This window comes from Aegilops tauschii, chromosome 3 (assembly GCF_002575655.3).
Source record: "Aegilops tauschii subsp. strangulata cultivar AL8/78 chromosome 3, Aet v6.0, whole genome shotgun sequence".
Lineage (NCBI taxonomy): Eukaryota > Viridiplantae > Streptophyta > Magnoliopsida > Poales > Poaceae > Aegilops > Aegilops tauschii.
Genome location: NC_053037.3, coordinates 411951768 through 412023856, shown reverse-complemented (window position 1 = coordinate 412023856; position 72089 = coordinate 411951768). Strand labels below are relative to the sequence as shown.

General features: G+C 46.3%; 2 protein-coding genes across 2 annotated transcripts; one reads left to right on the top strand and one right to left on the bottom strand.

The window, feature by feature from the left end:
- Positions 1-37555: 37555 nt before the first annotated feature.
- LOC141042988 (uncharacterized) lies at positions 37556-42129 on the top strand. Its single transcript, XM_073511903.1, has 5 exons — positions 37556-39200; positions 40463-41258; positions 41362-41485; positions 41590-41812; positions 41858-42129. The coding sequence occupies exons 1-5, from the start codon at positions 37556-37558 to the stop codon at positions 42127-42129; spliced, it is 3060 nt and encodes a 1019-aa protein (XP_073368004.1).
- Positions 42130-43436: 1307 nt separating this feature from the next.
- Positions 43437-44416, bottom strand: LOC109732236 (uncharacterized). The gene has a single exon (XM_020291432.4). It carries the CDS (start codon positions 44413-44415, stop codon positions 43663-43665), a length of 753 nt encoding a protein of 250 aa, XP_020147021.1. The 5' UTR covers position 44416; the 3' UTR covers positions 43437-43662.
- Positions 44417-72089: the final 27673 nt, after the last annotated feature.

The window sequence follows — 72089 nt, the reverse complement described above, 5'->3', positions numbered from 1 at the left end:
TCGAAATGAAACAAAGAAATTAGAAACTAATTGCTGGTTTGATGTGTTTTAAAAACGTACAACCCATTTCTCATTACTGATAGGCCATTTTCTCGGCCAGCCGAATGAAGCTCTCCACATCTTGAAAGATTTGCAGCCCAACAGGCCTAACAAAGCGACTTACTTGGCAAATCACAAAAAAACTGGGTTGTGGCCGTGGACCCAGCTGTCAGCCTCTCCACGCACAGTACTCTTCCGATGGAAGTCGGTCGTTGACCACACTGTCCACACCGCGCAGAGAGCACCCAGGCGGTGGACGACGGCGAGGCCTAGGAAGGGGACGACGCGGAGCCGGGAAAGACGCGGCAGTGGATGCCCACGCGGAGAGGAGTACGAGGGTTCACTGGTTCGGCTGCGGTGTGAGGCTGCCGTCGCCGCAGAATAACAGGGGGTGTGGGTGAGTAGAGGGATGCCCTGGCAAGCGTTGGGAGTAGTAGGGGGTGGTGAGGCCTCCGCGGCATCACAGCCGGCCACGGGAGGTAGGTGCACGCGGCACGACCGTCGTTGGTTTGGGCGGCTGGAGCAAGAAGACCAGAGGTTGAAGAAGCACTACTGTCGTTGGATGAACATCGTACGGTAACTGGAGCTAGAATCGTTCATATTGACTAAGTTGACAAAGCCCTCTATTCCCGTCAACTTGGTAGGCCCACAAGTCATTCTCCCACTATGCTGGGTTCCAGCTGGCAGGGGGAGTATTCATTTTTTTGTGCGTAATAAGGAGGCACTTCCTTGCGTGCGAAGATAGCTGGTGGGTCCAACCTGTTAGCGGGGGGCACGTTTTTTTCACGAAATACAGAGGCCCTTCCGGTGGGTCCCAGATGTCATGTGGAGGAATCAAAGACTTGAGAAGGCGTACAGAACAAGCTAGTGTACCAGTAAAGAGACGTTGCTGAGTTTTAGAAAAAAGAGAGACGTGCTCCTGTAGCTGGTTCGAATCCAAACCTAGACTATGACTATATATGGTGCTATGCTACTCTGCAAGTAATGAAACTGACATATCCAACGTTCGCTTCTCCTCTTCTCTACTTACTCTACCTAGCATCAGAAGCTCTAGCCGCAGCAACCATGTCCGCTGACTGCTCGTCCACCTGCTCTTCAGCAGGCAACAACTAAATATGCGCAAAGTCACCACCCGTACCATCGCCTGTGGGTCTCATCACACCCCCGCCGGCACGGGCACCGTAGCCGGTTGCTCATCGCAACCCACTGCCGTTGGTGTGGTGCCACTGCTACACATCACGCAGAGTCATCCGTCGCGTCTCAACCACAATCCTCAACCCTGTCCGAGTCTTCTACAAATGCCCGAATCATGGGGTAATAATACGTTTAAGTGTTGTTCTGCTGCTTTTAGTTGCTGATTTTTTTAATAGTTTGGTTGATGATCTTCCAAATTGATTCGTGTAGAAAAGAGAAGATTCGTATGATTTGTATTTTTGGGAAGTTGCTGATGTGGGGGAGTGCAACTATGCTGATTATTTGGTTAGCCGAGGAATCCCAATACCAGCAGGTTGGGGTGTTGGACAAGTAACTGAAGGAACGACAGAAGAGGAAGATGCAGAGCAGAAGGTTAAAGATGCAGTTCCTCTGATCATGGCCAAGCAACAACTGTTGAACGGCCTTGACAGCAATGAGGAGATGAAAGAGCTTGTGAAGATAATGGGCAAAATCAATGTTCTCTGTAGGATGATTGTCTCTTTATTTGCAGTGTATGTAGCACTCATGATGTATTCAGTGGCTATGACATGAGTACTTTGCTGAAACTAGTAATGAATGAAACTTGTTTAGCAGGCTGGGCGTAGTGTTGTGAACATCTAATGATTTCTATTAACCGAAATCGGGGGGTAACCCCTTTTGCTCATAAATAAATAAATAGCAGAGGCCCTTTTGCTAATAAATAAATAAATTAGCGGAGGCCCTGTCGGGTCAGCTTTGTACCCATTCGAAGACATCGAGCAAATTGCAGTCCAACAACAAACTATGTCATCGATTTCAAGTTTCACAGCCAAATATGAGTACAACTAAACAACAATGTCATCATGTTTTAGTCGTCATACAATCACCAAACACAAATCAGCATACATAACAAGTGATGTTCTCACAGAAAAATACTAAACAACATGTTCATCAGGTTTCAGCTGTCATAGCAAACACAATTTCACATAGTAGATAAAAAAACGTCTTCTGACAGGCAAATATGACAAAAGCAATGTAATCATCATCCGCAGCAGCAGCGTCAACATCTTCGCCATGTGTATCAGTCTGAATCGTAATTCCCCACGGTGTCATCTTCTTCTTCGTCCTCAACGTCCTCGAACGTTGGCTTCTTCTTGATCAACTCTTGTATGTCCACAGCACGACAGGCAATCTTTTCGCCGGCGTCATTGACGTGATGGTTCTCAAAGATATTAGGAGCATCTGTGTTATCTTGTACATCAGGAGCAGTGTAAGCATCATCTTGTTGTGCAACTTCATTAAATGAATTCCTCTGCTCAAATCTTTGCAATACTCTCCAGTCATCGCTACATGCAAATGTGTCTTCCAGGAAACATATCTGTGTTGCTTGATTTGCCAAAATAAAAGGCTCGTTGGTCTGGTACACCGCCTTGACATTGATGGATTTGAAATAATCATCAGCTCTGGGTTTTGCGATCCTGGAAAACAGGTTATACCAACGACAGCACAACAGAACCACACACCAATGATCCTCGAAACTGGAGATATACTGCAACTGAACAATGTCTGTTATGTTAGCATACATTTCAGTTGTCTCTTTGTCATACGTATCCGTGCTCATGATGGCACTGATTTGTGTCTTCCTGCCTTCGTCTCGTGCAAGGGTGTTGTAGCTCTCCAACAACGCAAGATTCTTAATGTCTTACCCAAGTATCAGGACCCATTGCTAGTGAGTAAAGGGCATCATCAACTGCCTGCCCATCCTCCCGCATCTTCTTAACCTATGGTTAGAAAATAGACAAGCTGATCATCTTATGTGCTCAATATATTAAAAAAACTGATAGTGCAATTCAAAAGCTTACATGGCTCTTGAACCATTTCGCAAATCCTGCCATAACCAGTTTGTCAATGTTTCATGGATTTTGCGGCAGTAACTCCTTTTTGTAGATGCTGCACAACATAGTGATCGCGTCAAACATCTAAATATATAAGAATGTGCTGCAAGTTTAGTAGATTACGATGTATAAGCTGCAGTACTTAGCACTTACTTGATATAAGGTAGTATCTCAGGACAGTTATTCAACACATACCAAACCATTTTGTCCAAATCTTTAGGTTTGTCCTCTTGTCGACTCTTCCCTGTAAGTCGAACAGAATAATCGAAAACATTGTGCCCGGGATTGTCTTCATCCACCTCTTTGCTAAGCTGATCAGTTGTTTCAATGTATTTAGAGCAGAATGTCAACACTTCTGTAGCAATGTAGGCCTCTGCAATGGAACCCTCGGGTCTAGCTCTGTTCCTAACATAGCCCTTGAAAGTGCCTAGCCGCCTTTCAATAGGGTACATCCAGCCATACTGTACTGGACCTCTAAGTAGTGCCTCATCAGGTAGATGAACAGCCAAATGCACCATCACATAAAAGAAGGCTGGAGGATATATCTTCTCAAGGTCGCATAGGATAGTTGGTATCTTGTCTCTAAGACGCTCCAAAGCATCTATCCTGATATTTCTACTACAGAGTTCCCTGAAGAATTGTCCCAACTCTGCAATTGCTCTGTATAAGTCAGGGCGGCCCAATCCTCTAAGGATAACAGGTAAAACCCTTTGAAGTAGGACATGGCAGTCATGAGTTTTCAACCCTTGTACCTTGTTTCCATCTGCACTGACTCTCCTTTCAGGGTTGGAAGCAAATCCATGTGGGAATCTCACACGTGACAGGACCTCGCAGAATTATTTTCTTTTTACCTTGTCCAAGACGTACACAACTGGTGCCTTATCCCGTGGTTTACCTTCATCTTGCACCTGCAAATCCTATCTGATACCCAGGTGTGTCAAATCAATCCTAGATTTTAAGGTATCTTTCGTCTTGCCTTCAATATAAAGAAGTGTGCCGATAATGCTGTCACATATATTTTTCTCAATGTGCATCACATCAGGATTATGCTGCGGATCCAAATCTTTCCAATACTCCAAGTCCCACAAAGTGGACCTGCGGGTAAACAATAATCTCTCTTCTGCCCTGCCACGCTTCCTTTTCCCGCTACCATTATCAGGATGGTTTCCTGGTGTAATATGCCTGACCTTCTCTAATTCCACTTGCAACTCATCGGCGGTGAGCCTCTTTGGCGCATCACGGTTTTCATGCTTTGCATTGAACACATGTCTTTGGTATTTTCTAGGATGTGGCTTGTCCTTGGCAAGGAAACGACAGTGTCCAATGTAACAGATCTTGCTAAGTATTGCGTATGACAGCGGATTCCTGTCACAACGAACACATGCATTGTAACCATGTGTCGTTCGCCCTGACATAGTGCCCAAAGCCGGATAATCATGGATGCACCAAATTATAACAACACGCAGAAAGAAATCAGCTGGTGGGCTGCTATATAGGTCTTGAGTGAGAACACCCCTCCATGAACAAATCAAAATCCTTTCCAGGACTTTTTGGACCTGGGATGAGCAAGGCCATCATGTAGTTTGATTCTTTGGTGCAGACGTTTGGAGGCATGTTGTAAGGGATAACAAGCACTGGCCACATGCTATATGTGGTGCTCTGGTGGCCAAATGGGTTAAATCCATCTGAAGCTAAGCCAAGTCTAATGTTTCTCGGGTCAGCAGCAAACTTTTCGTGTTTCTGGTTGAAGCTTTTCCACTCACTACCATGTGATGGATGGCTCATTACATTCTGATCTCTGTACTCCTGGTTCCTAGAATGCCACAGTACATCCTCTCTTGTTTCAGCATCATGAAACAACCACTGTAATCTTTGTGTAATTGGAAAATCTCTCAGAACATTATGAGGAATCCTCTTCACAGCATCGCCATCTTTCCATCTTGATGATTTGCATTTCGGGCATTCACTTAAGTTGGCATAATCCTTCCGAAACAGAACACAATTATTCTTACAAACATGGATCATATCATATCCAATTCCAACTGCACGAAGGAAATTCTTCATTTTATTGTAGGTGTGTGGCAGCTCAGACGCATCTGGGAAAGCTTTGCGGAAAGCAGCCAACATCGCATCGAATGATTTGTTGGTCATCCGCTCAGATGTCTTCACCTGAAGAAAGGTGACCATAGCTGAGAATACTGACAGCTTATTTCCTGGGGTGACAGCCACGTTGCATTGTTCCAACATGCGGGCCCACCATTTTTCTTCTGCAGGTGAAAGTTCACGGAATGCACGAGCATTTCGTAGCATTGTTTCAATGTTGGTCAAACTCACTGGCTCCGCCACCACCTCCTCCTCCTCCTCTTCCACCTGAACATCAGGCAGATCAAGATGGTGATCTGCTGCTTCCACGTAGTCAATAACATTGACGTTCACAGCTTCACCATGATGAACCCACCTAGTATATGTGACCGACATCCCATACAAGTGTAGATGATTTTGCACAGTTGACTGGGGTCTTGTAACCGAATTCATACAACTGCTACACGGGCAGAGCACATCTGATTTCGGACCACCGTACTCAGCTCTGATAAAGTTCATGAAGTTTTCAACCCCCTCGACATATGCAGCAGAGAATCTTCGAGCAGAAGTTATCCAAGTCCTGTCCATCTGTTAGACATACAAATTAGTTCTTCTACTACATATTACAGGAAAAATATATATGCTTTTTTATGAAGTCCAGAAGAAAATACCTAGGTAACGAAATATGGCAATATATATAGCTATGGCAAGATATTGGAGCAGATCTAAGTAACGAAATATATGTAAAGATAATTCAGCAAACAGATTTGAGTGCTATTATGGCAGGCTGTTTCAGCAATCAATGAGGCCGAGCACACAGCCATCGAACTATCGAAGGCCATCGCAGCAACAAAGATCAAGTATAAAATGGTGTAGAGCTATTTCACCTAACAGATTGGCTACTAGACCATGGCAATCTACGTCACAATAAATATATGGCAGGATATTTTAGCAAATAATCGGCCTTGGCATGCCATCTCAGCTAAGAAGATTGAGTGCAGAACAGGGCAAGGAAGCTTCTTAAGCAGAGCATATTGACTGTAAACTACTTCGGCAAATAGTGAGATTAACAGCGTCTATCAGCTAACATTCAGCGCTACACCGACATGCACGGGGCCTCACACTAGAATGCGCGTACCGTGGGAGAAGCTGACCGCCGTGCGTCTCCACACGAACGTCGCCAGCGGTGGCGGCACTGACCGCCGTGCGCCTCCACAAGAACGTCACCAGCGGTAGCGGCGCGACTAGAGGACGGCAGTCTACGAGAGCGTACTGTGGGAGCGAGAGGATCACCGTGCGTCACCTCGATGAACCGCGGCGCCGATGTATCGGCGTGGCGGGGAGGGCGGCTTTGGCGGAGCAAATGGAGTGGAGGGGGACGGGGGGAGGGGGTTTGGGGAATATTATTGGCTAGTTGGCCGAAGGGCGGTTGAATCTAGGATTTGGGGGGAATTTTTGGGTGGGGGCGAGGATTTTCACGCGGTGGGCGGGGGGAGTTTGGCGCATGGTCGGTTTCTCCAAGTGCAGTCCCACGTGTCAGTGAAGAGGCAAGCCGAAGCGCGTTCCGTTTGCGTGAGCCGTGTGCAGGACCGAACATGTGTGGGGTGCAATGCGATCGTGACAGGGGTGCTGTGAGTGTGCCGCCTTTTCCTTTTAAACTAGGTGCTTCGCCCCCTCAAAAAAAACTTGTTGCTTCGCGCGATCCATGGATACTACTACTAGTAATCCGGTAATCCCGACTAAAACGGTGCGGCCGGGTCTTTTCCCGCGCGATATGCTGGAAGGTTGGCTTAGTTGGGTTTTTTAGGACGAGTAATGCTACACCTACGTAGTCCCAGTTACGTAATTAACATAATGTGAAACGTGTGAGCTGTTGATTGTAGATTGGGGGAGGGAGGGGCCCACCACCATGAAAATCGGGGGAGGAGAGAGAGAGGCAATTTATGTTAACCCTCTCGTAGGTTCCCGTAGATGTAGAAAGATGTGAAATGTGTGAATGTGCATTTGCAGATAAGGCCTTCCCTCGTTCATCCTTTTCTCCCACAAGATCTTGATCTTCCGTGCAACACACGGGCATCTTGCTAGTACTCCTACAATATACTATATTATTGTGAAGGTTCATATACACCGGCCGAGATTAATGCAAACACGACAGATTTTCATTACATTTCAAACTTTTATAGGACAGAAAAATAAAAGAACCCCGACCCTAAACCTATTCTACGGCGGCGACCGACGTCCTGCATCTGCGATCTCCATGTACGGGGGCGGGGTTCAAGACCCGTGAAGTGAAGGTGCGGTCTCCGGCGAGGAAAAGTAGAACACGGGAGACGGACCGGCCAGTTGGCACACCATGCCCTGCCGCCTCCCATGCCCTAGTCATCCTCGGAGGAGTCCCCGACCTCGGCGGTGCCGGACATTGGACGGCGGCAAGTAGGACGCGTGGCTGACGGTGCTCCCGTCGTCGGCCGCCAGCGTGGCCACCGCTTGTACGGCGACTTGAGTGAGGGCGGTGACCTCGAGCTTCATCCCCGAAGACAAGCTCTCCCGCAGAGCGTTCGCGCTTGCGGTCATGGCGGATGTGGTGCCAGGTAGGAGGACGATGCGCTATGGTGTGGAGGTTAGCTGGGTGTTGCTGCTTTAAGTAGCGCATTCCGGTGAGGCCAAGCGTCCTGGTGCGTCATTAAGTCGCCGGAGTTGGTTCCTCGGGCACCGAGCCTCTTACGACGGCATACGGACGAACGACATGAATGCGGGCAGCTGGCGCCGGCTGGGAACGCACCATGCGACGGCGCGAGGGACGAGGGTTTTTGGTGTGCCAGGGTAGTAAGTTGCGGTCGTGGCAGCATTGGATATGCCCTTTGCTCACATGCGATCGACGCATGTCATTGAAAAAGCAAGACGACCCGGCATGGTCTCAGGTCCTGAGGATGCAGTTGGCCGTGCTACACCACTCCGCGGACGCGTCCCGGCGCCCCGTGCATCCTCGACGAGTCGGGTGTTGGGGTGTGTTTGGATTGTGGCCAAAGTGCACCTTACCAAAATTTTGGTGATGACCCAAAGATTGGTCTTTGTTTGGATGGTTGCCATTTCTTTGGCATGCCAATGAACTCTAGCCAACTCTACTTCATTTTTCTTGCCAATGTCGGCCGAATCATGGGCAACCAAAACCTCAACCAAAATTTTGGCTACCCAATGCTTTGATGGGGCAACCTTGGGCACAAACCAAACATACTTTTGGTCGTGCCACAACACTAACGCCACCCTCGGCACACTGAAACCAACCGTGTCTAGCGACGATGAGCGTGTCGCTCACCGCGGTCGCCGTGTCCAGAGGCGGTGCTGGAGCTGCGCCACGTTGTTGGCCCCCACGACCCACATGAACGGTTGCCGGTGGCGAGGAGGTCGTGGGCCAGCTCCTCCATTGGACTAGTTTGCGCTACGTCGTCCCGACAGGTGTGCCCCACATGTCGGTTTCCCTGTTTTCTCGGCCATATTCGAGCATCAGTGCTCTGCGTTGCGCATTAGGCCTTTCACTATGTAGGCCAAGCGAGACAACTTATTGTTTATTTGAGCCGTTCAAGTATAATCATGTGGCGTTTGCTTATTTCTCATTCCTCTCCAACCCTCTTCTCCATCGATCATGTCGCCCTCCAGTCGAGTCCATCCTCCCGCATGCCTCATTTGAACATTTCGCCGAGTATCATTCGCATGTGGGCCTAGACCATGCTTGTATTTCCAATGTTTATTTGTAATTTGTCCGACATGCATACAAACAAATGGTTCATTTAAAGTTTCACTTTGCCTCCACTACGTGTCGCTTCGCGTCTTAGTTTTGACATCCCATTCGGTTCATGCCCCGACACATGTTAACAAGATCGATTGATGTTCAGAGATCAATTGTGTGTCGTGCAAGGAGATAAAGCTTTGGCCTGTTTCTATGACAGAAATGACCCGCGGGGGGGTGTCTGTGGGGATCAGAGGGAGTATATTGTACGTTCATAAGCGAAACGAATGTATTGTACCCACCCTAGTCCTCTTTCAATCGATCTCCGGACCCCGAGATGAAATCGAGAGAGAACGAGTGGGGGCATGTGTGATACCTAAGGCGGATTCAAAATTTTGAACCGGTGATCATAGCATCCGCAAATCATATATAAAGGGTATTCAATGTTCATTTCGTTTTTGAATGTACAATATACTCCCTCCTATCCTTTCTAGTTTACATATAAGTTTTATGTGTAGTCAAAGTATCTCTACTTTGATAAAAGAATGTATCAACATTCAACAACGCCCAATCAATATTGTTAGATTCGTACGTACTCCTAGATTTGTACTCGAGATGGTTTCCAATTTGTTTTCAACCACGTGAATGTGCTTGTTCTCGCGCATGCTCTTCCTACTAGGATTTTGCCACGTATAGCCAGTCCAATAGTAACTTTTTTTAAGCTCCCTGTCCGATAGTACTAGTGGAGTACTGACAACATCTGTACTAGAGTATGCAGTGCTCATAGTTGTACTCCCTCCATCCATTTATATAGGGCCTATGTGGAGGAGAGAGATGTGAAAAAGTAAGGGTAGTGAGCTCTCATGCAAGAGCCTAGCTATATACGCATTCCTAGTTAAATACGTACAATAAATATGAAGAAAGAGATGAAGAGGAGATGGAAAAAAGTACTAATACAATAGCCAACCTTATATTTTTTTGCGGGAAATAGCCAACCTTATAGCCCACACTACTGTATGAGTGCATATAATAGATGATGGTTGTAGATGACATGGCAGTTCCTTATAGCCATCGACTGGCTATATTATTAACCATGCTCTAATGCGTTTTTCAAAACCGCATTTGACTATTGACAAGATTAATAGTACATGAGATGTATAATGTGAAAATTATATCATTGGAAGCTCCTTTCACATACGTATCCCTGCCTTACCCTCCCTTTCGGTCACTTACTGGCGGACCCCATGCTTGCTAGGCCCCGCATGTCAGTTACTCAATGGGTTCGGCCACGTCAGGGGATCCTCATCCGTAGTATACTCCCTATGTTTTTATTTACTCTGCTAAAATGACGCGGGCGGGGGAGGGGGAGGGACGTCGGTTTGCTCTCAACTGCGGTCCCACAAGCGAGCGAAAATGCAAGACGAAGCGCGTTCCATTCGGTGAGCGACGTGGAGGGTCCAGCGTGACGGGCTGCAACGCGAACGCGACAAGAGCGATGCACAGTCAAAACCGATTGACCGGTCATCACCGGAACCACTATTCACACCAGAACCTTCGCTGCTCGGCCTACGTCAGCCACTGCCCTAAAACCACACCTAATCTCCAACCCCTTCCCCCACCTTTCGATCCCCTAGCCCGCATCAAGTGTCCCCTAGTTCGCCGGAAAGCCATGGTGCGCCGCAAGATCACGTACTACAAGATGCTGACGCCGGAGCGCCATGCAGAAATCATGGCGGCGGTCGGCGCCAGATAACTCCGTTCCCAAGCTCGCTTTGCGGCGGGCCAATCCCCGAGTTCTCTGGAGACAAGATATGAGGAGGAGGAAGCCGATCCAATGTTCATGGCGGAGGTCACGGCACAGAAGGCCCCCGATGGGTATGAGATGATGGACGTCGACTTCGTGCCGGCGTCCGAGTCCCCCATGGTGCAGGCGGACCAGCAGTTCAACCTGGCGATACTAAAGGAGGACCGGGAGGCAGAGGCTCAACTCGATGCGGAGCACGCGCATGCCGCTGCCATTGAGGCTCTCATGTAGGCGGAACCGAATGTCGTGGATGTGAACCGGGCGGCGAAGGCTCAACTTGAGGCGGAGCGCGCGGATGCCGCTGCCATCGAGGCCCTCCTGCAGGCGGAACCAGATGTCGTGGATGTGAACCGAGTGGCGGAGGCTCAACTTGAGGCGGAGCGCACGGATGCCGCTGCCATCGAGGCCCTCCTGCAGGCGGCACCGGACGTCCTGGACTTGAACCGGGCGGCGGAGGCTTGCTACCTCTTGAGCACTGCGTTGGTTTTTCCCTTGAAGAGGAAAGGGTGATGCAGCAAAGTAGCGTAAGTATTTCCCTCGGTTTTGAGAACCAAGGTATCAATCCAGTAGGAGGCCACGCTCAAGGCCCTCGCACCTACACAAACAAATAAGAACCTCGCAACCAATGCAATAAAGGGGTTGTCAATCCCTTCACGGTCACTTAGGAAAGTGAGATCTGATAGATATGATAAGATAATATTTTTGGTATTTTTATGATAAAGATGCAAAGTAAAATAAAAGGCAATAAAAATAGCTAAGTGTTGGAAGATTTATATGATGGAAAATAGACCCGGGGGCCATAGGTTTCACTAGTGGCTTCTCTCAAGAGCATAAGTATTACGGTGGGTGAACAAATTACTGTTGAGCAATTGATAGAATTGAGCATAGTTATGAGAATATCTAGGTATGATAATGTATATAGGCATCACGTCCTCGGCAAGTAGACCGAAACGATTCTGCATCTACTACTATTACTCCACACATCGACCGCTATCCAGCATGCATCTAGAGTATTAAGTTCGAAAGAACAGAGTAATGCTTTAAGTAAGATGACATGATGTAGAGGGATAAACTCATGCAATATGATATAAACCCCATCTTGTTATCCTCGATGGCAACAATACAATACGTGCCTTGCTGCCCCTACTGTCACTGGGAAAGGACACCGCAAGATTGAACCCAAAGCTAAGCACTTCTCCCATTGCAAGAAAGATCAATCTAGTAGGCCAAACCAAATTGATAATTCGAAGAGACTTGCAAAGATAACCAATCATACATAAAATAATTCAGAGGAGATTCAAATATTGTTCACAGATAATCTTGATCATAAACCTACAATTCATCGGTCTCAACAAACACACCGCAAAAGAAGAGTTACATCAAATAGATCCCCACGAGAATCATGGAGAACTTTGTATTGAGATCCAAAGAGAGAGAGAAGAAGCCATCTAGCTAATAACTATGGACCCGAAGGTCTGAGGTAAACTACTCACACATCATCGGAGAGGCTATGTGTTGATATAGAAGCCCTCCGTGATCAATGCCCCCTCCGGCAGGACGCCGGAAAAGGCCCCAAGATGGGATCTCACGGGTACAGAAGGTTGCGGCGGTGGAATTAGGTTTTCGTGGATGCCCCTGATGGTTTGGGGGTACGTAGGTATATATAGGAGGAAGAAGTACGTCGGTGGAGCAACGTGGGCCCCACAAGGGTGGAGGGCGCGCCTGGGGGGTAGGCGCGCCCCCTGCCTCGTGCTCTCCTGGTTGTTTTCTTGACGTGGACTCCAAGTCCTCTGGATCACATTTGTTTCGAAAATCACGTTCCCGAAGGTTTCATTCCGTTTGGACTCCGTTTGATATTCTTTTTCTGCGAAACTCTGAAATAGGCAAAAAAACAACAATTTGGGTTGGGCCTCCGGTTAATAGGTTAGTCCCAAAAATAATATAAAAGTGTATAATAAATCCCATTAATCATCCAAAACAGAATATAATATAGCATGGAACAATAAAAAATTATAGATACGTTGGAGACGTATCAAGCATCCCCAAGCTTAATTCCTGCTCGTCCTCGAGTAGGTAAATGACAAAAACAGAATTTTTGATGTGGAATGCTACTTGGCATAATTTTTTAATGTAACCCTCTTAATTGTGGTATGAATATTCAGATCCGAAAGATTCAAGATAAAAGTTTAATATTAACATAAAAGTAATAATACTTCAAGCATACTAACTAAGCAATTATGTCTTCTCAAAATAACATGGCCAAAGAAAGTTCATCCCTACAAAATCATATAGTTTGGTCATGCTCCATTTCCGTCACACAAGAATGCTCTCATCATGCACAACCCTGATGACAAGCCAAGCAATTGTTTCATACTTTAGTAATCTCAAACTTTTTCAACCTTCACGCAATACATGATCGTGAGCCATGGATATAGCACTATGAGTGGAATAGAATATAATGATGGGGGTTATGTGGAGAAGACAAAAAAGGAGAAAGTCTCACATCAACGCGGCTAATCAACGGGCTATGGAGATGCCTATCGATTGATGTTAATGCAAGGAGTAGGGATTGCCATGCAACGGATGCACTAGAGCTATAAATGCAGTAAAGCTCAACAAAAGAAACTAAGTGGGTGTGCATCCAACTTGATTGCTCACGAAGACCTAGGGCATTTGAGGAAGCCCATTGTTGGAATATACAAGCCAAGTTCTATAATGAAAAATTCCCACTAGTATATGAAAGTGACAAAACAAGAGACTCTCTATCATTAAGATCATGGTGCTACTTTGAAGCACAAGTGTGGAAAAAGGATAGTAGCATTGCCCCTTTTTATTTTCTCTCTTTTTTTGTTTGTTTTTGGCCTCCCTTTTTTTATTTGGCCTTTCTCTTTTTTATTGGGACAATGCTCTATGAATGATGATCATCACACTTCTATTTATTTACAACTCAACGATTACAACTCGATACTAGAACAAAGTATAACTCTATATGAATGCCTCCGGCGTTGTACCGGGATGGGCAATGAATCAAGAGTGACATGTATGAAAAATTATGAACGGTGGCTTTGCCACAAATACGATGTCAACTACATGATCATGCAAAGCAATATGACAATGATGAACGTGTCATGATAAACGGAATGGTGGAAAGTTGCATGGCAATATATCTCGGAATGGCTATGGAAATGCCATAATAGGTAGGTATGGTGGCTGTTTTGAGGAAGATATAAGGAGGTTTATGTGTGATAGAGCGTATCATATCACGGGGTTTGGAATCACCGGCGAAGTTTGCACCAACTCTCAAGGTGATAAAGGGCAATGCACGGTACCGAAGAGGCTAGCAATGATGGAAAGGTAAGAGTGCGTATAATCCATGGATGCAACATTAGTCATAAAGAACTCACATACTTATTGCAAAAATCTACAAGTCATCAAAAACCAAGCACTGCGCGCATGCTCCTAGGGGGATAGATTGGTCGGAAAAGACCATCGCTCGTCCCCGACCGCCACTCATAAGGAAGACAATCAAAGAACACCTCATGTTTCAAATTTGTTACATAACGTTTACCATACGTGCATGCTACAAGACTTGCAAACTTCAACACAAGTATTTCTCAATTTCACAACTACTCAACTAGCACAACTTTAATATCACTACCTCCATATCTCAAAACAATCATCAAGCATCAAACTTCTCTTAGTATTCAACACACTCCTAAAAAAGTTTTTACTAGTCTTGAATACCTAGCATTAGGACTAATTTCCCAATTTTAGAAAATTACCATGCCGTTTAAGACTCTCAAAATAATATAAGTGAAGCATGAGAGAATAATAGTTTCTATAAAACAAAACCACCGCCGTGCTCTAAAAGATATAAGTGAAGCACTAGAGCAAAAACTATATAGCTCAAAAGATATAAGCGAAGCGCATAGAGTATTCTAATAAATTCTGAATCATGTGTGTCTCTCTCAAAAGGTGTGTACAGCAAAGATAATTGTGGTAAACTAAAAAGCAAAGACTCAAATCATACAAGACGCTCCAAGCAAAACACATATCATGTGGTGAATAAAAATATAGCTCCATGTAAAGTTACCGATGGAAGTAGAGGAAAGAGGGGATGCCTTCCGGGGCATCCCCAAGCTTTGGATTTTTGGTGTCCTTCGATTACCTTGGGGTGCCATGGGCATCCCCAAGCTTAGGCTCTTGCCACTCCTTGTTCCATAATCCATCAAATCTTTTACCCAAAACTTGAAAACTTCACAACACAAAACTTAACAGAAAATCTCGTGAGCTCCGTTAGCGAAAGAAAACAAAACACCACTTCAAGGTACTGTAATGAACTCATTCTTTATTTATATTTGTGCTAAACCTACTGTATTCCAACTTCTCTATGATTTATAAACTATTTTACTAGCCATAGATTCATTAAAATAAGCAAACAACACACGAAAAACAGAATCTGTCAAAAACAGAACAGTCTGTAGTAATCTGTAACTAACGCAAACTTCTGGAACTCCAAAAAATCTACCAAAATAGAAAGACCTATAAAATTTGTTTATTGATCTTCTGCAATTGGAATCAATATTTTATCACGTTCTGGTGATTTTTAACAATTGTTTTCGTGAACAGAAAGTTTCTGGAATTTTCAGCAAAATCAAATAACTATCATCCAAGAAGATCCTATAGGTTTAACTTGGCACAAACACTAATTAAAACATAAAAAAAATCTAACCAGAGGCTAGATCAAATATTTATTCCTAAACAGAAGCAAAAGCAAAAAAACTGAAAATAAAATTGGGTTGCCTCCCAACAAGCGCTATCGTTTAACGCCCCTAGCTAGGCATAAAAGCAAGGATAGATCTAGGTATTGCCATCTTTGGTAGGCAATCCATAAGTGGCTCTCATAATAGATTCATAAGGTAATTTTATTTTCTTCCTAGGGAAGTTTTCCATGCCTTTCCTTAATGGAAATTGGAATCTAATATTCACTTCCTTCATATCAATAATTGCACCAATCGTTCTAAGGAAAGGTCTACCAAGAATAATAGGACATGAAGGATTGCAATCTATATCAAGAACAATAAAATCTACGGGCACATAGTTCCTATTTGCAACAATAAGAACATCATTAATTCTTCCCATAGGTTTCTTAATGGTGGAATCCACAAGGTGCAAGCTCAAAGAACAATCATCAAATTCACGGAATCCTAGCAAATCACACAAAGTTTTTGGGATCGTGGAAACACTAGCACCCAAATCACACAAAGCATAGCATTTATGATCTTTAATTTTAATTTTAATAGTAGGTTCCCACTCATCATAAAGTTTTCTAGGGATAGAAACTTCCAACTCAAGTTTTTCTTCATAAGATTGCATCAAAGCATCAACAATATGTTTAGTAAAAGCTTTATTTTGACTATAAGCATGAGGAGAATTTAGCACGGATTGCAACAAGGAAATACAATCTATCAAAGAGAAATTATCATAATTAAATTCCTTGAAATCCAGAATAGTGGGTTCATTAATATCTAAAGTTTTGATCTCTTCAATCCCACTTTTACCAACTTTTGCATCAAGATCTAAAAACTCCGAATTTTTGGGACGCCTTCTAGGTAAAGGTGACTCATCTCTAGCCCCATCATTATCAAGATTCATATTGCAAAACAAAGATTTAATAGGAGACACATCAATAACTTTTAGATCTTCATCTTTATTCTCATAAAAATTAGAAGAACACGCTTTCACAAAGCAATCTTTCTTAGCACGCATCCTAGCGGTTCTTTCTTTGCACTCATCAATGGAAATTCTCATGGCTTTGAGAGACTCATTGATATCATGCTTAGGTGGAATAGATCTAGGTTTCAAAGAATCAACATCAAGAGAAATTCTATCAACGTTCCTAGCCAATTCGTCAACTTTAAGCAATTTTTCTTCAAGCAAAGCATTGAAATTCTTTTGTGAATTCATAAACTCCTTAAGACTAGTCTCAAATTCAGAGGGCATCTTATTAAAATTTCCATAAGAGTTGTTGTAGGAATTACCATAATTATTAGAGGAGTTACTAGGATACGGCATAGGATTAAAGTTTCCTCTATACGCGTTGTTACCAAAACTATTCCGACCAACAAAATTCACATCCATAGATTCATTATTATTCTCAATCAAAGTAGACAAAGGCATATCATTAGGATAAGAAGAAACACTTTTAGTAGCAAATAATTTCATAAGTTCATCCATCTTTCCACTCAAAACATTAATTTCTTCTATCGCATGCACTTTTTTATTAGTAGATCTTTCGGTGTGCCATTGAGAATAATTAACCATGATATTATCTAGGAGTTTAGTAGCTTCTCCTAAGGTGATCTCCATAAAAGTGCCTCCCCTGGCCGAATCTAAAGATTTCTAGAAGCAAAATTCAATCCGGCATAAAAAATTTGTATAATCATCCAAATATTCAAACCATGTGTAGGGCAATGACGTATCATTAATTTCATACTATCCCAAGCTTGTGCAACATGTTCATGATCAAGTTGCTTAAAATTCATGATATCGTTTCTAAGGGAGATGATTTTAGCGGGAGGAAAATACATAGAGATAAAAGCATCTTTGCACTTATTCCATGAATCAATACTATTTTTAGGCAAAGACAAAAACCAAACTTTAGCACGATCTCTAAGTGAAAAAGGAAATAGCTTCAATTTAACAATATCATTGTCCACATCTTTCTTCTTTTGCATATCACACAAATCAACGAAGCTATTCAGATGGGTGGCGGTATCTTCACTAGGAAGGCCGGCGAATTGATCTTTCATGACAAGATTCAACAAAGCAGCATTAATTTCACAAGATTCAGCATCGGTAAGAGGAGCAATCGGAGTGCTAAGAAAATCATTGTTGTTGGTATTGGTAAAGTCACACAATTTAGTATTATCTTGAGCCATCGTGACAAGCAAACAATCCAACACACGAGCAAACAAGAAGCGAGCGAGAAAGAGGCAAACAGAAAAGAGAGGGCGAATAAAACGGCAAGGGTGAAGTGGGGGAGAGGAAAACGAGAGGCAAATGGCAAATAATGTAATGCAAGGGATAAGGTTTGTGATGGGTACTTGGTATGTTGACTTTTGCGTAGACTCCCCGGCAACAGCGCCAGAAATCCTTCTTACTACCTCTTGAGCACTGCGTTGGTTTTTCCCTTGAAGAGGAAAGGGTGATGCAACAAAGTAGCGTAAGTATTTCCCTCAGTTTTGAGAACCAAGGTATCAATCCAGTAGGAGGCCATGCTCAAGTCCCTCGCACCTACACAAACAAATAAGAACCTCGCAACCAACACAATAAAGGGGTTGTCAATCCCTTCACGGTCACTTACAAAAGTGAGATCTGATAGATATGATAAGATACTTTTTTTGGTATTTTTATGATAAAGATGCACAGTAAAATAAAAGGCAATAAAAATAGCTAAGTGTTGGAAGATTTATATGATGGAAAATAGACCCGGGGGCCATAGGTTTCACTAGTGGCTTCTCTCAAGAGCATAAGTATTACGGTGGGTGAACAAATTACTGTTGAGCAATTGATAGAATTGAGCATAGTTACGAGAATATCTAGGTATGATAATGTATATAGGCATCACGTCCGCGACAAGTAGACCGAAACGATTCTGCATCTACTACTATTACTCCACACATCGACCGCTATCCAGCATGCATCTAGAGTATTAAGTTCGAAAGAACAGAGTAATGCTTTAAGTAAGATGACATGATGTAGAGGGATAAACTCATGCAATATGATATAAACCCCATCTTGTTATACTCGATGGCAACAATACAATATGTGCCTTGCTGTCCCTACTGCACTGGGAAAGGACACCGCAAGATTGAACCCAAAGCTAAGCACTTCTCCCATTGCAAGAAAGATCAATCTAGTAGGCGAAACCAAACTGATAATTCGAAGAGACTTGCAAAGATAACCAATCATACATAAAAGAATTCAGAGATTCAAATATTGTTCATAGATAATCTTGATCATAAACCCACAATTCATCGGTCTCAACAAACACACCGCAAAAGAAGAGTTACATCAAATAGATCTCCACGAGAATCGTGGGGAACTTTGTATTGAGATCCAAAGAGAGAGAAGAAGCCATCTAGCTAATAACTATGGACCCGAAGGTCTGAGGTAAACTACTCACACATCATCGGAGAGGCTATGGTGTTGATGTAGAAGCCCTCCGTGATCAATGCCCCCTCTGGCAGGACGCCGGAAAAGGCCCCAAGATGGGATCTCACGGGTACAGAAGGTTGCGGCAGTGGAGTTAGGTTTTCGTGGATGCCCCTGATGGTTTGGGGGTACGTAGGTATATATAGGAGGAAGAAGTACGTCGGTGGAGCAACATGCGCCCCACGAGGGTGGAGGGCGCGCCTGGGGGGTAGGCGCGCCCCCCTGCCTCATGCTCTCCTGGTTGATTTCTTGACGTGGACTCCAAGTCCTCTGGATCACGTTTGTTCCGAAAATCACGTTCCCGAAGGTTTCATTCCGTTTGGACTCCGTTTGATATTCTTTTTCTGCGAAACTCTGATATAGGCAAAAAACAGCAATTTGGGCTGGGCCTCCGGTTAATAGGTTAGTCCCAAAAATAATATAAAAGTGTATAATAAAGCCCATTAATCATCCAAAATAGAATATAATATAGAATGGAACAATCAAAAATTATAGATACCTTGGAGACGTATCAAGGCTCGACTCGACGCGGAGCGCGCGGATGCCGCTGCCATCGAGGCCCTCCTGCAGGCGGAACCGGACGTCCTCGACTTGAACCGGGCGGTGCTCTCGTCCATGCAGAGCGCCCGCACGCTCCGCGTGAACGAGTAGCTGGAGGCCGAGGACAACCACGGTGCGGAGACACACGTCGGCAGCTACGGCTGGTTCGCGCCGGCAGCCAAAGACGACGAGGCCGTCTCGTTCCACGAGCAGTGATAGTTTTTCTTTATGTTGTTGTTTTTATGGATCTTTTGCTGTGTAAAAACATATATTGTTATGCAAGTCGCCTGACTTGGGTCAATCTACCACTTCAGGCGGTTGAATGAATATCCTACGTCTCCTAACCCTTCTTCCTCGCCTCTTCTTCTTCCCCAACAGACCACCGCACGGGCCGTACGGATACTCCCCAACATGCGGTTGGATAAACATACTCTATGAACGAAAATTATGTGTCAGCGGTAGGATGGCTGAGTTTGGTTTATTCACATGCGACAGCACATGTCAGTGAGGGTGCGTTCCCTTGGTTGGGTTTGCGGCGTGCAGGAGCGATTGTGCATGTGAGGGTGCGGTGCGACCGCGGCGTGCAGGAGCGACCGTGTGAGGGTGCGGTGCGACCGCGACAGCCGTGCGCAAGTGTACCTCCTTTTCATTTTGAAAACTTTAGGCAAGCTTGGCAAAAATGTGTGGCGAAGTATGGCAATGCAAGGCCTAGACCCAAACAGGATAAGTACGTAGTACTACGTACTAGGAGTACTAGTGTTAAAAAAGAAAGGCGGTGTTTTCCTTCACGGGATTAATCGATACAAATCCTCGTTTCACATGTCAATTAATGCGTATTTTTTCTCCAAAGCCCAAAGAGTAACCATCTCACTCCTCATCCTTGATTAATGCAGCGCCATGCAAACCAACCTTCTCACTTCCGCATGCATGCAGGGGATATTAATGTCCTTGGTTGCTAGTACGAGGCAAACCCCATCAATTTTGCCTCGATTAGTCTTAGTGGCCTTTTGCAAATTGTAATTTTGATATACTGGCCTTGTGTACAAAAAAAAGGAGGTAGTAACTATATTTGACTTCCTTCCCCATTGCGGTGACGTCGACGATATCTCGAACGTTGTGGTTTGGCGAAGTGCGTTCGACGGAGAACACCATTGAGGGAGACCACGGTAAGTCGTTCGCAAGTGCCGCCTGCAAGCCGAGACAACCGCCTTATTTGCATCCAGGAAGTCCGTTGAACCAAAGGACGCGTAAATGTACTAGTACTACTCGTACACAATAGCGTCGTCCGTCCAGCTTAGTGCGGTGAGATGGTTTCTCAAAGAAGACGATGGAGAAGCGGAGTCAGCGAAGAGTGAAATGATGGTTGCTTCGTCCGTGCTTTGTGATTTGACGCCTCACTTCTTTGTGATTTGTGATAGAAGGGACAGGGGAGTAGACTCTGTCTTCTATACTGTACATGCGTCCAAGCACGGGAGAAAGAGGAGAGACGTTGCATCTTTCTATTCCTTCAATCAATCAATCAATCAGGGAGCTTCGGTTCCATCCTTTTGGCTTGGGCAACACCGTCCATAATGGTTCCCATGATGCCAAAAGCTATTTTCACATTTGGCTACACATTGTGGATGCCCTTAACCGTACCACTTGGTTTTGCTCCTGTGTGCTATCTATACAAATCTCAATTATATTGATCTAAAAAATTATAGAATCAAGATTAGTAAAAAGGAGGTGATTTTGCCGCGCGGATGGCGGGGGAGATTTCTTATTTTTAGAGGACGTTGTCCTCGCGGTTTGCTAACATGCGGTCCCACGTGTCAGTGCTTTACCAAGCCGATCCGCTTCCCACATGAGGCAGAACAACGGCAGAAGCAACACGTGGTTAACTTGAAGAAGATGAGGGAGAAGCGGATTCAGCAACGAGTGAAATGATGGTTGCTTCGTCCCTCCAACTTAACTGCGGGAAAGGTGTGGCTTTGTGATTTGACGCCTCATTGCTCATTACTACACCGGCGCCATGACTGGGTGCTTCACCCCGGCTGCTCTGCACTGTATTCCGGTATGGCACATGGACCCGGTAGCGTGATGTCCCACATGTCGGCGAAAGGGACTAGAAGATTTATGAAAGCGAGCGCTCCACTCTTACGACGGAGGGGTACACGACACGACGGCCCAGTGAACTGTCATTTGTACTGTATATAATACTATAGTTTTGCTGTTTCGCACGATCCATCGATACAAACCTGATTAAACAGGAAAGGGCGGGATTTTTCCCACGCGGTATATGATACTGGCCATACATTTCAAAGGCAATTTTAATGTATGCAAACTGAATAATTAAGTAACAATATGATATCTAGTAAAACTAAAAACACATATGATTTATTGTGTTAGAGTGTAGTAGTAGTGCTGTATTGCATAGTTGTTAGATGTAACATGCGAGAACGTGTAGAGATGTAGTTTTGGAGGGCCTACAGAGAGAAAAGCGTAATACGTTCACCGAACTTCAGAATAAGCTGATTACGGTCACTATATACGTTTTGCGGTGATTATACGGTCACTTGCTCATGGTTCAGCATCAGATTGCACTCTGTTGACTGGCCAAATAGTCTGCGTGGCACCATGTTGACTAGTTAAATTGACCACGTTCCTTGTGGGTCCCACCTGTCAGTTCGCATAGGGAAAAGGTTAGGTAAACACAAATTTACGCAGGCGCGACAAGACTCCACCCCGTGCGCGGGAATCACCTGGTTGTGTATGTGTCTGTCAGGGCCTGATGTGTGCGCATGCACGTGTAGGTTGAGCACTTGAGCGTGAGAGTGTGTGTTGGTCGTGTGGTGTACTGGTGTGTGCATGCGTGCGTGCGTGTGCGCGTGAGTGTTGCGTGCGTGCGTGGCTGTGTGTGTACGTGTGAGTGTTGCGTGCGTGCGTGGGTCCATGTGTTCGTGTGAGTGTTGCGTGCATGCAGTTCGTGTGCATGCGTGCGTGTGTGTATAATCACCACACCAGCTCCTGTGTGTTAAAACAGACGGCTCAGCATACCAATACAAGGCCACCTTGTCCGCTGTGCCCGCGGTCATGACTTCGAACCACCGTCCAATATTTTTTTGTCGTTTGTTTTCATTCTTACTAGCAAGATGCCCGTGCGTTGCACGTAACATCAAGATGCATTTGTATGACTAGTTTATCTTGTGAGAGAAAAGGATGAATGGGGGAAGGCCTTATTTGCAAATGTGGAGAGGTGTGTGGGTACCTTTTTGCAAAATTGTCATAGTTTCTTTCCTATCCGTCAGATATAAATCGAACGGCCTATATTGCAGGATGGCAGGCACACCATCATCACCAACTCTGTTTTTTTATAAGAGTGTATTTTATCCCTACTCTTATAAAAAGCATAGTCGGTGATGATCGTGTGCCTGCCATCCTGCAATATAGGCCGTCCGATCTATATCTGACGGATAGGAAGGAAACTATGGCAATTTTGCAAAAAGATACCCACACCCCTCTCCACACTTGCAAATAAGGCCTTCCCTTGTTCATCCTTTTCTCCCACAAGATAAACTACTCATACAAATGCATCTTGATGTTCCGTGCAACGCATGGGCATCTTGCTAGTATTTTATAAGAGTGTAGATGTAGAGTAGATACAAGCCGACACGTGGGCCCGATGGTAGTGAGATAATGTGATGCAACACTAGAGGTGCCACGTGGAGCGTTTAACTGGTCAACTAGTCGTGTCTTGAGCAAATACAAAGTTGTACGGTGAGCCCGTGACTGTATAATAACCACAAAACGTAAATGGTGACCGTAATGAGTGGATTCTGAAGTCCAATGTACGTATCGTGCTTTCGCTTCAAATACAATGATCGTCACTATATATATCACGAGAGAAAGATGAAACATGCGTGAATGTGCTGGGGGCTTACTTTTAGAGGACCTGGAGATGGTTTGTGTGCGTACGTGAAAGGGGCGTAGAGGGGGTGTATGCGATGGAGAGAGAGATGCTCTTCGTTTCTCTTTATTATGACTAACTTTATATATAGTATAAAAATATACAAATTCACAGTGCGGAATATATATCATTGTGGGCACCGTGCAATGCAAGCGTTCATACTCCTCCATATAACTTTGTAATGTTGTATATATGTAGAGATTCTAAAATATTTTTTGGCCACACTTTATTCAAAAGGAATGTTGTATGCGAAATAAACGTGAAGAGCGGGCTTTTTAGATCAATGGGGTACGTGATGTAACATGTGTGAATGTGTAGTTGATGCATTTGGCAGCGCCTAGAGAGGTATGTGTGTGTATTACGTATTCGAGAGAGGCATGGATAGAGGGGCCGGCGGGGGGGCGTGGGAGAGATATCACGAGAAATGAGAGTGGTCTAGAGAGAGAGAGAGACGAATATGACGTCACGGCGAGAGATTCCCTTGAGCGTGTATATGCATGGGGGGAGTGGATAGAGGCACCAGGAGAATATTTTGTGTGTGTGTGGTGTCTATGTCGGTATGTGTGGGTGTGAGAAGATAACGAGACGTGGGGGCAGAGGGTGTGTCACCGCGTGAGGTCCGGTGGGTCGAGGTGAGGCCCTTTGTTCGGTTCCGTCCTGCGCCACATTGGTCGGCCCGTGACGCGTTTAGGGAGACCCATGGATGACTAGTCATACAAGACAAAGATAGCATAATTGTGATGGACTCTATGTCCACTGACAAAGCCGGCTAGGATTTGTAACCCTAGGTTCTCAGACTAAGGTAACCCCTTTATCTCTGATATTACTATTCATCCAACCTAACTTTAAGGGGCATCCTACAGAATGCTCTGCTAGAATCATACTCGTCGATTAGGAAGAGAGAGGTGAGACAATGCGTGAGAGACAGGCCTAAAGATAATGTGCGTACAGGAGACACGTAGGCGGGCCTATGTATATAGAAAGGGTCGATGGGGATTGTGCGTGTGTATGCTTGCGAGAGGAAGAGTGCTTGTGATAAAGGTTAGTGAAAACAGTCGTAAATGGTTACGAGAGGGAGGGAGGGTTATATAGAGAGCATGTGTGCGAGAAAGACACCTCGGGAGAGAGTGTGTGAGCATGTGTGAGAGACCACCGATGGAGAGTGAAACTACACGTACAAGACTATTGTACACATTGATTAAAGATATAAATTGTATCCAAATATTAGGATGAGATCATGATATTTGCAATTCGTGTAAGGAACGGTCATTGATCCATCAGACATCTAGATTCTATCGAATTTGAGCATGTCTATGTTAATATTCGACATAATTGATCCACATAGTTAGTATTTTGAACTCCAGACAATGCATCGGTTTAGCAATCGAATATAAACATGAGTATAGTTCATGTTGTGTGTGTAAAGCACATTATACATACGAAAGTTACACAATGAACATTATAAATAGCTACCTATGAACTAGCATACATTTGAATTCAACTTAAGGTGGTTTAAAAAAATCGAATTCATCATGAAGTCCATTCAATTATTTGAATTTGATATCATGGCATTTGTAAATCATACCTAAATTATGGGGGCACCAATCTTTGCTCTGATTTTGTACATAATAGCATATGTAGTCGTGTACAAAATAGATTCAAATTTAGCTCCTCGATTCCAAAATAATCGTAGTTATAGGATTTTCAAGTGTCAAAATTTCAAAAAGAAGTGGATAATTTAATGAGGTTTTCGAACATACAAGGTCAAATTTAACGTTGTCTATTTAGGTCAATCCTCAAAGTTCAAGAGTACTCTAAACGTGAATGCTTGTGTTTCAAAATTTCGAACGAAGCGCCAAAAGAGCCTCTACTCGCCCGAAACCGCGTGAGACTAATGTTTGGTAGTACAAGGAAATTACTTTTCTAATAACTCCGACCCGTGAAACCTACCGGCCCGACGTCCAAAGGTCTAAACCGGGGTAGGTTTGTAGCTTCATCTAGACGCCACGCAACCGCCTCCGAAAAACATTCATACACAATGGCCGCCTAAGCACACATGCGCGCTGCCGAAATCGCTCCCGCCCACTATTTGGGACACCTAAGATTACCATCCTACCCCCGACCCGCAGTAGGTCCGAAATTTAAGAGGGGGGCAAAGTTTGTACTTTCCCCAAATTTCTAACAAGCGCGTCCCATCTTCTGTTCAAAAAAAGCCAAAAACAAGCGTGTCCCAGGCCGAAACATGGTTCTCCCCCCTCCCTCCCGCCCACCCGTCCAATTCCCCATTCGTACTCCGTGGGCGCAAAAACTACCTCTCCACCAGCCGCGAAACCCTGGCGTCCTCCGTCCGCCACCCCATTCCACCCATTAATCACTGCCCTCCTCCATCACACCGGAGCTGATACCCCGACGTCGTCGTCCACCGCAACCTCAACCGCAATGCCCTCCACGGCTAGTAGTTGAAGCCGAGGCCGAGCCGTCCGTACCCGAGCCAGTTCAACCACGCCGTCCTGCGCCTCACCGCTGCCGCTCCAACTTCGCCACCCTCCACCGCACCGGAGCTGTTCCTGCTACATCGTCCTTCGCCGCCTCGGATCTGCTTCCCCTCCACCGACATACGGCCATGGCAACACAGTCAACAATTTGGCCATGGGTTCGTCCAAGCCTGCACCCTCCTCCAGAACATCGGTTTCCCCGGCAAAAATAAGAAGATCGGCGCGACATGTGGAGGCGACCACACCGGCAACCGAAAATGGTACTCCTCTTCCCTTATTCGTGCAAATATTATGTGTCTGCTTGCACGGTATTCATCCCACAGAAGACACTAGTTGACCGCTTCTTCTTGATACTAGATGTTCCTAGTAACTCGTGATGCACAAGGTTTCTCCTCATATACTATTTCACCTTAGCTAGAGGTCTGTCGCCCCCTGAATTTCAATTCCTGGTCAGTTGATTCCCAATTAACGGAAGCATTCCCCGGCGTAACAAGCGCTAGTCCGCCTATTACGCCGGGGAAGCAGCGCCTCGGTGTTTATCTTAGGGGCGTGTGGGGCCTAGAGCTACTGGCACCCGATCTGGAGGTCGGCCGGGATTAAAGGGATGGCATGGGGGCGCTGCCAAGCACGGCGGTGGTGTGAGGTCGAGGGGAGGGCGGGGCGGCGGAGGCAGGGGTCTGGGCCGGTGGTCGCTGGCGGTTCAAGAAAGATCGTCAACAGTGACTGGCGGGAGGTAGACGAAGGCCATCTGCCCGTTCCTTATAGATCGGACGGTTCATTTAAAAAATCGACTAACCTATTTATTTTCAGTTGACTGTTATCTTGATATGACCACATGTGGTGGCGTGCTGGAGGAGTACCTGCATTTCCTGTGCTCATATATTACAAAATCATACGGAGTAGAATCTAATTTTGTTTGCCATGCAATGTTGTAGAGCTATCATATGTCTCCTGTCATTTATTTTTCAGCCACCTGCTATCTGCTACTTTTACAGTGCACTAGTTCTGCACACACTTCACCCATACTCTCACTATTGTGTTTTTATGCAAGGGTATTTCAGAGTCTGCCTCGAGAGAAGCAGAAAAGAAAAGAGAGAAGTTGCTCCAGCTTTCTACGCGGGTAAGCACGGCACATTACAGCGCTATAAAGGGTGCAGTGTCAGCAGATGGAGACGGTAAATGTAGCTCTGGAGTTGATGACCTCGCTCGCAATGAACCACCATCCCAGGTGCTTGCTTTAACTTTGCGGTGTCATATGTGGTTGCATGTTCCATATGGTGTCTAGCTTGTATTCGAAAGGCCAAAGTCGGTCTTTATTAAGATAAGGAAAGATATTTTTTACATGAACCACCATCCCGTGAGCACCAGAAGACAAATAGCTAGTCAGGGCACTGGCCGAGCCAGTGACAAGCCCAGCAAAGACAGGCATCACCTGGAAGCCAACTAAAAATCCGCGATGGTGGCGAAGCAGCCCGCCTCCCACCAGGCTCTCAGGTCCTAGATGATCATGCTCACCACTCCAGCTAGATGTCTAGCTTGTATTGCTTCCAATTTGGTTAAATTGCATCTGCTTAGCTTACACATTATACCTTTGAATATGACATGCCTTTCTGTTTTTGGTACATACTAGTACATCTGTGTATTAACCATGTTCTTACATCAAACTAATGTTCTTGTGTATCCCTCATCAATCACTTAGGATGAGGCAGTCAGGCAAGTGGACTACTCCTCATTTAAAGAATGCAACGTCAGCCTCCCGACATGATTCTCAAGAAACAGCAAGGCTAGATGAAGATAGTGAACGTAGCTCTGTAGTTGATTACCGCATTTCCCCTACAATAGCATCGCAGGTGCTTGCTCTAACTTGGCAGCGTGATATGTGGTTGCATGTTGCATATGGTGTCTAGATTGCAATTCTTCCAATCTGGTTAAACTGCATGTGCTATTCTGCTTAGCTTATACATTATACCTGTTAATGTGACATGCCTTCCTGTATTTAGTACATAGTACATCTGTCTATTAAGCATGTCCTTACATAAAACTATTGTTTTTTTGTATCCCGCATCAATCAATATGACGAGACACCTTTAGGATATGCAGTGCGATATTAGTTGCATCTTTCATATGATTTATAGCATGCGCTGCTTCTAATTTGTTGAAATTCCATTTATGATGGGGCGCTTTTAACTTGGCAGAGTCATATTGGTTGCATCTTTCATGTGGTGTCTAGCTTGCATTGCTTCTTATTTGTTGGAATGGTTTCTGCTTAGTTTACACAAACAATTGTGAACATGCCATGCCGTCCTGTTTTTCGTACATATTCCATCCTGGTATCATGTGTTTGCCTTACATCAAAGTAGTGATTGTCAGTATTATTCATGAATGAGTTCTGAAGAGAGAATTTTATTGCTTTTTCTTGTCGGTTTTACTTGACAATTCAAAATCAATAAAGCGGAAGGAAGTTAGCAAGGCAACGGATAAAGGTGCTCCTTCCAAACGGAGGGCCTCTACAGTTTCTACTCCTCCATCCCCCCAAGATGATTTCCAAGACAACACATGCATAGACACTCAACGTAGCTGTGTTTATGATGAGCACGTCTCCCCTAGTGCACCATCACCGGTGCTCCCTCTAACTTGGCACTATTATATGTGGTTGCATGTTATGTGTGATGTCTAGCTTGTATTGCTTCTAATTTTGTTGAATTCCATCTGCTTACTTTACACATTATACTTGAATAAGACACGTATTCCTGTTTCTAGAACATACAATATCTGTCTATCACACCATGTTCTTACATCAAATTACTACTATTGTGTAACCTGCAACAATCACTTATCATAAGACACGTTTGACTTCGGAGTGTGATATAGGTTACATCTCGCATTGTTTTCTAGCTTGTACTACTAATTTGTTGAAATGGCACTTATGACGAGACAGTTTTAACTCGAGACAGTTTTAACTTGGTAGAGTGATATTCGTTGCATCTTTCATATGGTGTCTAGCTTTCATTGCTTCTAATTTGTTGAAATGCCTTCTCCTTAGTTTACACATCATAAGCTGTGAATATGCAATGGCACTAATGACGAGAGACCTTTAACTTGATAGTGTGATGTTGTTTGCATCTTGCATATGATTTATTTCTTGTACTGCTTCACATTTGTTTAAATGGCATTTATGATGAGACACTGTTAACTTGGCAGAGCGATATTTGTAGCATCTTTCATATGGTGTCTACCTTCCATTGCATTGCTTCTAATTTAGTGAAATGTCTTCTGCTTAGTTTACACATCATAGTTCTGGTTATCTCATGCCGTCCTATTTTTCTTACATATTACATCCTCCTATCATGTGGTTGTCTAACATCAAAGTTCAGTTCATCTGTATCATGCAACAATTTGTTCTGGAGAACTAAATTGTTATTCGTTTTTCTTGTCGGCTTGACTTAACATGGCACAGAGAAAGAGGAAGCAAGACAGAACGACAGGGAAAGGGAAGCGGAAGAATCCTGCGGATTCTGCTGGTACTGATGGTGCAATAGAAGATCAAAGTCCAGCGGAAAATTGTACCGATAGGGTATCCCGTGCTAAACGAGCTGCAGAACAAGCCAAACAGAAACAAATAGCTACCACCAAACAAGCAGAGACAACCCTAGTTGTTGCAACACCTTCCATAGTACCACCAGCTGCACGATTTACTCGTTCGTCAACTCAGCTAGCAGCATGTTCCCAAGCTCCCTTGCCACCTGACACTACTTCCGAAGCACTCTTGACACAAGATGAGTTGGCAAGATCAGATGAACTTTGTGAGCTTCAACAGCAAGAAGGTAGTTGCTGGAGTCAAGTTACAGTTGCATGCTTCTTTATATGTAGTCTCACAGTTTGAGTACACTAACACTTCCTATGTTTGTTGTTGGACTAGCACCTAGGCGCAAGAGGAAACAAACATCAGGAATAATGCTCAATAGGTTAATTAAATCTAGAGGAGGAAGAATGGAGATCCGTTTTGAGGCAGGTTTAAAAAGGCCACATGATGCTACAGAGTCAGCCAAGTTAGTATCAGAGGCAGCGGTTGCTGTTAGGTGTCATGTACGTATCCTCCCAACATGGATTCAGTACAGGAATGACAAAGACGAAACCCAGTTCAACACCTTCCTCGACCATTTATCTGTAAGTATGGTTATGTATGGAAACTAGTAATATCGTCTTGCTCTGTCCAATACTTTCTAGGTTGCTGATAATGAGACTCCCATAATTTTCAACAGATGAGGTTCAAGTTGGATAGCCAAGATGATGCAACCAGACAAGCTTGCACCCATGTTTTCAAGTCTGCTCTGCGACAGTATCGATATAACTTGAGGAAAACTCACTTTGAAGGCAAGGCTAACAGTGAACTTGCCCAAACATCTCTAGTGGAAAATATATCTGATGAAGACTGGAGAGGCCTCGTTAAACACAGGTCCGATCCGAAGTATCAGGTACATTATATATATGTGATCAGATCACATGTTGAAGTCCTATTTACGCATGTGCCACACAAATCTATCTTCTTGTAGGTGAACTGTTCAAAGAACAAGGCCAACCATACGAAAGTGAAATTCCAACAGACGACAGGATCTCGTAGCTATATTGCACACTGTGAGGCTCTTGTAATTAGCTGTTGTTTCACTCTTTTCGCTGTACCATATTATCAGATCTATATTGACTTGTTCCAAATGCAGAGGAAAGCCCGAAGGACCAAAAAGTACCTGAACCAAATGCTGTGGAAATCTTCAAGGACTGTCACACCAGCAAGAAGAAGGGCATGACTACACCAGTCAAAGCCGCTGTTGTAAGTCCTTAATCCTCATGCCTTTTAACTACTACTTACTCTGACTTGTGCCTTGAACTGCATGGTTTGCAGCCAATTTCTATTACTCTTTTCAATTTTATACACAATTCTCTTAGCGTATCATTGCACCTTACAAGGTTTAAAAGAGAGGAGTGATGTTCCTTTGATCTTGACCTGTAATCTAGTTCCGTGCTGGACTTGCCCACACAACGTTACAATTGCTTGTTTGTCTATTCTCAGTTGTTTTGTGATATGAATGATGTCATACTATGCTTACCGTATTATAAACTTCGTCTCTTTATCCTTAGCCATCAATACAATGTGAAGAAATAGACAATACATTAGCGATGGTACATGGTCATATGTTTGGAACCTGGTTTTATTATGTACTTTGCAATAAAATACAACTATTATTTTACATGGGTTCACCAGAATAAGTTCTGTATATAGACCAAAGCTATTTTGTTTGGTTTTGCTGCCTCCTTAATATCTTCTGTTCTGGTACTACTAATGTAAAACCTTAACTTTTCAGCGAGCTATGGAAAAAATGGTGGAACCGCCACCTTCTGAAGGTGGCGAGGCAACTATAACCGCAATGTCAGCTCTTGCTGCAGTGGGTCAGTACCTGTCCACAACAGTGCCAAAAGCACGTTCCTGCGTAATACTGGCTTGGTTGTTAAGGCAATCTCATCCAAACTGCCTCATGATCAAGATATGCAAGCTCAAAACAATGTTGTATCTGCGCTCCAGACATAAGTCCATTCCCTAACAGAGACCCTTTGTGAAACAAGGAGAGACATTGTTCGATGTTGTCAAGATATGCATGGTTTTGAAACCAGACTATCAGACATTTTCTATGTTGTTCAGGAGCCTAGGAGAACTGAAGGCGAAGGTTATGGTGCTCCATCGGACAATACATCATGAAAACGTAATAGTCAGGTCAAATGAACTGAGCTTTTGAACTTCTGGTGGTGCATTTATCTGCTAGACTGTTAACTTTTATGCCAACCTTCCTTTTGTTTTATAGTTGTACCTTTTTTGGTGCGATACAAAATTTGTTCTTAACGTGCAGCCACCGGCTGAAGAAAACAGCAAGCCATTTTTGTATAGTGTAGGGTGTTCCCTATATTTGCACTGGTGGCGAACTTTGATGCCCACCGGCTGTAGTTAACATGGGCCTCCTACGGGCCATAGAAACAATGGGCCTTCTAAGGGCCGTAGAAACAATGGGCCTTCTATGTGGCGTAGAAACAATGGGCCTTATACGGGCCGTAGACACAATGGGCCTTCTATGGGCTGTATCATCAATGGGCCTTCTACGGGCCGTATGATCGGTTGGCCAAACATGGGCCAATAACAGACCACATTATGGCCGTAAATGGGCTAGAGTTGAAATCGTCCGTTCATGGGCCGACCATAATGGGCCGTCGTTAATCGGCCGTATTTTGATGACGCTATGAAAACAGCCCAACGTATTAACGGGCCACAAACGGGCCGACTGTAACCACGCGCTGAATTTGGCCCACAAGCAGAAAATGACAGTAACGAGCCGTAAGTAAACAAATGTGGAAATGAGCCCAAGAATAAATGGGCTCTGAGAAGGCCGAAAGATAACATGGGCTGGAAACGGCCCAACGGAATAATGGGCCGTTAATGGGTAGAAAGTGATACAATGTTCATTACAGCCCAGTTTCACCACGTGCCGTTAATGGGTATAAAGTGATACACTGTTCATTACGGGCCAGTTTTACCACGGGTCGTTAATGGGCCGAGAGTAATAAGGGCCTCATATGGGCCGAAAGACGTCATGGGCCATACATGGGCCGGAAGTTAAAACAGGCTGGAATTATATTGGACGGCCCAGATGACGCTACTAGGCCTAATTCAGATAGGCCGTAAACAGACCCTGGGTTAGCGGGCTGTAAATGGGCTATATGCGAACAGGCCGTTCACAGGCTTGCCGTGGGCCGGCCCGCCACCTTTTGACCAAGTCAAACGGGTCGGCCTTTTCACAGGAATGGGCCTCTATTGGGCCGTGCCACGTGTCGACGAATCATAGGCGCTTTGGGTCCAATGAGTGGATGACATCTGTCCCAACGGTGAGCCGACACGTGTTTCCTCCAGCCAATGATGATTTTACACGTGGAAAATCCCCATTGGTTGGGGCTGTTAATGGGTTATCGGATCCAAAATCGGACCCGATAGCTTAACGGCGTTCCGTTCGGTGGATGCCACGTGTCGGTCACCCTTGACGAAAGCACTTCTGTGACGCGCGATTTATCGTCATGGAAGTGGACACTTCCGTGATGATAATTTTGGTAATGTCATGGAACACTTCTACGACAGCATAGGTATGACTATCTTGATTCTGTCATAAAATCGTCATGGATGTACATGCATGACAGAAAACGCGACCTACTGTGACAAACACGTATCATCACGGAAGTGTATTTTTTTGTAGTGATAATGTAGGCAAGTATTCCAAATATAGTCATACGTGCTTATGGAAAAGAACTTGCATGACATCTTTTGTCCTACCCTCCCGTGGCAGCGGGGTCCTATTGGAAACTAAGGGATATTAAGGCCTCCTTTTAATAGAGAACTGGACCAAAGCATTAGCACTTAGTGAATACATGAAATCCTCAAACTACGGTCATCGCCGGGAAGTGTCCCGACTATTGTCACTCCAGGGTTGCCGGATCATAACACGTAGTAGGTGACTATAACTTGCAAGATAGGATCAAGAACGCAAATATATTCATGAAAACATAATAGGTTTAGATCTGAAATCATGGCACTCGGGCCCTAGTGACAAGCATTAAGCATGGAAAGTCATAGCAACATCACTCTTAGAACATAATGGATACTAGAGATCAAACCCTAACAAAACTAACTCGATTACATAGTTAATCTCATCCAACCCATCACCGTCCAGCAAGCCTACGATGGGATTACTCACGCACGGCGGTGAGCATCATGAAATTGGTGATGGAGGATGGTTGATGATGACGATGGCGAGGATTTCCCCTCTCCGGAGCCCAAAGCGGACTCCAGATCTGCCCTCCCAAGGAAGAACAGGAGGTGGCGGCGGCTCTATATCATAAAACGCGATGAATCCTTCTCTCTGATTTTTTTCTCCCCGAACGTGAATATATGGAGTTGGAGTTGAGGTCGGTGGAGCTTCGTGGGACCCACAAGCCAGGGGGCGCGCCCAGGGGGTAGGGTGCGCCCCACCCTTGTGGACAGGTGGTGGATCCCCCTCGGTTGATTCTTCCGCCAATATTTTTCATTTATTCCAAAAATATTCTGCGTGAAGTTTCAGGTCATTCCGAGAACTTTTATTTCTGCACAAAAATAACACCATGGCAATTCTGCTCAAAACAGCGTCAGTCCGGGTTAGTTCCATTCAAATCATGCAAATTAGAGTCCAAAACAAGGGCAAAAGAGTTTGGAAAAGTAGATATGATGGAGACGTATCACCCTACGATCACCCAGGAATAATATGAAGATGCATTAACAGTTTGGATTCGATCATTACCGACTCCGAGTTGCAGTGGAAGAAGATGAGTCGGTGTAGATCGTACTTGGAGTCCCTCGAACCGTAGATGAACGATCCCACGAACCACGCATGAACAGTCCCTCGAATGGGAGACCGAAAGCACGACCTCTCTACGAGTTGCAAGCGTATGGTCCGGCAACGCTTCGCCATCCAGAGCTAATTGTCACCGAAGGATTAGAGGGAGGAGATTAGAACCACACTGGGCTTCTAATTATGAGGAATAGAGGATCTAGGTCAAGCTCTAATTGATCAACTAGGACCAACTAGAACTAGAACTAGAGAACTAGCAGAGGCTACAAAACTTGTGTGTCCAAAAGGTGCAAACGCCTCTAGTGTATATAGGTTGAGAGGGGAGGAGGGGGCACCACACAAGGGGAGTAATCCTCCCCCTTGTGCTAGCCCTAGGGGAGGGAGGAATCCCTCCCTAGTCGAATTCGGCCTCCCTACAAGGGAAAAGGGGGTACCACCCCCTATTGGGCCTATATGACCCAATTCTCCTTCCACTTGGCCTTTTAAGACCCTTTGATATTAAATTAAATATAAAAGCCTCCTAATAATTACTAGAGCCTTTTATTATTAATTTAACATCACCACAAACATTTTGCACCTATATATTATTTATCAGAAATACCTGGTATTGTCCAATAAACTCTGAAACCCTTCCAGTGACCCCATAACGACGCTTCCGGTTCCTCTCGAAACTATTCCGAATATTAATAAAATAATTCCACAAATATATTCTCATTATTCCCCTCCCACTAACACTCGGCATATCATGATTACCTTAAGCTTGTGACCCTATAGGTTCGTTAAAACATCAACATGAATGAAACCCCTTCGTTCAGTGACCGATAGCGAAACCGTGGACGACCATATCCATCCTTATGAGTACACGAATGACATTCAAGTGAACCTTTGGTTATCGTGTGATATTCTCTTGAGTCATACACATGCTCACTATACCATTTCCTCATTACCGGTTTTGTTCTTCTTTCTCGTTGACGTTTTCCGGCTTCCCCGTGACATAGTCACCTGCGTCTGGCCAGATGATGATGGATTATGGGTCATTGAAGGGGAAATAGAGGGACTGTATGTTAAGGATGTGGGCTACTAGTACATTTTACATACTAGACCTTGCAGAATCATCCAATTGTACCAATAGTCATGATATGTTCTATTATTCGATTATCCATATATTATGGTTCTTTCCTTTGTCAATTTTCCCTATTGCAGTGGTTAAAGTGGAAATAGTCAAGCATGTGTGCTCTCTATTCAAATCCTTAATTTATAAACCATTTCCATATATCTTTGCAAACTCTAAAATGAAATTTGTGCATGAAGGTTCTGACCTGCATATGAAAATGGTTACGTCTGAGTTTGCATACATGACTCGAGCACGTTATATTTTTTGTGCATTTTTTTATTCACTTTGTACACTTATGATGTCCAACTAAACTGTCTAGAAGCATTATTGGTTGTTATGCGTGATTTGTTTGCTGTGATTCACATTGTAATATTGCTTTGCAAGTAATAATATTTCTCTATGCCACTTGTTAGTATGTTAGTCATCTTACCAGTTTATGATGCATGTAATGTTCAGTCATTATATTTCCACAATTAGGCAGTCATGGAGTGAGTGACAAGTGGTTCAACTACAACAATAGAAGTTGAATACGACACCAATAGCTTTTCTATAATTCTTTTTTTATCATGAATGCCACGCCATTCTTATCATTGGTTGGTTTCTTTCTTGTTGATGCAAGTAGAACACTAAGAAAATGTCCGGAAAATGCGGCTATCTATTTTGAGTTGCACATACAAGAGAAAAAGGTCAATGAAATGATCTAGTTTTGGATAAGACTAAAGTTTATGATGCAGCGAGAGGTTGGAAAAAGCGGTAGGCGTAAGTGAGACGGTTGGCCTTTGCCTAGTGCCTAGGCGGTGCTTAAGCGCCCTAGGCACGGCCTAGGCGGTAATATAGTTTTTACTAGGATGGTGTATATGTGGTTATTATATGTGTATTGATATTAATTTAGGGCATATAAATAAGCTAACTACAAGCTACTAACATTGGAATATGACCCATTTGGCATATCAATGCAATATGGCATGATTTCTTGCTTGGGTAGACAATTTCTTACTTGCCCTGCCTAGACTTCCATTTATGCCCTAAGCGTGCCTAAATGGGCCATCGCCTAGCACCTAAGCGTGCCTAAGCGTCTCCTAGAAACTGTCTTTTCCAACAGAGGCGAGCTGTCAATAATATCAGTTAAGATTTATGTACCCGATCATGGATCTTACTCGCGAGCGTTGATTCAAAATAATTCATTCTTACTTGCCGCCATTCATTGAAACTTTTATTTACCTTATTATTTGCTCTTCACCTCCTACAATGTGGTGTCACGGAAAATTCAAAAAAAAAGGTTTGGCTAATCTGAAATTTTTATGACTCGAGAGTGTAATTACAACTAAAGTCCATACGTATAGAGAACATGTCTTTGGATTTAACTTGGGTGCGGAGGCATATATTTGAGAATTATTGCTCAAATATTTTGGCCTCAAAGTGAGTCTTGCCATGATTCTATTCTTCTCCTACCAAAAAATATGCAAGGTTATGTCCGTTCCTTTCTTTCTTCCTCCCTTCCCACCTACCTCCCCCGTTTTCGGTTTTACCATTTTTTCACTACTAGTTTTTCTTGAAAAACGCCACAACTGCCTCCATATTTTCTGGCTTACCAAATAAAATCATGTTTTCTTCGGTAGGTCAATAAGTATTATTCAATTGAAAGTTAAATTTAATTCTTACCTAGTATGTAATTACATTAACGATAAAATGGCAGGTCAATCACTATAAATAATAGCATTCTCCACTAATTAATAGCATGCCTAATATCAATGTCAGCATCAACCAAGTAATTATATATCTTAAATAACATTAACATGAAATTTATATATTGTCTAATAGTAATGTGCAATATAATTAATATAATCACCTGTATTGCACGTATACAATTACTATGCATACAAGTAAACTAAAGAAAGAAGAGCGATTGGCCGGCAAAACTTTTTCTGTGTGTGTGGTGAAAGAAATTTATCCCGAGATAATAGAGTTATAATCTGTTAGACTAAGTATATATTAGATATACGTGTTGTAACATAATTTGTATTTGTACGGTTCCCTCTTATAAATATATGACAGCCGTACCCACCAAGGGTATCGAGCATTGTTCCAAACCCTAATCTGTTTAACATGGTATCAGACGACGCGTTCGGTCCGCGCCGTGCTTCCGCTTCCTCTGCCGCCGCCGCGCCGCCTCCGTCAACCCTGGCGACGGAATCGCCGTTCATGGCGTCTACCCCGCTCGCCTGGGCCCGTCCGTCCGCATCGGGGTCGCGTCCTCCAGCGCCCCGATCGCCCGCGCCTTCGATCTCCCGTGATGCCGCCCTGGCGTCGCACGCGTTTGATCCAGCGCAGCTACCTTACGGCGCCGCTGCGAACTCTGCTGCGCCGCCGGCCTCAGGCCCTCGTGGCACTCCCGTCCAGATGCCGTACGGTGGGCCGTATCCAGCGCCGTACGTCGCGCCGTCGTCGCCGTATGTCGCGTCGGCACCGTATGCTTCGTCCTCCGCGGTGCCCTACGAGGCGCCGTATGGCGCGCCCTACGTTGTCTCTATGCCGCACGTCGCGTCGCTGCAGCCCTACGGCGTACCTCCTACGGTGCCCTACGGTCATCACCAACACTACCGTACGTCTCCGCCGGCCGATGCGCTGATTCCGTACAGTGCTCCTCCGATGTACGACTCGCAGCTCTCCGCATCGGTGGCTGAACCAGGACCTTTCCACTTCGCTCACCTGGTGACGGTGAAGCTCTCTGCTGACAACTACCTTCTGTGGCGCGCTCAGGTGTTGCCGCTGATGCGTAGTCACTACCTTGAGGGGTATGTCGATGGTACGCTGCCGTGTCCCCCGGCCATGGTTCCGGTACCCTCGGCCGCTGGTGGCTCCGTCATGGTGTCCAACCCTGCTCATCGTCGGTGGATCGCTCAGGATCAAGCTATTCTGGGTGCTATTCAGTCCTCGCAAACACCCTCCGTGGCCGGCATGGTGGTCTTTGCCGCGACGTCGAGGGATGCATGGGCCACGCTCGACTCCAGCTTTTCCTCGCAATCGCTGGCCCGTTCCTCTGCCATTCGTAACCAGCTGGGTGAGGTCAAGAAAAATGACCTCTCCGTCACGGCCTTCTTCAACAAGGTCAAAAGTTTGGCTGATACACTGTCGTCTATTGGGAAGCCTCTTCGTGATGAGGAGTTTACTTCGTTCATTCTCAATGGGCTTGATGAGGACTATGATTCTCTCGTTGAAAACATTAATGGACGTGACACATCGATGCCGCCTCGCGATCTCTATGCACGCCTTCTCAACACCGAACAGAGGCTCGCTGCTCGCCGCTCCGTTGGCGTCTACACGGAGGGCCCTTCTGCGAACGCTGCTCTCCGCGGGGGCGCCCGCGGTGCCAAGCAGAAGGCGCCGCCGACCTCAGGCAACCAGCCCCGTCCGCCCGCTCCACCTCCGACGGCTGGCCGCAAGCGGCTCCACTGCGAGGCATGTGGTGGTGGGGTTGAGTGTCAACTCTGCGGCATCGATGGGCACTTGGCGTCTCGCTGCCATCGTCGCTTTAAACGAGATTTTCTTGGCATTGGGAACAATGGGAAGGGCAATGAGAAGCAAGCTGCTCTCGCTACACCGGATCCCGGGTTCACTCCTTCATACTCGGTGGATCCTGCCTGGTACATGGATACGGGCGCTACGGACCATTTGACGAGTCAGCTTGACAAGCTGGCCACTCGCCAGCCCTACACTGGTCACGATCAGGTCCGCACGGCCAATGGATCAGGTATGCCCATCTCACATGTTGGTCAGGCATCTCTTCTTTCACGTACCACTAAAACCTTGCATCTGCTTGATGTCCTTCGTGTTCCCTCAGTCACACGTAGTTTACTCTCGGTTCCTAAATTAACTCGTGACAACAATGTGTTTGTTGAGTTTCACCCTTTCCATTTTTTTGTTAAGGACCGGGACACGAGGGACGTTCTTCTTAGTGGTCGAGCTCGCGACGGCTTATACGCACTTGATGTGCCACGAGTCTCTCAAGTTTTCAGTGGTGTTCGGGTGTCGTCGTCGCAGTGGCACTCTCGCCTTGGCCACCCCACTACTCCCATTGTGCGCCATGTGCTTCATCGCCATCATCTTCCTGTTGAGTCGAGTAATAAGGAGTTTCTAGTGTGTGATGCTTGTCAACAAGGCAAGAGTCATCAGTTGCCTTTTTCTGTATCAAGTCGTGTTGTCACGGCTCCTCTTGAGCTTGTGTTTTCAGACGTGTGGGGCTATGCCCAAACTTCTGTTAGTGGTCACAACTATTATGTCAGTTTCATCGATGCTTTCAGTCGCTTTACTTGGATTTATCTTATTAAGCGCAAATCTGATGTGTTTCATGTCTTTATGCAATTTCAAGCACATATTGAACGATTGCTTAAGCACAAAATTATCCATGTTCAGTCAGACTGGGGGGTGAGTATCGTAACCTTAACACCTTCTTTCAGAAGCTTGGCATCTCACACCATGTGTCTTGTCCTCATACACATCAGCAGAACGGTGCAGCTGAGCGCAAACACCGTCACATAGTTGAAACTGGCCTGACACTTCTTGCACATGCCTCTGTCCCGTTTCGGTTCTGGAGCGATGCTTTTGTTACTGCCTGTTTTTTGATAAACAGGATTCCCACACGACGCCTTCACATGAAGTCTCCACTCGAAGTGTTGCTTAATGAAACTCCAGATTACTCCCTCCTCAAAGTGTTCGGCTGTGCGTGTTGGCCGCATCTTCGTCCGTACAATAAGCATAAACTTGAGTATCGATCTAAACAATGTGTGTTTCTTGGGTACAGTCCTCTCCACAAAGGTTACAAGTGTCTTCACATCCCGTCAAATCGTGTTTACATTTCTCGTGATGTTGTGTTCGATGAGACTGTCTTCCCGTTTTCCACGCTCACATCACCCACCGATACTCCCGTCACTGAGTTGCACTCTTTTCCAGTTTTGCCTAATCAATTTGTGGATGCTGCATATTCTCCTCTGTTGTTGCCTAACCATGGTGCAGGGACTGGACGAGGCGCTCGACTTGAGCTTCTGGATGATGATATGGCCACAACTGCGCCAGTTGCTGCCACGCCGGATGAGGCGCTCGACGAGGCTGCCCCCGCCACTACCCCGCTTGACCCCGACGTCGATCACGCGTGCATGCCCCATGCACGAGGATCCGACGGGGTGACCAAGTCGCCGGGGTCAGCGGCCTCGCTGTCGCCTGGGCCAGCCGAACCTGCGGAGCTGTCGGCCGGGCCGGCTGGACCCGCGGCGCTCTCCCCTGAGCCGGAGGCCTCGCAGGTCACCGAGTCTTCATCGCCTGGTCCGTCGACGCCGATCACGCCCGGTCTGTCTTCGCCGACCCTGACCGTGCCACCGGATGCGCCTGTTGACTCGCCCGCCGGTGCGTCCTCCTCGCCGCTGATGGATAGTGGCTCCTCTGGTATGGCAGCTCCACCGCCACCTCCGCCTGTCGTCCTGCGTCCCCATACTCGCAGCAAAAGTGGCATCTTCCAACTGAAGAAGCGCACTGACGGCACTGTCGCGTGGCTTGCGGCCTGTGTGGCACATGCTGAGGCTGACCCTACGACTGAACCACGACATTCTCGAGCGGCGCTTGGCATCCCGCATTGGCGTGCTGCGATGGAGCAGGAGATTCATGCCCTTCAAAGAAACAACACTTGGCATCTTGTTCCACCTCCATCTGGTGTTAATATCATTGACTCTAAATGGGTATTCAAGGTGAAGAAACATGTTGATGGCTCCATTGAGAGGTACAAGGCACGCCTGGTTGCCAAGGGGTTCAAACAACGGTATGGCATTGATTATGAAGACACATTCAGTCCTGTTATTAAACCAACTACTATTCGTGTTCTTCTCTCTTTGGCTGTTACTCGCGGATGGTCGCTTCGACAGCTTGATGTTCAGAATGCCTTTCTCCATGGAGTTCTGGAAGAAGAGGTTTATATGCGTCAGCCGCCAGGTTTTGTTGACCCTGCTCAGCCACATCATTTATGTCGTCTTGTCAAAGCTCTCTACGGTTTGAAGCAGGCCCCGCGTGCATGGCATGCCCGTCTTGGCGCTGCTCTTCGTGCGCATGGGTTTGTTCCTTCTACAGCAGACACGTCTCTGTTTATTCTACAGCGACCTGAGGTGACTATGTACATTCTGGTATATGTTGATGACATCATCCTTGTCAGTTCGTCTGCTTCTGCTACAGACCGGCTTGTGTCCTCTCTTGGTGCTGAGTTTGCTGTTAAGGATCTTGGGAGACTGCATTATTTTCTGGGCCTAGAGGTTCTTCATTCTGATGGTGGCTTGACTCTTACTCAGAAGAAGTACTCTCAGGATCTCCTGCGTCGTGCAGGTATGTTGCAGTGCAAGTCTGCTACGACTCCCATGTCTGCTACAGACAAACTGACAGCTCTTGCTGGTGACTTGCTTGCTCCTGAGGATGCCACAGAGTACCGCAGCATTGTGGGTGGACTGCAGTACTTGCTCATTACTCGGCCAGACATATCATTTGCAGTTAACCGTGTGTGCCAGTATCTTCATGCACCACGTGATTCTCACTGGTCAGCTGTTAAGCGCATCTTGCGCTATGTTCGTCACACTGGTTCATATGGTCTCCATCTTCAGCCTGCGCATTCTGGACTGGTCTCAGCATTCTCTGATGCCGACTAGGCTGGTTGTCCTGATGATCGGCGATCCACGGGGGGACATGTTGTGTTCTTTGGGCCTAACTTGGTCGCCTGGCAAGCTCGCAAGCAAGCTACGGTGTCTCGGAGTAGTACCGAAGCTGAGTACAAAGCTGTTGCTAATGCCACGGCTGAGATCATATGGGTGCAATCATTGCTTCGAGAGTTGAAGGTCTCCCCAACTCAGCCGCCTGTTCTTTGGTGTGATAACATCGGTGCAACATACCTTTCATCCAATCCAGTATTTCATGCCCGAACGAAGCACATCAAAGTTGACTACCATTTTGTGAGGGAACGTGTTGCTCAGAAGCTCCTTCAGATTAAGTTTGTTTCTTCGAAGGATCAGCTTGCTGATATTTTCACTAAACCGTTGCCCTTGCCTTCTTTTGAAGGATGTCGTCGCAATCTTAACCTTCTGAGTGTTTCAGGACATAGTTAAGATTGAGGGAGGGTGTTAGACTAAGTATATATTAGATATACGTGTTGTAACACAACTTGTATTTGTACGGTTCCCTTTTATAAATATATGACAGCCGTACCCACCAAGGGTATCGAGCATTGTTCCTAACCCTAATCTGTTTAACATAATCAAGATGCAGAAACTCCTCAATACACGATCATCCTCTATGTAGCCGGCAAAACTTACCGTGGTGTCACCGTGAAGTTCAATGCGCATCAACTTTCGAACAAACGGTACTGAGCTTTGGACGCTAGGTTTAATGAACCGAAGGTCTAGTTGCACCGAACAAAGTGGTACAGTGCTCCAGCTGTAGGTACAGACACACCCAAAGGCCATGATCGATGGCCCCGTAGGTCGTTGTTTGGTAGGTGCCACCAGCATCCAATGCAAAGCAGCGGTCGGCACTGCAGTTTAGCCACGCACCTTGTCCTCTGAGGAGGACAAATTGTGGCCTACGTGGTAATGTGGTTTGTCTGCTGAAATTAATTATGGCGCGCCACTTTGTGATCCATCGTCCATGCATCGACGTGAAGGGAGTAATTCGATCGACTTCACAAGGACACTAGGTAGGTAGGTGGGTACTCTCCGGGATGAACAGGTTTGAAATTTTTGGTGCGGATCTAACGCAGCAAAAGGTGAAAGTGCCATTGTAATCCCGAGTTCAAGTGCTCCACGTCCAATGGCGGACCCGGAAAATATATGTGCGAGTGCGACTAAACCAATCATGCCTTTCAGAATGAGGCTTGATCACCCCACTGTTTTCTTCATTCTGGCACACGAACTGGGCCCGTGCACCGACAGAAATGAGCAGTGAAGTGGAGAAGGAGAAGCACTTGTTAACAACAGTAGACATTGCATTACTCACACAGATTATTCATCCGTACGTAAATACGTTTCATCACCATTCCACACCGGCAGCTCATCCTTCAGCGTAGTAGAAGTAGTAAGTAGTAACGACGTCGTGCTAGCTTGCAGCACACAAGCAAGGAGCATTATACTCCTACCACACAACGTATCTGATGATCGCAAGCAGAAACAAGCCCCTCGTATACGTCTTACTCATGGATTGTACTGCCCGTTCTGGTTTTCCTGGACGCCGCCGTCGTCGTTCTGCTTCTCCGCCACCCCGTTGTCGTTCTCGTATCCGGCCGCCTCGCCGTAGCTCCGCTGGCGGCCGGGGCGGCCGTACCCGGAGCCGTTGTCCTCGGGCTCGGGGCGCGCCGTCCGCACCGGGTTGGACTCGTAGCCGTAGCCGTACTTGTCAGTCTCCACGTCGTAGTAGTACCGGCCGTTCTGGTACAGCCTCGTGTCGCTCATCCCGTAGTAGTCGCGCTCGTGCTTGCCGCCGTGGCGCATGTACGACAGCGGCCGCCCCCTGCCGCTGCCGTCCGCGGGGAACGCCGGCTCCTCCTCGCCCGAGGATTGTTCTTCCTGAACCGGGACGGCCGCCTCCTCCTCGTGCCGCGGCTCCGTCTCCGGCACGACGTTGGTGGTCGTCAGCTTCTCGGTGTCGCGGTGCACGCCGCGGCGGAAGTAGGCCGGCGGGTACTTCTCGTTCTCCTCAGGGCGGCCGTAGAGGCCGTAGCCGCGGTTGCTGGACGGCCGCGAGAACGCCGCTGGCGCGTTGCTGGTGCCGAGCGCCTCCGTCGCCACGGTGGCGGTGTCCGCCGCCTTGTCGGCCTCGACCACGGCTCCGGGGCGCGTCATCTTGCTGAAGAAGAAGCGGCCGCCCCACGCATCCACGCGGGGTGCGGCGACGGCGAGGAGGAACGCGATGGCGAGAAGGCAGAGGCGGGAAGCAGAGGTAGCCATGGAAGCGTCGTGGTCGATCGTCGGTGGCACCGTGGCAGTAGGAGGCAACGCTGCAGCGCGGGCCGTGTGTGTGTGTTTGTCTTGTCTCCGAGCGCGCCCTCCCGCTTGTATATATAGCCATGCCGGTATGTGGCCGCTAGAGTCTGAGAGGCGTCGGATAATTGGACCGCATTGGTAGCAAGCGACGGTAGATTGGAAAGGGCCCGGCGATGGTCGATGCGCGGATTGCGGGGTGGGCGGAGAGCGTGAGTGCACGGCGCAGTGCGCATGATGCATGGAATTGCGTGCGAGATCCAGGAGACATTTGCGTAAGTCTCGCATTGATGGAAGTCATGAGCTGCGAGCGATCAAGTTTGCTCCCGAACCAGCATTTTGGCAGCGTGAGTTATTAAATACATAATCGAATCTCGACCCGTGGGGTGATTCACCATCTTCAGCTTTCGCCCTTCTTATCAGCTTCGCCTTTTGCCGTGCTTGTGAATCAACCTATGGTTGAATGGTTAGAAGGATAGTGGTATCGTAGATGCATTCAGTCTCTCACCTAGCCTGATCCGTGTGGTGATTCATCAGCTTCAGCTTTTGCCCTTCTTATTAGCTTCAGCTTTCGCCCTGCTTGCGAATCAACCTATGGCTGGATGATTAGAAGGACAGTGGTATCGTGGATGCGTTCAGCCTCTCACCTAGCCCGGATCATGTGTTGTGTGTAACACCCCAGGAAGAAAGAGAGGGAGAGGGGATCCAGATCGAGGCGAGAGGAGGGAGGATGGCTTGGAGAGGAAGAAGGAGAGATGGATTGCAGAGGAAGGTTTCAGATACAGGAATTGTCAACACACACATGACACCCACGGCCACGGGCGGCCTCTTTTAACATCACCCACTCACGCCACTTGGCTGGCCAGCTGGCTGGGCCCACCAGCCAGCTCTAGAGCACACTAATCAGAGATTAGGTGTGTCATTCCTCCCTCCTTAAGACGTGTCTTCTTCTTCTTCAGTGTCGTCTTCGTCGTCTGCCTCCGCCCAGAGTGGTGCTGACGGAAAACGGTGGCGGAGCACGTCGTAGTCCTCCCATGTCGTCGGCGTGGAGTCGCTGGTGCCCCACTGCACCTTGAGCTGCACCACCGGCGCATCGCCGTGCTTCATCATACGCCGGTCCAGGATGCGCGTAGGGGCGAGGTTGTCGACGGAGAGGTCCGGCACCTTGGGCAGCTCGTCGTACACCGGTGTGAAGTCGGGGGTGAAGGGCTTCAGCTGCGAAACGTGGAAGATAGGGTGGACTTGGCTTTCTGGCGGCAGGTCGAGCTTGTACGCGAGCGCGCCGATCTTCTCGATGATCTTGTACGGACCAAAGTACTTGAAGGCGAGCTTGGCGCACGGGCGGTTGACCACCGAACGTTGAGCATAAGGCTGAAGTTTGAGCAGCACCTGTTCACCCCGCCTGAAAGTGACGCTCGGTGCGGTTGCGATCGGCGTTCTTCTTGAACCGGCGCTGGGCGCGTTCCAGCTGGGCGCGAATTTGCGCAGTGTGCGCCGCCCAGTCCATCTCCTCGTCCGTCGGCGCTGACTCCGCCCAGGACGCCATCGCGCCTAGATTGGCTTCCTTGCCGTAGAGAGCCTTGAAGGGAGTGTCGTTGAGCGATGCATGGAATGTCGAATTGTACCAGAACTCTGCCATTGGCAGCCACCGGCGCCATTTGTGCGGCGAGTCGTGAACTGCGCAACGGAGGTACATCTCCATGCACTGGTTCACCCGCTCGCTCTGCCCGTCTGTCTGGGGGTGATAGGCTGTCGAGTAGAGCAGCTTGGTGCCTGCGCCCGCGAGCAGCTCACGCCATAAATGGCTCGTGAAGATTTTGTCGCGGTCGGAGACGATGGACGCGGGAATGCCGTGCAGCTTCACCACGTTCTCCCAGAAGGCGCGCGCACCTGCTGGGCGTTGAAGGGGTGGCGGAGGGGAACAAAATGGGCGAACTTGGTGAAGCGGTCGACGACCACCATGATCGTGTCGTACCCCTCCGAGCGCGGCAAGCCTTCGACAAAGTACATGGTCAGGTCTTCCCAGGGCGCTGTTGGAATGGGCAGCGGCGCCAGGAAACCCGCCGGCTTGACGTGCTCGTGTTTGGCCTGCTGGCACACCGTGCACTGCTGCACGAACTCGGCGACGTCGCGCTTGAGCCCCCGCCAGTCGAAGTGCTTGCGCACGCGCTGGTAGGTGGCGGTGGAGCCGGAGTGGCCGCCCACCGCACTGCAATGCAGCGCGGCGATGAGCTTGGTGCGCAGGGCCGAATTGGCCCCAATCCAGAGACGACCTTGGCGCCTGATGATGCCGCGATAGAGCTCGTAGCCTTAATCGTCTAGACTGTGCACCGCCAGTTGTTGTAGCCGCTCCTGGGCGTCGGCGTCGGTGACGTAGGAGTTGGCCACCTCCTGCACCCAGGCTGGCAGGCATGTGGAGAGCGCGGCCAACTCGAACTGCTTGCCCACGCGTGAGAGCGCGTCGGCGGCGCCGTTGTCCAGTCCCCGTCTTTACTGGAAGCAAAATTGCAACCCCACCAGTTTCGCCATGGCCTTGCGCTGGAGCTCTGTCTTCAGGTGCTGTTCACCGAGGTTGCAGAGAGACTTGTGATCTGTGATGATGTCGAAGGGGCCGCGCTGTAAGTACTGGCGCCACTTGTCGACGGCCATCATCACGGCGAGGAACTCCTTCTCATAGGTGGAGAGCTTCTGATTGCGCACGCCCAGTGCCTTGCTGAAGTATGCCACGGGGTGCCCGTCCTGCGCGAGCACCGCGCCCACGCCCGTGTCGCAAGCGTCCGTCTCGATCGTGAACGGTCGCGCGAAGTCCGGCAGCACCAGAACAGGTGTGGTGACCATCGCCTGCTTGAGCGTCTCGAACGATGTCTGCGCCTGCTCGGTCCAGGAGAACCCTTTCTTGGTGAGCAGCTGCGTGAGCGGCTTCGCGATGATGTCGTAGTGCGGCACAAACTTTCTGTAGTAGCCCGTGAGACCGAGAAAGCCGCGCAGCTCCGTGGCGTTCATCGGCGTCGGCCATTGCTCCATGGCCTGCGTCTTCTCCTTGTCCGTGGCCACTCCCTCCTTCGAGATCACGTGGCCGAGGTAGTCGATGTGGTCAGCAGCGAAGGTGCACTTGGATTCCTTGGCGTAGAGCTGGTGCGCGCGGAGCAGCTCGAAGACGATGCGCAGGTGCTCCAGGTGCTCCTCCATGGTCTCGCTGAAGACAAGAATATCATCCAAAAAGATGATGACGAACTTGCGGACATACTTACCGAAAACGGTGTTCATCAGGCACTGAAAAATGGTCGGCGCGTTCGTGAGACCGAACGGCATGACTCTGAACTGGAAGTGCCCGTGGTGCGTCTTGAACGCCGTCTTGGGTTCGTCCTCCTCACGCATTCGGATCTGGTGGTAACCAGCACGCAAGCCCAGCATGGAGAACACTACTGCACCGGCCAATTCGTCCAGGAGCTCGTCGATGATGGGCAACGGGAACTTGTTCTTAATGGTGGCATCATTGAGCCGGCGATAGTCGACGCAGAATCGCCAGGTGCCGTCCTTCTTCTTCACTAGCAGCACCGGCGCGGCGTAGGGACTGACGTTGTGCGTGATCACGCTCGAGTCCAGCATCTCCTTGACCTGACGCTTGATCTCGTCCTTCTGCAATGGCGAGTAGCGGTACGGGCGCGTGTTCGCGGGGACCGCGCCCTCCACCAGCGTGACAGCGTGGTCGTACTGGCGATGCGGAGGGAGCCCGTGCGGTGCCGCGAACACGTCGGCGAATTCCTCGAGCAGGTCCGTGAGCGGTGTTTGACTTGCGCATTTGCGAGCCGGACGCGGTGCGGGGCCGCAGATGTCCACCATGGCCATGGCCCAAACGTCGTTGCCGGCAATCATCTTGCGCAGCTCCTCGGACCCGACGGCCTTGAGCGAGGTGGCCGGCTTGGGGGACACGCCGCGCAGAGTGACCTCTTCGCCATCGCGCTGGAACTTCACCCACTTGTCCTGCCAGTGGCACGTCATCGGACTGTTCTGGGCAAGCCAGTCCATCCCCAGAATGCCGTTGTACGCTCCGATCTCTAGCTCGCGCATGGGCGTCTCGAAGGTGTGGCCCTCCATCCACCACTTGAGGCCGGGCACCATGCGCGTGCAGGTAAGCTTGTCGCCGTTGGCCACGCGCACCTCTGTCGGCGGCATCTCTTCTGTGGAGAGGCCGAGGCGATCGACAAACGCCTTGTTGACGAAGCTGTGGGTGCTGCCCGAATCGAGCAACAGGAGCATGACCTGGTTTCCGACGAGGGCGCGTAGCCTGATTGTGGTCGTGGAATCCGTGCCGTCGAGCGCCTGCGACCAGAGGAGACAGCACTCTGGCGCGTCCGCGGCCAGAGCAGGGGGTTGCGCCACCGGGCCCGGGTCGTCGAGCAGCTGCAGGGCATGGATGGTGTCGTCCGAGAGCACCTCACCGTGGTCACCCACGTTGATTGTGAGCAGTTGCGCGGGCTGGGCGCAGCGATGCTCTCTGGAGTAGCGATCGCCGCACTTGAAACAGAGGTTGTTCGCGCGACGGAAATCGCGTAGCTGCCGCTCCCGCGCGTACTCGTCTCCTTGGGCGCGAACCGGCGCGGCCACAGCGTGCTGTGGCAGTGCCGCTGCGGCTGCTGTTGGTGGTGGCCGGCCCGCGGGTGTGATGCGGGGTCGCGCGCGGGTCGTGCCCAGTTCTTCCTCTTGGATGCGCGCGAGCACCGAGGCGCGCGTGATGCTTGAAGGTGCCTGAAGACGCACCGGGGCACGCAGCTCGTCCTTCAGGCCGAGGAGGAACTGCGTCACGAAGAACTTGGTGTTGATCGACGGATCGAGAGCGAGCAAGTGGTACATCTGCTCGTCGAACGCGGCGCGGTACTCGGCGACGGTGCCTGTTTGGCGGAGTTGAAGCAGCTTGTGCATCACCACCTCAAACTCGTCGGCGCCGAACTCCTCCAGGATCGCCGACGTGAAGACGTCCCACGTGATGTTGCGATGCGTCTGGCGGAACGCTTGAAGCCAGTGCGTGGCCTGGCCGTCGATGTAGAGCGCCGCGATGGCGACCCAGTGGTGGGCAGCCACCTTGTAGAGCTCGAAGTAGGCGAGGCAACGGTCCAGCCACAAGTATGGCGCCGTGCCGTCGAACTTGGGGAAATCGTGCTTCAGGGGTTTGTGGTACTCGTTGGTGTGGTAGCCCGTCGTCGGCGCGACGACAAATCCGCCCTGTGGTGGCACGGGAAGGAGAGGTGGGCGGTGGTCGCCCAGACGCGCGTGTGACGACGACGGGCGTGCCGGATCTGGTACGGGGCGCGGCGATGGAGGAGGAGGAGGAGGAGGGGGCGGTGGAGGTTGCTGCTGCGGTTGCGCGGGCTGGTGAAGATGCGTGGTGACCGAGTCTGACGGAGAGGCCGATCCTTCCACCGTCTTGCGCGTGAGGTCGAGGTCCGCCTGGGTCAGATCAAGCTGCCGCGAGAGGCCGCGCATCTCCTGCGAGATCTGCGCGTTGAAGGCGGCCTGGAGCTCGACCTGTTTCTCGTGTGCCACCTTCTGGTCGTCGATTCTGGCGAGCAGCGTCTCCCGCATCTTGGTGATGTTGGTGTTCCCCTCGTCCATGGCGGCGAGCACTTGCCGCGTCGCCGCCGAAGCCTTGGAAGGAGCCGTTGTCCTGCTCGAAAGGGCGTCGAACCCCGCGACGGATTTCGTGCGGCTCGCCGGAGCAAACCACACCGGCGTGATGGATGTTACCGACTCCCAATCAAGCAAGGAAGAAAAATTTCGGCGGTTTGATGGCTCTGATTACCAGTTGTAACACCCCAGGAAGAAAGAGAGGGAGAGGGGATCCAGATCGAGGCGAGAGGAGGGAGGATGGCTTGAAGAGGAAGAAGGAGAGATGGATTGCAGAGGAAGGTTTCAGATACAGAAATTGTCAACACACACATGACACCCACGGCCACGGACGGCCTCTTTTAACATCACCCACTCACGCCACTTGGCTGGCCAGCTGGCTGGGCCCACCAGCCAGCTCTAGAGCACACTAATCAGAGTCTAGAGCACACTAATCAGAGATTAGGTGTGACATTGTGCGACCTCGCGGCCTCGGGCAAATTTTCAGTCAAGTCACTCTATGACAGACTTACTAAAGTACGACGCTGGACATAGCTAAGATTTTTCTCTGAAAAGTGTTCCGTAACAAGCTTCCAACCTCAATTAACATCGCTAAGCGCTATGGCCCTTCTGCGGGTTTGTGTCCCGTGTGCACAGCTCCGAAAAATGCTAACCACGTGTTATTCAGATGTCATCTCGCTAAGTTTGCTTGGAGCACCATCCGTGAGGCGGCCGAGGTCAGCTAGAACCCCAACTGGTGTGCGGATCTCCTTTCCTGTGTTGCTTCAGTACATGGCACGGCAAAAGAGGGTGCTTTGGTGGAGTGTTGGGGCACTTCTTTGCTCACTCTGGTTTGGCCGATGGCCTTGTAATGCTACAAGAACCAGTGTCAATTTTAAGAGTTAACCCTGGTGAGCTGGAAATATCACTGTCTTTTTTAAAACAAAACGCAAAGAGGGTCCGTCTTTAAATTAATAAAATCCACAAATTAGGCAGAGTACGAAACAACAGACGTCACAAAGTAGTTCAGACCATGGTCACTGAACAACCGGATCGCATTTTTCTGAATTTATTTCAAGCCTCCGACGATGTGCGTTCAGTTGGAGAAGACGTTTCCGTCACTATGAAGACATTTGTGGCGACTTCGTCAATCTTAAGATGATGTGCCAGCTTAATCTCTCGAAGATGCTCATAGAAATAGGATATGTGTGTGTGCGTTCATAAGGATGGGTGTATGTATGTATGTATGTATGAGCTTCTGCCTCTGTACTGTATTAAAAGAAAGCTTTCACCCAACTTTATATGTATAAAACACCACGGCTGGACCGAGACAAGGTGATTAAAAGATAAAACAAAAGTAGATGAGTGCCTGTGGTGGGATCACCGCAGGAAATCACACGATGCCGTGGTTGGAACTACAAGTAGATCGACTCTGAGCATTCGAGGGATCATGCCCAACTCCTTGGCTACGAATACCAAGGCAACGATGAGGAGGATAATGTGGATGCTAGTTTTCATGTTGACTCGGGATCGGGATCAACACGGGTGCTGTTGCATGATTCGAATGGAGCTTTCATAGGTGCATCCTGTTCTTTCAAGGAGTATGCCATCGATGTAGCATCTACGGAGGCAGTTGTGGTTCTTGAGGGGCTGCGTCTTGCGAACGAGCTAGGGATCTCAACCCTGGGTGTAGAATGTGATTCACAAGAATTGTCCAAGCTATTCTGGATCCATCAAATTATCGTGCTTCGACAGTTGTAGTGACAGATGACTGTCGGCAGATTATGAGTCTCTTCGGCAGGGCAGCCATAGAGCATTGTGCCAGAGGAAGCAATGGCTAGGCGCACGCGCTAGCTCCAGCAAGTTATAGAAGGAAATCCTCAAAGGTGTGGCGAGAGAAACCTCCTGATTTTCTTATTCCTTCACTTGTAGTAGATACGATCATCGTTTAATAAAGGTTGATAAAGCTCAAAAGAAAGTACATGAGTGCCATACCCTGCCGAGAAGCGCATGAGACAACTCACTAGAAGAGGAGTCGTGTCTTCGGGAGGGGATTTGTGGCACGCAAGGGCAGGGGCACGCGGATTGTGGGTCGCCAATCTGCGTCAACATTCGTAACTATCTATTCTTCAAGTACCATCTACTTCTCTTCTTAGAACTCTTGTGTTCTAGCAACACTGCTGTAGACCAGAAGCGATCGAAGTCATTCTGTTGTGAATCGCTCACAAACAACAACGACTAAACGACAGTAGGAGATGTTATGTAAGCCTATCCGGCACAAGTTAGTCAATGTTGTGTGTTTGATGTTCTTTGAATGTTCTTGTAAGCACAAGTTCTGCATATGGTTGCTAGGTATTCAATTTTTCTTTTCTTTTAGGGGCTTGTACTGGTTTGTCATGTTTCAAAAAGTCAAATCTTTGGCTTACCCGATCTTGCTAGTAAGGGAAAGTTTAAGGCTGGATCTTAGAATACAAATAATCACGTACGTATGTAGTTTACGAGTCTAGGAAGTGATTGTAAGTACCAGAAATTAAAACTCAGAAACTTGGGAGGACATTAGTTACATAGAGTGGAACTTAGGTCATTATGTTAGCCAAGGAAACTCAACTTACATCACATGAACTTTCTTGTACCCTGGGAAGAATTCGGATCACAGAGTTATTAAATATTTGTACAACAAAAATTTCTAGTATAGATTATTATATCGAAAATAAAAATAGATGTACTCGGATATGTATGTAAAACGTGATTTATGTTCGTGAAAAATAGTTATTAAATTTAACATGAATGTTACATGCAGAAAGATAATCACATTATGAATTTGACTTCTGAAACATTAATTTATCTGTAAATATAATGTATAAATTTGGACAAACTTAAATGATTGATAGTTTAATGCAAAATTAAACGTATGCATTGGTTATAAATTTTCAAGGCATCTTATGCACTGGTATAGTAGGACATGAATGTATTTGTTAAGTTACTTGGATCTATAAATATTTTTTTATTTAATGTTATTGCCATAATGTATAATCTTGATTTGTGCCTTACTAATCATTATGTTAAGAACCAGTTGATTGAATTACCTATTTTTATTGTATTAGGTGTTGTGTTAAATTATTTATTAATGTTATGTTGTCCGATTATTTAGTGTCAATGGTTGAATTGTTGATAAATATTTATATGATATATGCATACAATTATATGTATGGTATATTGACTTGTTTTATGTTTTAGTGATAAAATATGTCGTCTAAGTCAAGTAATTCAACAAGCGGCACAACGAAATGTAACAGAGATTTAAGATATTATTGCACTGAAGGAGATGACTCCAGTGGAGAAAATGACTGAAAAGTGTAACTCTGAATCTAGATTGAAGGTACATGTCCGTGTTGTTTTGAATGGATTTACGGACTACAAGAAATTTATCCTATGGGAAATCAAATTCGATGGGTTGTTGAACTTGCCTGTAATTGAAAATGTTCATCTTAAATTTAGTACATTTCTTGTAAGTGCAACAGATGTCAAGGATCGGTGCATTAAGATGTCTCAAGGCAGGAAATTCAAATTCTAGGCCGGAGATATGCAAAATGTTTTTGGGATTTCTTCTGGACCTAGAGATATTGATGGTATTGATGGTTAGACAAATGTTGCTTCTAAGATTTCTTGGAGAAAAAGATAGGTATTGTTGGAAAGGATTCTCATAGCTTGTAGCCAACAGAATTATTTTTAGCCAGAGATATAATGGAGTTATCAAGCGAAGCAAAAAAGACATGCTTTAAGGCAGCATGTGTTATATTTATTATGGGTTATTTGGGAACACCTTCTTCTAAACATGAATAAACCATCATTGATTATTGACGAAACCTATGTAGGACTGATTACATAGGAGAATATAATTGGTGTGAGTACGTAATGAATTATCTATTAGATGCTATTACAAAGGCACAATAACATATTCGGTCATTGCAGACTATGATTAATGCCACATAAATCCTATGATTTCATCTAGTAAGAAAATAAGAGATGGAGTCACAACGTATGAAGCATGCACGGTTTGTAGTGTGTTGTTCGATTAGCTATTCGCCTTAAATGTTGTTATAGCTAATCATGAATACTCTATTTTACCTTTCTTTGTAGATGGAAAGCCCTAAACTTGTATGTTATATGCGGAACATGATTGATAGGAAGCGAGACAACTTTTGTTGTTGACAAGTTTGAAAGGACAATGGTTCCACAGTAATCATAGTCAGTAACATTTTCTCTAAAGAATCACTGAAGAACAATGGAAATACCAAATGGCATGAACTTGTTCGAAAGAATGTGCAGTTTTGCTTACCTTCAACAAATCCACAACATACATCAAATGGAAAATTCAGTTATCATATAAGAGGTACTTATCAACCAATGGTAAAATTTTCATTTATATATTTTAGAAATTCAAAATTTGTTCATTTTTGTGGACTCGTCTAAACTATATTTGAAGGTGAGGCAATCTATAACTCAAGAACTCAAACTGAGGCATGCTGAAAGAATTCATGAATGAAATATGAAGAAGGATGATATAATTAGAGAATATATTGAATTTATAAATAAAGTCTTGTTGTTGTTAAAGCAAACCTGCATGTGTTGCACTCAAAGAGGTTTGCGGCCATGCTTGCTTGAGAGAACAAATAAGGTGACAGATATTGCCAAATGAAATGAGTTATGTGGTGTACTTCACTTTTGAAATGATTGTCTATAGATATCTATATTATGTTATTGTCTCAGGTAATGAAATTCAGCCAAACATTTTGAAACAAGTTTTTGTTCTCATTAATGTTGTTGCAAGATTAGAAGGTAATATTTTTTGAATCACTTATTTTGTTCGCCATGTTAATAAATTATGGTTAATTATTGCTAGTTTTCCACATGAAGGTTCTACTTGTAACAATGCAAGTGGTTCAAAGAGAAAATTATTAAAAAAGTTGAGCCAAATGTGGAAGAAACCATTGAAGGGGAAAGTACGATAAGGGTGAAAGATAGAAAATGTCTTTTTTGCTATAATTAGTAGTTATTTTTTCAACAATGATATTATCTTAGGTAATTGTTAGATTTCAGGTTTAAGTGTTGAAAGGTCAATTACTAAGTGTGATCCAACTGAAAATCTAAGTGCCCGAAGTGTTGAGCACAATCATTCTAATCCTGATACATCAAGTCTGTCAATTATGGAACCAAATGTTGCAATTTTCCTTCAGACTTTTACAAGAAGGTCAAATAGCATTACAGAGAAATTAAAATAACTTGAGCGCATCATGTTGATCTTAGTGATTTCTCTAACTGTGAGATTATGCAGAGACAAGTTATTTAGGTTTAGCTGAAATGTAATATAATGTTTGATACTATGCGGTCCAACATGCCAACCAAATTACAGCGAGAATATTTTGAGGAATCTATTTTAACGACAAAATGAAGAATTTGACAGGCAAGTAATTTTTTTCATTATTTCATATTTTATTATGTTAATATTACTGTTAATTATATGTGTTGTTACAGCTATGGATAAAACATTATGAACCAAGGTATCTCAAAGTTATGGAATTGATATAGAAGAGCAACTAGTTGGCACAAAGACAATGGATCATGAGGTATACAATTAATGTATTTGAAGGGTAATTAAGTCAAATGGATAACAAACACTATACATGGACTGATCTGGACCGCACAAGGATATTCATTGAGCCAGAATTTGTTGTAAGTATTCTTGTTATAATATATTAGTATTTTATCATAACTATAAATTATAAAATGGTACTTATACTGGAAACAACATGCAGACTTTGGCTTTTGCTATGATTGATGTAACAAAAATGAAGTCTGTGCAAAATGTGTTTATTAGAAATAATGTGGAGTATGACATTACATTTGCAAGAATGATATTTTCCTTAATAGGTTCCGTCGATATCAAATGGTTGTTTTAACCTATGGAACTCTAATGAGTATTTTCCATTGTGCAAAATACTTTCAGTTCATAATTGTTGTGCCGATCCACCAGGGTTGGTCAACTTATTGGGATATGTGTTGGAAATATGACCTAGAGGCAATAATAATTATGTTATTATTTATTTCCAAGTTTATAATTAAGGTTTATATTCTATGCTATAACTGCTATGGCTCTCAGACCGAAAACCAAGAGATTCAGAGGAATACTCAAGTGCACATGTAGAGTTATAAATTAATATGGCATAATCTAGTGGTCACAAAATGGAACCATAGTCTCTAATGGGGTGGTTTTTTGTAACTATTAAAAGTGTTCATGCTATGTATGTTAATATTCAACAATATTTTTGAATGAGTGTCGGTGTCAAAACCGGCCGATCTCGGGTAGGGGGTCCTGAACTGTGCGTCTGAGGATCGAAGGTAACAGGAGGCAGGGGACACGATGTTTACCCAGGTTCTGGCCCTCTTAATGGAGGTAATACCATACTTCCTGCTTGATTGACTTTGATGAGTATAGGGGTTACAAGAGTTGGTCTACCTCGAGATCATAATGGCTAAACCGTAGATGTCTAGCCAGTTTGATTTGTCTTAGCCTCTACGGACTAAACCCTCCGGTTTATATAGACACCGGAGGGGCCTAGGGTTGTACAGAGTCGGTTTACAGAGAAAGGAAACTATACATCCGAATGCCAAGCTTGCCATCCACGCAAAGGAGAGTCTTGTTCGGACACGGGGGAAGGCCTTCTATCTTGTATCTTCACGGCCCACCAGTCTGGCCCATATCACATAGCCCAGACGCTCGGGGACCCCCTGATCCAGGACTCCCTCAGTAGCCCCTGAACCAGGCTTCAATGACGATGTGTCCGGTGCGCAGATTGTCTTCGGCATTTCAAGGCGGGTTCCTCCTCCGAATACTCCAAAGCAGTTGAACAAGAGAACTATATCCGGCTCTGTATAACAGTTATAACCCTGAACCACAAGGCCAAAATACTTAAACAAAATAAGTCATGTCCACTGACAGCTTTTTCGGCGAGACGTTATGCCTGGCCTTATTATTATTTCGAACTGTTTTTAGCCTCCCGCTTCGCGTCTCGAGGCGCGGTCTTCATTGACACGTCTTGTCAAAGCAGAGATCGTGTCCCCTTATTGCGGGATTCTCATCAATACGGGTTTGAGTAATCCAACTGTGCCGTTTGCACGACCCCTTGGGAATAGGCCAGTTTTAAGGCTCGTGAGGGGGCGCTTGACATTCACTGCCTTTATAAGAGGATAAGGATCCATCTTTTTACCTCACGGCTTCTTCTTCCTCAGCCCTTCTATCCTCGAGTTCCAGCGCCCAAGTTTCAATCTTTTCCTTTGCCACCAAACACTCCAGCCATGTCCGGATCCGGCTCGCAGGGCAAGTGGATGGCTTCCTCCATCACAGAGAGGAACGTCAAGGAACTCCGGGATGCGGGGTACTTGGCTGCGGACATCGCCCACTGGCTCCCTGCCAAAAAGAAGATCATCCCCACTCCGAAGCCTAACGAGAGGGTAGTGATCATCCCCCACTTTCTCCGTGGACTAGGGTTTCCTCTCCACCCATTCGTCCGTGGCCTCATGTTCTATTATGGGCTACATTTCCACAATCTAGCCCCAAATTCCTTTCTCCACATTTCGACGTTCATCATCGTGTCGAGGCGCTCCTCCGCATCCCCCCCCCCACTTCGGCCTATGGCTTAAGGTCTTCAACGTGAAGCTGAAGGTGGTTGACGGGCAGCACGCAAACTGCGGAGGCGCCATGGTGAGCAAGCTTCCGAACATCACCTAGCCAAAAGGGGCCTTCGTGGAGACTGTCAAGATATGGCAGCAGGAGTGGTTCTACATCACCGAACCCCGCGGCGCCAACTGGGCGGCCGCTCCTGAGTTCAGATCCGGACCCCCGATGCGGCTTGCATCATGGATTAACAAGGGTCTGGATTGGGCATCATCCGATGAAGTGATGCTGCTGCAGAAGCGCATCAAGAATATGATGGAGAAGAACACCATCCTTGCTGATGTAATCCAGGTGATGCTGTTTCGCCGGATTCTCCCCTGTCAGCGCCGGTCTCTCCACATGTGGGAGTTCAATCCGGCTGGCCCTCGAACCCTGCAGCGATTCTTCGGCATGACGCACGAAGAAATCTGGAAGCTACTTTTCAAGGCCCTGAAGTCGTGGCCGGAGACGACCGAAGACATCGGCCTCGACTGTGCTCATCCAGCCACTCCAGTAAGTTTTATGATTTTCGAATATAACTTCAATTTGTAAATCCAAGGGGTATGATGAGCCTTCCATTCTTCCTTCAGGGCTGGACAAAGAAGGCAGAGCGGATCCGATGTCCATCTCCGCTGCCCGAAGACCCAGCCATTCCTCTACTAATGAAGATGTTGGTCCCGGCGCCGTACCAGGCGCCGGAGAAGAAGGGCAAGGAGGCCAGAAGTGGCCTTCGCCAAAAAGGTACTTCGGACGCTGCGTCCGGAGATACCGAAGCTCCCTCATCCCACGAGGGGGATGAAGATGAAGAGGAAGGGGAGGAGAGCAATTCTCCCCTTAAGGGGGGAAAGAATAAAAGGGGGGCTTCCATGGACCTAGAGGCGGAGGCGTCCAAGAAGGGGAAGATCTCCCTTTCGGACGATTCAGAATCGGACGCCGAAGCCATCCCCAAGTGGCACCCCAGGCCGAAGCCCCTGGCCGAATCGTAAGTATTCAAAGACACTATACATATATCCGTCCTTTTACAAATTGTAGGATAACATATCATTTACGTATTTCAGTCCGGCCCGTGATCTCCCCCAACAATCATCGTCTTCGGGGAACTCTTTGGCGCCGGAGATGATGGAGAGTGAAACGCCTCCGCGACCCTCTCCGCCACATGCCGCGGATGACACTAACGTGTTCTCCCAAAGGACCTCTCCGGGCCAGGGAGAGGTGTGGAATGCCGCGGAAACGGAGCCAGAGGGTAATGTGATACGTGTCCGTCGTATCTATAATTTTTGATTGTTCCATACCAATATTATACAATTTTCATATACTTTTGGCAACTTTTTATACTATTTTTGGGACTAACATATTGATCCAGTGCCCAGTGCCAGTTCCTGTTTGTTGCATGTTTTTGGTTTCGCAGAAAATCCATATCAAACGGAGTCCAAACGGGATAAAAACTTACGGAGATTTTTTTTGGAATATACGTGAATTTTGGGAAGTAGAATCAACGCGAGACGATGCCCGAGGGGCCCACGAGGGTGAGGGGCACGCCCCCGGTGGTCAGGCGCGCCCTGGGCCCTCGTGGCCACTCCGTAAGGCAGTTGGTGCCCTTCTTTTGCCGCAAGAAAGCCAATATTCGGATAAAAATCGTATCCAAAATTCAGCCCAATCGGAGTTACGGATCTCCAGGAATTTAAGAAACGGTGAAAGGGCAGAATGAGGGATCGCAGAAACAGAAGGAAACAGAGAGAGAGATCCAATCTCGGAGGGGCTCCCGCCCCTCCGCCGCCATGGAAGCCAAGGACCAGAGGGGAAACCCTTATCCCATCTAGGGGGAAGGTTAAGGAAGAAGAAGAAGAAGGGGGGCTCTCCCCCCTCTCTCCCGGTGGTGTCGGAACGCTGCCAATGCCATCATCGTCACCGCAATCTACACCAACATCTCCGTCATCTTCACCAACATATTCATCACCTTCCCCCATCCATCTACAGCGGTCCACTATCCCGCAACCCGTTGTACCCTCTACTTGAACATGGTGCTTTATGCTTCATATTATTATCCAATGATGTGTTGCCATCCTATGATGTCTGAGTAGATTTTCGTTGTCCTATCGGTAATTGGTGAATTGCCATGATTGGTTTAGTTTGCTTGTGGTTATGTTGCTATCCTTTGGTGCCCATCATATGAGCGCGCGTGTGGATCACACCATAGGGTTAGTTGTATGTTGATAGGACTATGTATTGGAGGGCAAGAGTGACAGAAGCTTCAACCTAGCATATAAATTGATGCATACAGGATTGAAGGGGGACCAATATATCTTAATGCTATGGTTGGGTTTTACCTTAATGAACGTTAGTAGTTGTGGATGCTTGCTAATAGTTCCAATCATAAGTGCATAGAATTCCAAGTCAGGGATGGCATGCTAGCAGTGGCTTCTCCCACATAAAACTTGCTATCGGTCTGGTAAAGTAGTCAATTGCTTAGGGACAATTTCGCAACTCCTACCACCACTTTTCCACACTCGCTATACTAACTTTATTGCTTCTTTATCTAAACAGCCCCTACTTTTTATTTATGTGCTCTTTATATTCTTGCAAACCTATCCAACAACACCTACAAAGTACTTCTAGTTTCATACTTGTTCTAGGTAAAGCGAACGTTAAGCGTGCGTAGAGTTGTATCGGTGGTTGATAGAACTTGAGGGAATATTTGTTCTACCTTTAGCTCCTCGTTGGGTTTGACACTCTTACTTATCAAAAGAGGCTACAATTAATCCCCTATACTTGTGGGTTATCAAGACCTTTTTCTGGCGCCGTTGCCGGGGAGTTATAGTGTGGGGTGAATATTCTCGTGTGTGCTTGTTTGCTTTATCACTAAGTAGTTTTTATTTTTTGCTCTTGTTTTCTATCTTTAGTTATGGGTAGGAAACGTAAAATACCAAAAAAAGTGGTACCTACTGAACCAATGGTTGAAGAACCACTCAAAATCTTTCACACTACTGAAGCTTTTTACTTGGATCATCTTCGATCCCTATGTGCTCGGGCTGAAACCCCAACTAGCTTAGTTGAGGGAAAATCTTTAGATGAGCATGCTTGTTATGTGCGACACCGCATATCTGAAAAAGAGAAACTTTTGCTGGATCAAATTCATCGTTTGCAGTGCTATGCTCGGAATTTATGTGAAATATATGATTGTACTTGTTGTTCTAAAGACCCTAAGAAACACCTTCCTTACCAATGTGAGTTTAGTGATAATGGAATCATATCTTCGTATACTAAGGGTGTTTATAATTACTATGATGTTGAACAAATTGAAGAATTTGTTACTTTTAGGGGTACTTGTGAAATTGCTTCTTTTATTGAAGAGTGTGATACTACTCTCTACAAATCTGAAAATTTGGCCATACTTAAATATTGCTATGATAATTATGCTTCTAATCCTTATATTAAACCATATATTGAGGACTCCTCCGCTGTCCAAGAAGAGACTAATATTTTGCAGGAGTCTATGGAAGAAGAAATTAATGACATTGTGAGCTCATTGGATGAAAAAGATGAGGAGGAGAGCGAAGAACAAAAGAAGGAAGAGCGGATTGATCACCCGTTCCCACCATCTAATGAGAGTAACTCTTTATCCCATACATTGTTTAATTTCCCTTCAAATTTACCGAAGGATGAATGCTATGATGATTGTTATGATCCCATTGATTCTTTTGAAATATCCCTTTTTGATGATGCTTGCCATGCTTGTGGCCAAGATGCCAATATGAATTATGCTTATGGAGATGAACTTGCTATAGTTCCTTATGTTAAACATGAAATTGTTGCTATTGCACCCACGCATGGTAGTCCTATTATCTTTTTGAACTCTCCTGGCTACACTATATCGGAGAAGTTTGCCCTTATTAAGGATTATATTCATGGGTTGCGTTTTAGTACTACACATGATGATTTTGATAGATATAATATGCATGTGCTTGCTGCTCCTACTTGCAATTATTATGAGAGAGGAACTACATCTCCGCCTCTATGTTTCCAACACGATAAAATTGCAAGAAACTTCTTATGTTATGCATTGGCCTTTACTTGATGTGCATGAATTGTTCTTGTATGACATGCCGATGCATAGGAAGAGAGTTAGACTTTGCCATTACATGATATATGTTACTTTGTTCTCACTACTAAATCACAAATCATTGTTAATTAAAATTGGCTTTGATATACCTTGGGATCCGGGTGGATCCATTACTTGAGCACTTTATGCCTAACTTAATGGATTTAAAGAAAGCGTTGCCAGAGAGACAACCCAGAAGTTTTAGAGAGTCATTTATTTCTGTTGAGGGTGCTTTTATAAAGTTTAAAAACAAAAAAATATAGAGGGGAACCCAAAACTTTTCAAAAAGGAAAGTGAAAGTGAGAGAGACAAGCATTGTTGAAGTGGGGGAGCTCCTTGAACTTTGTTCATGTTCACGGAAACTTTGTGAATCTTGATTACAGGAACTTTTCAACAAAAATAATTATCCCCTTGTACAATTCCATTGTATTATAAAAATAATGTGCCAAGATTTGCCTTTAGGATGTTTACATTGCTTGTTGGTTTGTGCGGTGCAAAAGAGAAACTTTGGTTGTAGTGCGTGATTTTACATTTTTTTACTGGAACGTCAAACGGTTCTGAAACTTTTTGCACTGTCTCTATATACAATTTGTTTATTTTTCCTAATTTTTTCAGAATTTTTGGAGTACCAGAGGTATGGTGAATGTTCAGATTACTACAGACTGTCCTGTTTAAGACAGATTCTGTTTTTGATGCATAGTTTGCTTGTTCTGATGAAACTATCGATTTCTATCAGTGGATTAAGCCATGAAAAAGTTATATTACAGTAGCTACAATGCAAAAACAAAATATGAATTGGTTTGCAATAGTACTTAGAGTAGTAAATTGCTTTATTATACTAACGGATCTTACCGAGTTTTCTGTTGAGTTTTGTGTGGATGAAGTGATCAAAGATCGAGGAGGTCTTGATATGAGGATAAGGAGGAGAGGCAAGAGCTCAAGCTTGGGGATGCCCAAGGCACCCCAAGTAAATATTCAAGGAGACTCAAGCGTCTAAGCTTGGGGATGCCCCGGAAGGCATCCCAACTTTCTTCAACAAGTATTGGTATGTTTTCGGTTTTGTTTCGTTCATGTGATATGTGCAAATCTTGGAGCGTCTTTTGCATTTATTTTTCACTTTTCTTTTATGCACCATGCTGGTATGAGATAGTCCATGGTTTATTTATAGAATGCTCATTGCACTTCACTTATATCTTTTGAGTATGGCTTTATAGAATGCTTCATGTGCTTCACTTATATCATTTGAAGTTTGGATTGCCTGTTTCTCTTCACATAGAAAACCGCCATTTGTAGAATGCTCTTTTGCTTCACTTATATTTGTTAGAGCGTGGGCATATCTTTTGTAGAAAGAATTAAACTCTCTTGCTTCACTTATATCTATTTAGAGAGATGACAGGAATTGGTCATTCACATGGTTAGTCATAAAATCCTACATAAAACTTGTAGATCACTGAATATGATATGTTTGATTCCTTGCAATAGTTTTGCGATATAAAGATGGTGATATTAGAGTCATGCTAGTGGGTAGTTGTGGATTGTAGAAATACTTGTGTTCAAGATTGTGATTCACGTAGCATGCACGTATGGTGAACCGTTATGTAACGAAGTTGGAGCATGAGGTATTTACTGATTGTCTTCCTTATGAGTGGCAGTCGGGGACGAGCGATGGTATTTTCCTACCAATCTATCCCCCTAGGAGCATGCACGTAGTACTTTGTTTCGATGACTAATAGATTTTTGCAATAAGTATGTGAGTTCTTTATGACTAATGTTGAGTCCATGGATTATACGCACTCTCACCCTTCCATCATTGCTAGCCTCTTCGGTACCATGCATTGCCCTTTCTCACCTCGAGAGTTGGTGCAAACTTCGCCGGTGCATCCAAACCCCGTGATACGATACGCTCTATCACACATAAGCCTCCTTATATCTTCCTCAAAACAGCCACCATACCTACCTATCATGGCATTTCCATAGCCATTCTGAGATATATTGCCATGCAACTCCCATCATCTTCATATACATGACTTGAGCATTCATTGTCATATTGCTTTGCATGATCGTAAGATAGCTAGCATGATATTTTCATGGCTTGTCCGTTTTTTATGTCATTGCTACGCTAGATCATTGCACATCCCGGTACACCGCCGGATGCATTCATATAGAGTCATATCTTTGTTCTAGTATCAAGTTGTAATATTGAGTTGTAAGTAAATAAAAATGTGATGATCATCATTATTAGAACATTGTCCCATGTGAGGTTATCAAAATAAAAGTGGCCAAAGAAGCCCCCAAAAAAGAGAGAGGACAAAGAAGCCTACAAAAAAAGAAAAAAATAGAAAAAAACAAAAAAAATGAGAGAAAAAGAGAGCAGGGGCAATGTTACTATCCTTTTACCACACTTGTGCTTCAGAGTAGCACCATGTTCTTCATATAGAGAGTCTCTTAAGTTATCACTTTCATATACTAGTGGGAAATTTTCATTATAGAACTTGGCTTGTATATTCCAACGATGGGCTTCCTCAAATGCCCTAGGTCTTCATGAGCAAGCAAGTTGGATGCACACCCACTTAGTTTCAGTTTGAGCTTTCATACACTTATAGCTCTAGTGCATCCGTTGCATGGAAATCCCTACTCCTCACATCGACATCAATTGATGGGCATCTCCATAGCCCGTTGATTAGCCGCGCCGATGTGAGACTTTCTTTTTTTTTGTCTTCTCCACACAACCTCCACCATCATATTCTATTCCACCTATAGTGCTATGTCCCCGGATCACGCTCATGTATTGCGTGAAAGTTGAAAAGGTTTGAGAACATCAAAAGTATGAAACAATTGCTTGGCTTGTCATCGGGGTTGTGCATGATTTGAATATTTTGTGTGGTGAAGATGGAGCATAGCAAGACCATATGATTTTGTAGGGATAACTTTCTTTGGCCATGTTATTTTGAAAAGACATGGTTGCTTTATTATTATGCCTGTAGTATTATTGTCTTAATGTCAAATGATAGACTATTGCTTTGAATCACTCGTGTCTTAATATTCATGCCATGATTAGATTACATGATCAAGATTATGCTAGGTAGCATTCCACATCAAAAATTATCTTTTTTTATCATTTACCTACTCGAGGACATGCAGGAATTAAGCTTGGGGATGTTGATACGTCTCCGTCGTATCTATAATTTTTGATTGTGCCATGCCGATATTATACAACTTTCATATACTTTTGGCAACTTTTTATACTATTTTTGGGACTAACATATTGATCCAGTGCCAGTTCCTGTTTGTTGCATGTTTTTCGTTTCGTAGAAAATCCATATCAAACGGAGTCCAAATGGGATAAAAACTTACGGAGATTTTTTGGAATATATGTGAATTTTGGGAAGTGGAATCAACGCGAGACGATGCCCGAGGGGCCCACGAGGGTGAGGGGCGCGCCCCAGGTGGTCAGGCACGCCCTGGGCCCTCGTGGCCACTCCGTAAGGTGGTTGGTGCCCTTCTTTTGCCGCAAGAAAGCCAATATCCGGATAAAAATCGTGTCCAAAATTCAGCCCAATCGGAGTTACGGATCTCCGGGAATTTAAGAAACGGTGAAAGGGCAGAATCACGGAGCGCAGAAACAGAAGAAAACAGAGAGAGAGATCCAATCTCGGAGGGGCTCCCACCCCTCCGCCGCCATGGAAGCCAAGGACCAGAGGGGAAACCCTTCTCCCATCTAGGGGGGAAGGTCAAGGAAGAAGAAGAAGGGGGGGCTCTCTCCCCCTCTCTCCCGATGGCGCCGGAACGCCGCCGGGGCCATCATCGTCACCGCAATCTACACCAACACCTCTGTCATCTTCACCAACATCTTCATCACCTTCCCCCGTCCATCTACAGCGGTCCACTCTCCCGCAACCCGCTGTACCCTCTACTTGAACATGGTGCTTTATGCTTCATATTATTATCCAATGATGTGTTGCCATCCTATGATGTCTGAGTAGATTTTCGTTGTCCTATCGGTAATTGGTGAATTGCTATGATTGGTTTAATTTGCTTGTGGTTATGTTGCTATCCTTTGGTGCCCATCATATGAGCGCGTGTGTGGATCACACCATAGGGTTAGTTGTATGTTGATAGGACTATGTATTGGAGGGCAAGAGTGAAAAAGCTTCAACCTAGCATAGAAATTGATGCATACGGGATTGAAGGGGGACCAATATATCTTAATGCTATGGTTGGGTTTTACCTTAATGAACGTTAGTAGTTGCGGATGCTTGCTAATAGTTCCAATCACAAGTGCATAGAATTCCAAGTCAGGGATGACATGCTAGCAGTGGCCTCTCCCACATAAAACTTGCTATCGGTCTGGTAAAGTAGTCAATTGCTTAGGGACAATTTCGCAACTCCTACCACCACTTTTCCACACTCGCTATACTAACTTTATTGCTTCTTTATCTAAACAGTCCCTACTTTTTATTTACATGCTCTTTATATTCTTCCAAACCTATCCAACAACACCTACAAAGTACTTCTAGTTTCATACTTGTTCTAGGTAAAGCGACGTTAAGCGTGCGTAGAGTTGTATCGATGGTCGATAGAACTTGAGGGAATATTTGTTCTACCTTTAGCTCCTCGTTGGGTTCGACACTCTTACTTATCGAAAGAGGCTACAATTGATCCCCTATACTTGTGGGTTATCATAATGCCTCGGCTGCCGAAAACATGGGGGGCACAACCCCCATGGAAATGGACGACAGGGGCCCGACCTAGCCGAATACCACTCCGAAGACCCATGTGGCTCCGGAATCGAGCGAGCAGCCCCCTTTAAAGGAGGGGGGAGCTCCGACTCCACCAACGACCTCCATCAATCCGGAGGCGCCAGATACTTTGAGGGAAGCACTTCGATGTGCTTCCGTCGTGGAGGAGCACCGTACCCTGATGGGTACGGTGGTTGAGAAGGTTCAGTCCACAAAAAGCAGGCTGAATGAAGCTTTCACCAGCCTGCTTACAGGCTTTGAGGTATGCGATGTAATATTCTTAGCTGCTTTTGCATGTGTAAAAAATATGCCTGTGTATAGATAGTAGCCCCTGAGACTCTGTTCGGCTTTTTCAAAAAGGGGCCGGACAGAGGATCAAATATTCCGGAGATAACATACTTGTCTATTTTGATAAACAGGCTTCACTGCTAGCAGCTTCAGCCAAGGACGCGGAAGTTTCCGAACTCCAGCGGAAACTGAAGCTGGCTGATGATGAGATCGACCGTATTAACAAGTGGTTCGATGAGGCCCAAGGTATGCTTTTAAAAGACCCCTTACAAGCCTGAATTGTAATTCAAACTCAGAGTTTAAGCTCATGTGTTGCTATGTGTATGATTGTAGGCACTGCAACCGAGGTCGAGACCCTCAAGAGTGCCCTTGCCGAAGCCAAGGAGGAGGTGAGGGCGAGCAAAGCGGCTGCTGACAAAGCGGCTGCGGATCTAGAGGCCGAGCAGGTTACCCGTCGTAAGTGTGAGGCGCGGGTGACCGAAGTGGAGCAGGCGCTCCAAGATGCCGCCAACAAGTGTGAGGCCGTGGAGGAGCAGAATAAGGCCCAGGCAGCCGAACTCGCCAAGGCCCTCCAAGAGGCCAAGGAGGCGCGGACCGAGTCCCGGGCGGCTCGCGAGGAGATCAAGCAAGCCGAACAAATAGCGGCTGGTAAGCCTTTTCTTTTATAGAGTATATTTGGCGGTCGGAGATATGCTTTGCTAAATCGACTATGGAGTCCTTGCAGCTACTTCGGCCTGGTCAAGCGGCTCGGCGACGCCTTGCCCCGAGTTGACGCTGTCAAGCGCTCGGCGTGCATAGAAGGTGCACAGATGACCTTTGCCCGTGTCAAGATGCACTGGGCAAAGATGAAGGCCGTCGTCGTGGCAGTTGAGGGTCCATCCGGAGGCAAGGACCACCGCAAGCCGGAGCGCTATTTCGAAGACGTCCTTGAGGGTGCCCGTTTGATAGAGGGTCAATGCTCGCAGGATATTATGTTCGAGTAAATGTATCCGAGCTACCCAGACCATGTAGTATAAACCAAGGTTGTGTAATATATTTTATGCATTTATCTGAAAGTGTTTTTCCTCCGGTGCGGCCGTTTTTATCACTGAGAGTTTGCCAGTCGTCGGCTTCAGGCCCCATGTAGATACTACGGGGGTGTTCGGAATAGCACATGGCCACACTTAACCCAGCGTCTTGGTCCGTAAAGGAGGTGTCAGTGCAGCGAACCAGGCAATCGAACTATGCGGCTTTATCACTCTCGTTTAGCCATAGGAGTTTGACAATGGGACTGTAAGATAGCCCCTGGTGCGTATGCGGCTATCCGAACTTGGATGCCTTAAGCGCGTGACTAGAAAGAGCCAGTCCTTCATGTAATACGGAAGAAATCGCTATAGATTTAGTAAGTCGCCGAATTGCTGACCAGCTCTCGCCGCATCATGACAGTCAGTTTTCGGCTTTCTGTACTGAGGTGCTTGACCGGGCGAACGAGAAACACAATCGTAGTAGTTCTCCCTTTACTACCTTAGCCGAACAAGCGGAATGTAAGGTAGCAAACACAGGAGCCGGGCAACCGAACTATTGACCAAATACATGATTCGGAGCCGATGCATATAATGCAATATTTGGGATGCCGAAGTCTACTCTGAGAGTGTTCGGACTTTCTGTTTTTGAAAATATGTATGGCAGAATAGATCCCCTGGCGATTTAAATCGTGCCGAGGTGGATATGCCAATCTGACGTAAAGGGGGAAGATAGATTAAGAAATAAGCCAGTACCGAACAAGGTTGGGCGAAACTGTTTCCATTATAGTCTGATTGGTACGTCAAAACATATTTGTACAGAAGATGCCATAAGCATCAAGGCTATTTACATGCCGATAACAAGGGAAAGCTGTATACAGGTCCTAAAAAGGAAAGATGATCTTGAAGATCTTTTGGACACTCTGCCGCATGTCTGCGCTGCTTTTCGCCTTGGTATATGATCCTTTAAGGGGATCAACAATCGAGTATATATAAGGGGCCTGGAAAGGGGCCCTTGGTACCATCGGAAAGTGATGTGGGTTGTAAAGAACCTGAAAAAGAAAAAGAAAAAAGTGGAAAAATATGAAGGTTCGGATAGGGTCGAGCCGTACCGTGGACTTTATTTTTAGTATGCCTCTGTCCTTGCCCATGGTATCTTTATTGCGTAGTTATGTACGCGCGGTACGTATGCCTCTATCAGGTTGGGGCTTTAACGGAGGCCGAATTGCTAATCTAGCTCTAGACGATCCGTACTGCCATTCTGCAGGGTAGACCGGACTCGTTTGACAGTGTCCGAGGGCTTGACTGCCGATTTAGTTTTCGGCTCAATAAGGCCGCCCTGTACTTCGGCTGCGAGGGCCGCGGTATGCTCCTCAGTACGGAGGGAGCGCTCCATGTTTCCATATAACTGTAATAACGCCGCGGGGTCCAGGCGTTTTGAGTTTTAAGTAAGCATAATGCGGGACCGCATTGAAGTGGGCGAAGGCGATTCTCCCGAGCAGTGAGTGATAACCACTACGGAAAGGGACGACGTCAAAGATCAAGTCTTCGCTTCGGAAGTTGTCCGGTGAATCGAAGACCACTTCCAATGTTATTGAGCCCGTGCAGCCAGCTTCTACACCACGTATTACTCCTTCAAAGGTGGTTTTAGTGGGCTTGATTCTTGATGGATCGATGCCCATTTTGCGGACAGTGTCCTGATAAAGCAGGTTAAGGCTGCCGCCGCCGTCCATAAGGACTCGTGTGAGATGGAATCCGTCGATAATTGGATCGAGGACCAATGTTGCCGAAGCTCCATGACGGATACTGGTCGGATGGTCTCTGCGATCGAAAGTGATCGGACAGGCTGACCATGGGTTGAATTTTGGGGCGACTGGCTCTATGGCATATACGTCCCTTAGTGCGCGCTTGCGCTCCCTCTTGGGGATGTGTGTAACATATATCATATTTACTGTTTTTACCTCGGGGGGGGGGGGGAATTCTTCTGTCCCCCTGTGTTCGATGGGCGGGGCTCTTCATCATCGTCCTCGCTGGGCGGCCCTTTCCCCTTGTGTTCAGTGTTTAGCTTACCGGCCTGTTTAAAGACCCAACAATTTCTCTTGGTATGATTGGCAGGCTTGTCAGGGGTGCCATGGATCTGGCAAGGCCGGTCGAGTATTCTGTCCAAACTAGAAGGACCATCTTTATTTCCTTTGAATGGCTTCTTCCGCTGACCGGGTTTAGAGCCACTGAATCCGGCGTTGACCGCCGTGTCTTCGGTATCTTCATTGTTACTTCGACGCTTGTGTTTGTTGCGTTGTGGCTTGCCGTTGCCATCTCTGGCTTCGGAGGTACCAGGGTCACTGGTGTTGTTGCTTCTACGAGCTAACCAGCTATCTTCTCCCACGCAAAAAGCGGGTCATGAGTGCGGTGAGAGCTGCCATAGACTTCGGTTTTTCTTGGCCGAGGTGTCGGGCGAGCCACTCGTCACGGACTGTAACATCCCAGATTTTCAATTTGGAATGTTATACATAGATCATCTTTTGCATATCATGTTTTGTTGCATTTTGACAAATCCTCGATAAATCCTAAGCAACTCAAGGACCCTCGGAGAGAGTTGGGGATTTTCTCGAATGTTCTTATTTGATTTTTCAAACGAGGTTTGGGATTTTTTAGTTATTTTTCTCTCCGAAAAAATATTTCATTTTAAATAAATGAGAGGAGAAAATATGACTTCTCCAAAATATTGAAATACTGGAGGAAAAATGTTAAAAATCATTATTTGGAATTTATCGGATTTTATTTGCAATTTTTATTGCATTTAAAAATATGCATGTTTTCAAAATATTTCTTTGATTTTAAAAATGTTCACCCTATTCTAGATTTTCTAACTAGACGGGGAAAATTTATTTCATATTTTTCTGATTTTTATTTATTTTTCTACGCCACATTTTTCGCGGAACTTATTTATTAAAAAAAACGCGCTTGCCCGACTGGGCCGGGGCCCAGCCGAAGCCAGGCCGGCCCGCTCGCGCCTTCTCCTCCCCGCGTACGAGCGCCGCCGCCGCGCCCGTGTCCATGGCGGACACGGGAGCCGCCCCGCCCGGCTTGCCCCTTCCCCAAGCCGCCGGTCTCTCCCCCCCTCCTATTTATACCCCCCCTCGCCTCCTCCTCTCATCCCGCCGCCGCCCGCCCCCGCACTCGCCGCCGCCGGAGCCGGAGCTCGAGCCCGCGCCGCCGCTCGCCGAACCTTGCCGCCCCGCCGCCCCTCGCCCCCCCCCCCCCCGAGCCCCAAGCCCCGCCGCCCCTCACCGGAGCACGGGAGCCCCGCCGGAGCTCTATCCCCGACGAGGTACTGCCCGTTCGTGTTGACCGGTTTTTTTGAAAAAAAAACCCTTTTGTTAAAAAAAACCCTAGATCGGTTTTTTTTCGATTTTATTATTTTGCGAGCGTTCACCGAACCGTTTGTTTTAACGAACGCGTTCGTCGGTTTTTCTCTGTTAACGAACGTCCGTTATTTAACCGTTCGTCAGTTTTTCTTTTTCGACGGATTTTCTCGTTATTTTTCTCAGATTCGATTTCTGATCGAAACATCGAATCTGTTTAACTTTTCGCTCGTTTATCGGAATCAGGTGATTCAAGCGCCTAGAGTTTCGTCTCGAAATTCTCTTTCCGATTAATCTACTCAAACAAGTTTTTGCTACAGTAAAATTTGACCTAGATCCAGATTAGCAAACGAAGTTTCTTTCTTTCGCCGTTTGACTTTTGTTGCTTCTTTCGAGTTGACTCTTTTTGCAAACCGGAGTTCTTAAGTTGAACTTTCTGGTTGGATTCTTTCTTTCGAGTTTTACCTGTGCATTAGATGAGTACTGATTGTATGCTTGTTTGTTTGCGATAGAGTACCCGGAGTGCGCCGCTTGTTACTTCGGATCGCTAGGTTTTGCGGATCATCAGCAAGGCAAGTAACACTTTGATCATACCCCGTTCATACCCAGTTTTATTGCATTAGATCTATTTTCCTCACACACTTGCATGATTAGGATCTAATTAAACTGTGGGTATTGGGAAGTAGTTGAGGTAGTACCTATTACCTGTTTCCTGTCAAACCCTTGGGAGTTACTTCTACGTTGCTTTCATTATCGCCATGCTATGCTCGTAGACGTGGATTGGGTTTGAGAGATATTCATGACAGATGTGAGTGTTTAATAATGGTTCAA

Coding starts and splice junctions, on each gene's coding strand:
- LOC141042988 (XM_073511903.1), top strand. CDS start 37,556: ATGGTATCAGACGACGCGTTCGGTCCGCGCCGTGCTTCCGCTTCCTCT. Junction 39,201..40,462: donor CCGCACGGCCAATGGATCAG/GTATGCCCATCT, acceptor ACCATGGTGCAG/GGACTGGACGAGGCGCTCGA. Junction 41,813..41,857: donor GGATCTCCTGCGTCGTGCAG/GTATGTTGCAGT, acceptor TGTCTGCTACAG/ACAAACTGACAGCTCTTGCT.
- LOC109732236 (XM_020291432.4), bottom strand. CDS start 44,415: ATGGCTACCTCTGCTTCCCGCCTCTGCCTTCTCGCCATCGCGTTCCTC.